The following is a 72,089-nucleotide window of genomic DNA, read 5'->3' on the forward strand; positions in this document are numbered from 1 at the left end:
GACTACTAGTCAGCAGCTGGTTTCTGGTAACACTTAGCTTTGCTGACTTCTATATCAAACTGCCTGTGCGGATAAATAAGCAAATGATCATTGCAAAAGATGTTCCTGAGATTCATTGCATCATGTTCCTCCCCACTTCCTCACGTTTTCGTACCTCAGTTCCATCTGTGAGAAACCCTAAGTTTCTCATTCACCTGTCTGTAATCTTAGGTAAAAAAATAATCATCAAACAAAACAACTCTGAAAATTGTTTCTGACTTTTCTTACTCATATGCTTGACAAACCCCAGATCATCTCCATATACTACAGCTCCTCTTTTTCTGGTCTCTATAGCACTCACTATTAAAACCTTAGCACCTACTTTTCTTTGGCAGAAAATTAATGGGACTTTGAAGACAAGAAATCACACAGCCTGCCCTAATATATGTTGTGGTTGAAAATGCTGTGCTTTAAATGATGACTGTGTTCTACACATTCCTCACGTACAGTACAGCTTACAGCCAGAGCAATATAGGACTTCTCACCAGGGAATCCATTTTGCTCAGTAATGCTTCCAAGATGTCTCGTATTATTACTACAGATGTGACCCGAAACTCTATCCTTGGTCTCGTCTCCCACAATACTCTGACAATAACAAAGAAAACCCACAACTGAAAACCAAATGCCACAACAGCTTTTAGGTAAAAATAAAACCAGCTTATAAACATCAACCTGTACCCAATCACAGATATGAGGATGCCTTTCACTGGAAATAGCCCCAGTTATACCAGTACCAAACTTTAAGTTTGTTTGGATACTTGACAAAAATAGCAGTCTTGGAATAGTCATCATTGTCCTTATTTATACTGCTCCAACATGCATTTCTAGAAATGCAGCAGACTATTTTTCTGAAGATTAGAACATACAGAGTAACAGAAAGTACAACGTAACAAAGAGCTCTGCAGGGAAAAGAAAGATTATGTAAAGAGAGTCAACAGCCTTTCCTGATTTGTAATTTTACACCAGGGAACAAACGGCAAAGGGTCTGACTCAACTTACAGGACACTGCAAAGGGAGCAGAAATGATACAATTTCTGACTCATGAAGATCTCAGAGTGGGGACAGAATCTCCATCTGGATTCATCTTGAGAGGTGAGCACCTAGACAACGCATCCCATGAATGATTCTGCAGCATTCTTCTCTCCACATGAAAGCACACTGGAACTGGGTATCACAGTTTGCTGCTGTTACAAGATAGTGACAGATTGTGTCCTGGGAAATATTCTTTACTGGTGAAATTAAAAAAAAAGAAAAAGGACAGTTTGAAGATGTGCTAAAAAAAACACAGGTCACATATCAGTCTTTGCATCTTTTACATCTTCTAACACAATGAGGCCCCAATCCTGTCCTTAGTCTACAGGCACTACAGGCATTATTATACTACAAGTTATTATTATTAATAAAAACACCAAATAAGCAAGGGAATTGTGAATGTATCAAGGAAAAAATATACATATTTTTATAGATCTATTCATAGTCTGTAAGACTCTGCTGACACCAAAGATCTGTTAGCTGTTTGCTGAGTTTTTATGAAGCTTCCATCCCTAGCCCCCTCCAAAGATGAATCTATGAACTTTCTATATTACTGAATTCCAGTTGTTTTCTGCATGAACAGCAACAAAAGTTCAAAGCCTATTAGCTTCCATTGCTACCATTTTATAATACTTATATCAACTACATATCTCTCAAATTCTGTAATAAGARTAACAAATATTGATTTTCAGTGTTACTGACTTAACTGCTTTGTTACAAGAAGATAAATCCTGTCATTGTTTTTCTTTATAAAGCAACATACAGCCCAAGCAACACACAAGAGAAAAACTAATTCAATAGAAATCAAAGCAATTTAAAAGTAAATCTGAAAATTACTACATCTCCCAAGGTACAGCATCTAATATTTCTCTAATGCACATAAATTTGTACACTACAGCAAACAAATCCCAAAGGGAGGCGTTTGGAAGCCAAGAGCCCCTCAGTGACAGAAAACCTTATCATTAAAGGAACAGGAAAAAGGCTAGTCAAACACTGAAATGTAAAGTTTAACTTACATCAGCTTCTAACTAGACTTCAGGATCTCAAATTAATCAACCTCATTACAAGAAACAGCTCATGGCAAAAGATAAAGATAATATAGAAAAATGGCCTAAACAAAACACAAAAAAAAAAAAAAAAAAAGCAGTTTTACTATTTGGTTTCATTAGAAATGCATCTGCCCTGTACAAGTAGGGACCACACTGATACCTAGCTGTTATAGGTAATACAGTTAACTCAGCCAATGCCTTTGGCCTCTTACAAACACTTTTGGGGAGATCTTAACAATAGGGACAAAGTCCCGACTAGATTTTTTTTCATCACAGTAAATTATCTTACCATAGGATTTTTATTAAGAAATCATTTTCAGTATTGAAAAGTACATACGTAAAGTACCACAAGATCATGACATAAATCAATTCACAATGCCACATAACTTTTTTACTCACCATAGTGTATTTGTTAGCTTCACTTATTAAATGGTTTTCTTGAAGGTTTTCAGATGAATTACTTCAAATACCAGATGATAGCAAGATAACTATGGAGCTTTTATCCTAATAAAATAAAAGAGAAAAGGGGAAATAAAGGATGATCGTGCTGTACAGCTATACAATAGCAGACAAACAAGAGTTAATTAAAAAAAAATTCTTTTCAACGTATGTCAATCATGCAGAAATAGATGGTGATGGCATCAGATCAAATTTTAATAACATGAAGCAAGATACTGTGTTTTGCTTAAATACTTGTATTCAAATTGGGACTGACCATTTTAATGTGAGCTCTAGCTAGAAATTATTACAAAGGCTAATGATAAAATCATTAGTATCAACATGGAGCCTTGGAAGGTTCAACATGAATGAGATTTTACTGAGGAATCTACAGGAATACTTTGGAACAAGTACACACGAGAACAATAACACTGCAGATAACATTGTCTCTTAACAGAGATTTTGAAGACAAAGATTTGAACAGACAAACATAACAGGATGATGCCCAAATGCAACAACCCAAAACTACATATGCTTAGCAGACTAATAAGGTGCTAAACACTTGCAATCATGTACAATCATCTCCAGAGTGCTTGGCCTTTCTCCAAAACAAACTCATAACCACCAGAGGCATGCCCACTGAAGTAAAAAGGGAGACATTTAATGTTGTTAGAGCTAATTCTTCATGACCATGCACACAGGGGCAACCGACTGTCTCCAGGAGCAGAGCTTTAAAAAAGGCATCACACTGATGACTTCTGTTTGAATCTGAAAATAGTAAAATCTGGTACTGCTCATGAATTTCAATTCTGTGCTGGTCTTGAACAAAATTCAGTTTGACTGCACTGACAGCTACTCTCAGCATCTCATTGGAGCTAGGAGCAGGTCTGGTTATCCACTTCCTGTCAAGAATCACTTTCACTCCTATTGCATACTTTTGCACTGTTCCCAGCCATCACAATTTTCTGGTAATTACTACAATAGCTAGTGTTTTCCTTGAGAAATTCAGAATCTAAAATCACATTAGCCTAATAAAGAGGTAAATTTTGCATACAACTTTTTTTTTTTTCCCTATTGGTTGTAAAGTTAAAAATATGAGTTATTACGAAGCATTCATGATCTTGTCTGTACTAAGGTTAGTCTGTACTGAAGTATTAAATGTTCAGTAATGGAATGGCAGATTCTGCAACTAGTGAACTATAAATGAGCTAATACAGCACATGTTATTCCGTCAAAAAACCAAAATAACAGCCTTTATTTCTGGCATGTGTAATCTACAAATCTCTAGATCTGCTGCAATTTGCTAGAGAAATATCGTTACAGGAACAGAATTACCTCACAGAGAAGCAAGTACCAAATTCATCATCAAATCATATTTTTAGAGACATACACCTGTTTATTACACAGAAAATCTGCAGATTACTATTTTGACATGCCACGTCAGAAACTATATACATAAGCGGTGGAAATGGGTTATTTAACCGACAGTTAAAGGACTGTTTTTAACTAGAAAACTCAAAGACACTCTGTTTCCGTATTAGGACTTTGCAGTAAGCCATTCCTAAGTGCTGTTTGCTAAAAAAAGAGTAAGGCCTTCCAAAAAGAATGAACTCATAAGCCAAGACATGCATAAACAATAATTAGAAAATAAATAGAGCAAACTATGGCTGAACAATAGTAAAGTTTCCAACTAGTGTGCCAAACTATTCCATTCAAATCTGTAAATACTTTTTCCAGTGTAGTTCCTACATTCATCATCCACCTCAGGGCATTTTTTCACTGTCTGCTATTGGTCTCCACCAATTGCCTCTATTGGTCCAAGAGAAACCATTATCTCAGAGTGTGACATGTTTACATGTATCAGTACAGGTCATATTTAAATCATCCATCTTCCTGCTCTCTCTCCCACAGTTAGCCTTCATATAGGCTTTTCCTAGTCCAAACTCACAACTATTTCCCAATAGAGATTGTCCATTTATTTCCTAAAACAATTTTCTCCTCAAAGCTATCTTAAGTCATAATGATCTGCTGAAGCGATTCACTCTTATTAGAAATGTCCCCCTCCTTGCTGGCATCAGTTAACTCTTGAGAACATGTGTGGAGAAACATGTGGGTGTATGCAACAGATTCACAATGTGTTTTGCTATTTATATTGTCATCAGTAATAAACATAATTCATGCTTTGGAAAGGAAATAAATAAATAAATAAATAAATAAATAAATAAATAAATAAATAAATTTAGAGGAATTAAGGTTTCCTCCACCCCCGCCACCTCCTTCTCTTTTTTAAGATTGGAAGGTGGTTCAGGTATCCCGTTTAGATTCTTTGAAGAGCCATCAAATCCTGTTCTTTCTTTCCATTATATTTTGCTAGGGAAGATATAGAAAATATACAATAGAAACTCAATAGAAATTTAAAACTTGTCAGAACCTGCAAAAAGAAGTGAGACCAAGCCATAAATAAGGTACATTATGAAGAGGTGACAGCTGTAACAGATAAAAAACAATCTCTTTTCATGAGTAGCATTTCATCTCCTTTATTTCTTCTCTACTGAATAAGCAACGAAAAAAAAAAAGTAAACAATTAATGATTCTTAAAACTCCGCTGTGAACTAGTCAGTTTGTAGTCATTTTCTCTCCTGCCTGACTCCCTTTTTCTCACTTGGATTTGAATACACGACAAAGAGCTGGTAATTGGAATAATGTAGTTAGAAACTCAGAAAACACAAACATTACTCTGAGTGTAATAATAACAACTGAGGAAAAGAATGCAATTTTTGAATTAACAATACGTTTTGCAGCTCACTTGGCAACGAACTGCTTACATAAAAGAAAATTATTCTTACATGTCAATATTTTGATAAGCCCAAACTGTCAATCTAAAGGATGCTTCTCATTTTATCTTAAGTTTAGAAAGAATAGAATCCTTATAAAGAATAATATTAGGCAGGCACTGGAAATTCCTATATTAAGATTATCAGAAGTCAGGAAAGAGGAATGTACATCTGTGACTCATGAATTGCATGACAGTTCAATTGTTCATGAAGTTTGCTTTCAAAATTTTATCAAAACACTGAATGCTGTTTTCTGAGACAGCACAAGACACAGCAGGATATTTGGTATTTGAGATATATAAAAGATGCTTTCTTTGAAGCCTAGATAATGCTCAGATTTCACATCACACAAAAGCTATAACAGGTCTTAAATTAACTTTTGGAAATTGGGTGCCTTCTACAATATTTAAACTAAAAATTTTAAATCTACAACTCTCTAATTATTCTTAAGAAGAAGGACTGATCACTGTCTCTTCTAATACGAGAATTAAAACACATTCAATGAAAGTACAGTTCAAAAGAAACAAAAGGAAATACATTTTCATATCACATCGCTGATTTGTGGAACTGCTAACCTGTAGATGCTAGGTGATTTATGCTTCTTTAAAAAGCAATTGGTCAAAATTATGCAACACAAAAAAAATCCATATACAACTAATATGAATTTACACCTCTGGCCTAGGAAGTCCCTGAGCCACAAACTGTTAGAGGTTGCAACTGAAAAAAGAGTAAGTTTAGATAAAATAAGTTTAAAACATCATCTTTTCAAAAAACATACACCACATGAATTAATTGCCATACCAACATTCACAGAAATTGTTTTGAGAACCAAGACATCAAAACCACCGAAGCAGATGGAAAAGAGAGGAAAAGGGGGCCATAAACTGAAAGGGAAGACAAGTTCATAATTTAAGAGAAGTCTATTAGCCATTAATTAAATATTATTAGAATCTGTTACAGATGAGGAAAAATTCCAGAAGTAAATGCCAAAGGTAAACATATATTAACAATCAGGACAGAAATGCTAGCTAAAACGAGAGGACAAACTCAAAGAGAACTATATGGAAGCCTGGACATAGTGCAGAGATATAGTTCTTGAATTTCTCCTCTTTCTAAAATCATCAGCCAGCATAAGGATAGCTGTAGGATGGCATAAGGATGGCTGTACTCCCAGCAGTAGGATGACCTACTGTGGGTCAGCAGGCAGTAAGGTGAAAAAGTGTGTTAAATGAGAAAGAAAGAAAGAAAGAGTGACATGCCATGAAGCTGTTTTATAAATAACAGGCACTTATACCTTGCTAATTCTGTACTTCTGTATTAGAGTGAAAATTGATTAWGTGTCATTAAAAAAAGATTACAGCAGCCGTTAGTAAATTTACAGCAATACAAAGTTACTGAAATCTAAAAATGYTTTCAATCTAAATAGTGAGGCTTAGAAAGATCCCATTGATGCTACCCTGTGGCTTGAGGAATCTTTTTCATCTGAATTAAGTTCATATCACGTGCAGTAGTCGGGACTAAAAGTTGAAAGCTGCTGCCACTAACTCAGATCTGGTGGAGAAAGAAGTCGAAAGAGTGTAAGAAGCTGTCATATACAAGAAAACAGGCTCTTGCCAGTGGTGTTTAATGTGTAAAATTGAATTTTTAATCTCTTCAGGACAGTTTGCAACTAATTGCCAGTATGCAACTAACTGCTGCTTTTCAGGAGATCATCTTCAGAACAAAGAGTAGTTATCCTCACACTGCAGATGAGATGGGGATGGCTGGCACACCTTGTTCAGTCAYTGCTGCATTTTCTAATGCAGGCCCTTTAAAGAGTCCCTGGGTTCCACTGCTACATTATATGGCTAATGCTGTCTGGAAATTATGGAAATTAAGACTACAGTCCATGTCTCACACATACTGCTGCTAATTAGGTTCTTTGCAAATTTTTGTTTGATTTAAAATAGGGGGGTGAGGGGAGATATTGCTCTTTTTCTTCCTTCTGAGGAGATTGGATGACTTAAGCTTCTATTTGGTTATTTTCTAGAAAACCTAATTTCTGATCTGCAAACTGTTTTTACTGGAGCTGTTCAACATCAAAGAGCTCACATTTTAAATATTCTACTCTAAAAGCTTATTGTATACAGCTACAGAAATATAACCGTCTCATGACACTTTCTTACAAATATTACTACATTTTATTTTGTGCCTCAACAAAGAATTGTCAAATGGGATTATCACCCAAAAGGTTCATCCTAGAATGTGTAAAACATTCTAAAACATTCTAAACTGTTTAAGGTTAATTTGAGGACTGGTTTAAAATTTTGACCAAGACAGGCATGGAAGCTTAATGGGTTTGATTAATCTCAGTAGGATTTTGGTAGGATAAATAACATTGACCATCGAGATATTGCTCTTGAGGTATCACACTAGACATCACTGTAGAAAATAAGAGCATTCCTATGACAGGCTCACCAATGCTGTGAATAGCAGTGTGGCAAACAGATAAGTGATATTCTAGAAGTGTCCTGATGTAGCCTACATCATTCAAACATTTGGTCAGATCCTACCTGTAGCTCTTATTCCCATCCTCAGCTTTGACAATCATCAAAACTCCTAGAAAGAATTCACATTGTCCAAAGAAATGGTACAAATACAGACATTTTCATAAAGAGGCATTTCAGAAACATAGCGTAAGTGTAAATTGCCTTTCAGTACAGATACTAACATAATTTAGAACCAAAGTGGGAGGAAAAATAAAATAAAACAAAACTCAAATCTTAAATACCCCATTCAGGTTAGAACAACCTTCCAAATAGCCCCAAGATTTCGAAGTCAATTCCACTGCTTTTTGCTTCCAAACATCACAGAAGGCATGCTAGCAGTGCAGGTAGGATTGAGTTCAGATATTCCATACAAAGTAAAAATCTAGACCAATTTGCATTAGACAAAAGCTTTTGGAACTCTGGCCTCAAATAAAAACAAGAAGGCGGCATTCCCCAAAAGAATTCACACAAATCTATTCTTCCTCAATAATGGATGATTAATGATTCCTCCTTTCCACCCTTGTCTGATTCACAAACAAAGGCAAAAAAACTCTTAACACAAAATAGGATTTAGTTTAGCTGAGGAAAGACTTTTGTCAGATGCAATCATTCTGCAATACTGATCTAAATTCAAAAGTTGCCTTGGGAAAACTAAGAACTCCTTTGGTGCAAGCTTACAGTTTGCCTAAGCAGAGGCTACCCAAATCCTGTCAAGAAAACTTTTCAGACTGTAGCTTTAGGCACGCAATAAGAGATATAAAGTCTTCTTTGCTATTTTCTAGTCTTCTTAAAGATTGCAGCAAATATAAGAAAAGGAAGAGAAGACCAACACGGATGACCACAGATATGAAGCAACTGCTATTTGAAACTACATAGATTGTGACTTGTCACCTTGAAGGAAGACAATGAGGAGTATCATAAAAGTCAATGAAACTGTGTTCATGGACAAAAGGTGATAGGTTCATGAACAAGAACGTTCATGCACAAGAAGTGATAACTAAGCATTTCCTCAAAATACAACAGTTACAAGACACCCACTAAAATCCAAGGGGAGCCAGAGTGAAATGAAATACTTTTTCGTATCATACACTTAAAATTAGAGAAGTCTTTGTCACAGGATGTCAACTCAAAATGGGTTCAGAACAAACTGGACACTAGGGATACCTATCCACAGCTATCATGATTAATAATTAATAATTAATTATTAATTATCATGATTGATTAATCATGATAGCTGAAGTCCTGCAGCTGTTAATGGCCAGGAACTATGCACAGGCCATGCTCTTCAGCTGCCCTTTCTCTGACTACCTACTATGGGTCACAGAGAGATTTGCTGGACTGAGTGGGCTTTGGGGCGGGCAACTACAGAGCCTTTTTCTATAAACTAACACAGAGATGGCAAAAGGTTCATTGGAACTGTATTGCTGGTTCAAGCCATATTTTGTACTCTGAAGACCATGATATATTGACATATTTCTCATCTTCTGGAATGCCCACAGAGAGTTTCCAATTATTATGTCATTTACACTGTCATGCATTTTCTTAACAAAAGAATTTAGAAGAGAGACTCACTGCAGTGAATGCATTATTTCTTCATAAGTAGAACTTAACGGATGCCAAAACACTTGCAGCATTAGACAGAGAAACAAGCTGACCGTTTCATAGACGGCTTCCTTTTAGCATGCGTTATCTCACTGTGCTTGTGAATTAATGTARTAGTTGCCTCCTATTGTTAAATACAGGGCCTTCAAGAGGTGATCAATATCCAGTGACTGAAACAGGAAAATAATTCATAACCACTGCCTAAACAAGGAGAAATTTTGTAGGGGGAAAATGAGAAAAGGCACACAGACCATTCATTTTCATCTTTTAGCCTAACATGCGTAAGCTACACTATCTAATGAACTGGGGACTGATGCTACACAGAGTGCAATAGAACAGGCAAGATACAATCCATACCCTTTTCACACAGTTTTGCTCTTGTCAGAGTCAACAGAATTTCCACCATCATCAACACAGGGCACCCTTCAGACAGGTCAGCAATACAGACAGTCCTACTAAAGTGAACAAGAAGAAGGAGAAACAACTGTGCCCTTTAAGGCAAGGAAGTGTTCCTTTTTCAAGCTCATTGTTAGCTTTCAAGTACACGGCACTGCAGTTAATAGCATCATGAGTACAGCAAAGATAACTGTATCAAAGTTCATTGCTATTCAAAAGAGCACTCAAAACGCTAAAATGCTTTCCTATATTGGAAATTACATACCTAATGTTGGGAACTTGGGAAAAATACCTGTCTGAATCAGCGACTAAATCACAATCTTAGATCTAAATTCAGCATGCATTTATTCTATTCTACCATTAAAGTCCAAAATATCCTTCCTGAGGAAAAACGCACACAGTCACTGCTGGGAGCTCTGCTTCAAGTGTATATGGATAATAAAGACAGTAGAATTTTAAAAAGGAGTATTTGTTAAACTAATGTTTCAGTTCTCCCAGAAATGATGTGCTTGCTTCTTAAAAAAAAATCAGAGTCTATTAAAAATACATTAATATTAAGTAATCAGAGATATATATTTTAAAAGGAATGCTTTAATACAGATCATTATTTCAATTTCACATTAATTCATTTGAGAAATGTTCATAATTAAATTAACATTCATTTTTAACCGCAGAAAGATTAAATGGATTCATCTCTCTCTGCATAACTTTAAATGAATAACTTTAAATGTCCTTTATATTTATGGCAAACTGTTCTGTCAGTTTATTTTAGCAGAAGAAGTCCTTTTGTTTCTGCAAGATAAGAAGTAAATGAAACCTGTGGAATGGATGAGAACAGAGCTGTGTGAAGCTATTACTTTTTTTTATTAGCGACAGATATGTTCTTGACTCACAGTTGTTAGGAAAGTTTCTCAGATCTAAAGGAAGATGACAAAAAGAGGCACTTGCTGCATTTTCGACAAATACTCTTTAATCCCATTGTCAAAAGAAGGGAAAAGGTGTCAGTGGGCAGGTAGTGAATACACCACTACATTCGAATTATTTATATATGGAACAGTGCCCTTAACTAGGACAATCAAACTGCTTATCTACCACACATTTGTCTCTACCACAAAGTGCTCATGGCACTTACTTATCAGACAAAGCTACCATCTAAACAGTGGCTTGTCCATATATCCTTTTAAACATTAGCTATTCCATTTAGCTAAACAAAGAGTTGCCATTTCCACTGCACTGCTAAGGGGAGGGTGGAAGGGGAAAGGGCTAGAGGTCCCTATGTGGCCAGCACTGACAAACACTAAGTAAGAAGTTTAGCAGGGGGGGGTCTCACGTTGGTATGTTTTGGTTCCACTAAGGCATTACAATCCCAATACCTTCCCCAGACTGAAAATTTGAGGAGTGTTCTGAATGCATTCAGTCCCCACATATGTTTCTCCACAACCAGAAATCAATGCTCCCCCAAATCCCAGAGAGCTGTTCGACTGAATTAGTTTACAAAAAGCTACCTCAGCAAGCCAAAGTCATGGCTTACAAAATAAACAAATAAAACGGTGCATTAAAGTTTTTCAAAATTACAGACAACCTCATATTTCACTTTCAGAATCTATTTTAAGGCTTGCCTCAACTCACTGGAGAAGCACGGAGCCTGAAGTCATAAATTGCTATTTGTGAAAATTAGAAGAACATATAATTTTATTAGGCATTAAATTAACTACACGAAGAATGAGAAAATATTAGAATCTCACTGATTTTTTTTTCTAATAGACAGTACTACATTTAAATGAGCACCATAATTCTCATACTTTAATTCAAACAAACCTAATTGTGCGTGGTCCACTTTGAATATGATAAAAATGTAAAGCATACATCAACAGATTTAATATTTACTGCACTACTTAACTGCACTTTAAACTAGAGCAAAAATATGATTTGATGGGTTGCTCGGTTCATAAATAACAACACTCAAGTTAAAAATCATGGCCGATCTTGCCATGGGTGAATGTTGCTATTTCATATATATATATATATATATATTGCTATATTGTTTTAGTTTCTTGTTAACAGCAATGGGGATACAGACATTTTAAAATGGTCACGGCAAATAAATGTTGGCTCTATATTCACCTTCATGTAGATTAAATGTTAATAATTTTCAGGGAAACAATAAAAATCATGTCTGCTACCATTTAAAACATCACCATGCAACACTGACACACCAAGATTGAAAAATAAAAAATTTGAAAGGCAGCAACTTAACTGGTTGCTAATCCCATTCTATATACGAAAGGTAGAGAATATAGAGGGAGGCAGCAGCAGCTTACAGGATAGTACTTGTGTCTCAAGCAAGGGCCAACACAGAGCTACACACTATAAGAACCTTGTAAGCTTTCAAAATACAATTTAACATCACTGGCAATAACCAGAWTTTTTGCTAACTTCATTTAATATGTGTGAAATTCACACTGTCCTATTGCAGTATATTTTAATCATATTTTATTTTCTATCTTCTCACTCTGATAAAAGTGCAGTTCAAAATAGCTATAAGAACTACAGCAGGGATGAACGGTCATAGCCCTCACTGAATGCTGTTTTTATTTTCCTTATCAATTTAATTAACAAAAGATTCTGAATACCACTTCCTAGAATAACACTGCCTCTTTTTTAAGCTGCTCTAATTTGTTTTTCCAAAGAGACTAGAAAGAGACTAACAACTACACTTTAGGGGTGGGGGACACAGCTTTATTTAGTTTAACAGTAAAATTGCATAGTTAGTTTTTTCAACCCCTGCGTGTCAAAAATCTATTAGTGCCATTGAGAACGTCTCTTCGCTAACTAATTAATTCATCTACCACCTCCCGTCTTCGACCCCAAGACAGACCCTAGATCTGACTGGCTTGTCAATGGACGGGTCAACAGCCTGGCAAAGAGTTAGCTTTTATACTATTAAAATTTCACAGCATTCTGCTGCAATTTAGAAGGAACACAGATCTCCAGGCAGTACTCTTCACATTCTCATGTAGACAAACTGCAGCTACCACTCATAATTCATAACGCAACATGTAAAATATTTAACTCTGACACATTAATTCAACTAACCAGTACAGTTTAATTCAATCTCTGTTGCTCTCGGTGTCACGGGTTGAGACATAAGTATTACTGTGGGTGATAACTGCATTAATTCAGACTATACTAATACTCCGCTTGAAAGAAGGCAGAGCCAAACTAGAAAAATGGTCTATCTAACCTTACCTCTATCAGAAGGCAATACCAGATCCCTGAAGAGATATGAAGAATAGACAATATACACCCCATCATCAGGAAGAATAGTTTGAGCTTTTTTTGGAGGCCCTAAGATTGCTTCCTTACTGGTGCTGCCACTTAGGACTGAGGTTTCTTGAATGGCAATTCCTGAGTTTCTTAGAAAACTGTCTGTAAGCACGGGATATCAATCCTGACATCTTCATGCCATGGGACTTAAACCTACAACAGGCATGCATCACTCAAATAATTTACCATGCCAAGTAATTTCTGACCATCTTTTTGTCTAGTGAATAGGCTTCCCCACCCAAAACTCTCTGCCATCTCTTCTAGCATGGTCACTTCCTTTGTTAGGCTGCAATTTCTGTTTTGGAGTTTCTCTCTTTTCATTTTACTGTAGCTCAGTGGTTCTTCCCAGAATAAATTGAAGACATCCATCATTCTCTTTGCTGTTGCTCTTGTTCCCAAATCAGAGCTTAATCAGATATTCACTTTTGCTAGATTTCCATCACAACTGAAGTGTTTTGGAGGAATACACAAGTGCTGAACAAAGCCTACCTAACAGTGTTAAAAACACAGCATCTTGCATGAGATAGTGAATACAAACCAATTTCTGTTCTAAGACTATTTGACAGCTTACTGGATATAGCAAGAGACGAAAAAAAATCCTGCCTCAATAATACCTTTCTACACGTTTTCCCTGATGGAAAGCAAAAATTGTTTTACCTATTAGTTTTTCTATTTTGTTTTGGAACCATGTGTTAGCAAGCATTTCCTTTATTTCCACACACACACACACACACACACACACATCCCTCCCAAACATAGGCAAATCCATTTTTCTGTTTTTCCCACTTCATTTGTAAAACAGCAAAACAACTCACTCAACTAATAGTCTCAGTCCTCACTTACGTAGACTTTCTTCAAAGAACTCAGACTCTTTGTTGCCTTCCATTTAGCTGCAAATTTCTTTATCATCCCTAAAAGTAAGCTCATCGGTCCCAAGTTTAATACATTTCCCTTCTATCCAAATTGCCTCCTTTCCCATGGTAATACCAGCACTGCTGCAGAAACATTATAGACATCATCTGTATTCAACTTAAAATTAACGGTCCTCAAATCTCACCCTGATAGCCTCTCCAGTTCATTTACTGATGTCYATCTAATTGTCTATTCTTTGGAAGTGCTAATAAAACATGTTGCAAGGTATTTTAGACACTTCTTTACACTTCATACATTATCTTTAAATTGTATTTGTTCATTGAAAAGTTTTGTGTGACATCGTCTGTAACCTCAGGTCTTCACGTAAGAAAAAAGAAAAAGAGCCTGAGGAAGAAAAGCAGCATTTTGAATTCTTTGTAAAGGTCTACCTTTCATAAGCTTCAGTCTGAGCTTATTGTAATTTTGCTTTGCAGATTCTACTCCAATGAAGAATAATTCTTGTTCTTCCAATAGCCAAAGTCTTTGCTCCCAGTCTCAATCCTTTGCACCATCCTTCCAAGACTTTTGTTAGCCTACTCAGATTAGAGTGTCTGCAGCAAGTCTCGTTCTGATAGAAAATACCCTTGATTTTGGATTTGCAAGCCTAATCCTCTCTAATGAGCTTTATTATTTATTATTACAGATAATCTAACGAGAATGCAGAGGTCCCACTGGTAGAGATATTATAGAAAACACTTAGTCCCCGCCCCATTGCAGTGAGAAGATTACAGCATCAGCACAACCCAGCAATGAGTTTAGGTTCTCAAATCCCATGAAGAAAGAGATAAAAGCACCACTTCACCTCTGACAGTCTAAGTTGTAGCCTCTAAATGTAATTAGATGAGCTCTTTTCCTCAGTGAAATGCAGTCACTATTTAACCTATCCGATCACAAATTTAACAAGAAGTCTTTGAACAATATTCAGGCAAATCAGGCCACAGTACAAGCAACAGAAGATCTCAGTAGCTAGATAGTAATTTTTTGCTCAAAGTTGCAAATTGGATAACTGCATACGGTTACCTTTTTTCAGTAACTGAGACAGTGAGAGTAGAGGATACTCTTAACATYGGACAAACAAAACCTGGACAATACTGCTACATACAGACCTGAGTCACTCCCACACCACACTCAAATGCAGCAACACCACAACTACTTCACTCTAGTAATTATACCCGCATTTATGCAAAAGCACAAATAAACCACTCCATTATTAAGTCAATTGGTGGCCTTGCAATTATTTTCTTCTTGTAGAATCAAGATGCTCAAGCAGCAGATAGCTGCCAGATTACCCTATAGTCAGGTCTATAGCCCTGCTACACCAGGTCACTGCTACCCAATTAGTTTTCTTCAATTGGTAATGTTTAATAAGGTCTATTAAAAACAAATTAACCTGCACTCTCAAATTCTGCTGCGCTTAGAGCTGGAAACAAGGCTAGCACAGTAAAACTGATCTCCAAGAAACTAAGGATCATGATCAGAAACCCAAATCTTTCTTTATCAGTACTTGTTATAAAGGTTCACAGTGTAGTCAAGACAAGAGGAAGATGTTGTTTMAGATTTTTGACTCCTGTAAAGTATTTCATAGATACATATTCCCTATGATTAGAGAATAAATAAATAAATAAATAAAACCATCAAGCAAAAGCATCCATTTCTCTCCACTAATAATAACAGCAAGACAGAGTGACTAATTCAGATGCCAATAAATATGCCTGAAGTGAAGCAAGGTGAAACACTCCCAAGGTGAAACTGAGGAAACATTTTGTGGCTTGAATCTAGACCAGAGCCAGTCCTTAATGCATTTCTCCACTAACCATTATAAGTTTAAACACCTACACACATTTTAATAACATTTATCCCAGGTTTAATTTCCTCTCTTTCTGCATTTAACTCTATCTGACATTAATGAGAGCTGCCTGTGTGTGTGTTTGCACAGAACAGACTCCAGATAGTTTTACAGCTTGATTTTTTTATTTTTAAAATATATAATTAGAAAAGTATACTGAAATGTTTAACCTGTTTTGGAGAGAAATCTTTAGGATTGTCTAATTAATGTATAATATTTCCATTTATAAAACTAACATCCAGGCACTGCAATAATCAAAATATTTGCAGAAAGCACAGCAGACAGAAAAATAAGAATATAGATGGCTTCCTGGCAAGTACTTATGAGTATTTTGGTAGAATTTAGCCTTTTAACTAGAGTTTTGGATACACTTAGCTTATTAACAAAATAAATATTTAGCTGCAACTGAACATACTGCAACTTTTTGTGTCTTGTAAAGAGCAGGTGAGCCTAAAGGTTTTAAGTTATTCACTTTCTTCTTTTTAAGAAACACTCTGAACACCCTGCAAACAATGTGCAATATTATACCAGTCARACAATTTATTTCCTTTATCCACATATTTTTTTTTTAGTTATTTAGAGACTAGTTCTGCAAGCTGTAACTACTCTACGAAACTTTATTTTTCTGAAAAGTAACACAGTAAAGGTCATTCACATAAAAGAATCCATATCCTACACTACTTAAAATAATTTGCCTTAATGCTACAGAAATCAACTGGTAAGTAAGATGAAAGCAAATCAAAATCTTTATAAAGTGCCTCTTGAACTGAAATGAAGAAAGAGTTAATCATCTGGACTAAAAGAATCATCAAAGAAAATGGAAGATAAGAAGTGTTTAGGAGGCAGAAAAAGGAAAAGACTGAAACCTTTTGGTTTACCACCCTTGATGATACATGATTAATCCAGCCCTTTCCAGCTGCATGTCTATTTTAGTGAACACTAATTGCATGCTTTTTGAGAAACCTCATTTGGGTCAGTCCCTGTTGGAGAAATTATGGCCAAATTTTTCCTGGAGTTCACTTCTTTCTACAGTGTATTTTATATCTGAATTGGCTAGAAATCTCTAAACAGCACTAGCAGGCATGACAATGATATGGATAGAGCAGAGAGAGCAAGAAAACAACAACATCAAAATATATTCAGACTTTTAAATTCTCAATGCATTTATAAGCTGACTTTAAACATAGCATTGTACGAGTCATTGTTCAACATTTCACCAACTTCCTGTTAACTTGCTTGCCTTACAACCAAATATCATCTTTCTCCCCACCTTGCAGCTCTTCAAACACACTGCATTCTCATTAGAGAAGCTGCTGGCTTTTTCTTCACACCAGCAATAAACATCACACAAATGACAACCTCATTGACACCTATGCAGTCTCTTCTAATAGAGGAATTACAATTCACTCAGCACTTGTAACACCTTTCTTCCAACAGGCTCAGGTTAGAAATGTGAATAGGTATGTTGATAGCCACAGGGAAAGAGGAAAGAGTCTCAAACAGCCTCAGGAGCTACATCTTCCACTGACATATGTCCCGCCACCCTGTTTAGAAAGAATAAGAAAACTGAAACTTGCTTACATTTATAACAAAGATAACAGTCTCAAATCCAAAACAGCTCTCCAAAACTGAGTCATTGTTAAGGATACTACTTTTAAAAGTATCCTTTTWAAAAAAAAAACATAAAAGAACATAACTTCCCCAACAAAGGAGATTTTTGTTCTCCTAACCCAAGCCAGAAATCACACTGCATCATTCAAAAAGGCCCTCTGCATAATGAGGTACCCAGCACCTCTCCAGGGGCTTTCCCTTCTCCTTCCTCAAGGGCCCTTGATTTGGAGTGCTGACCTAGCATTCCAGTGCCTCCAGGAAGAAGTTGGAATTGAGCAGCTGAGGCGAGCAGTAGTAGCACATTCCCTGATGTCATTACTAAGTAACTCATAATGCACTGTATTTTTTTCTAGCACACTGATGCACTGAACCATGTGGGCCAGTTTTGGTATTCAGGTGAACTGAGGCAAGATGGGAAGAAAATTCAAGCTTCATGCTATGATTCATGAAGCAAGCTTCTGTCCTTTCATCTCACAGGAATGCTAGACTTGTACCAGACAGGCAAGATTAGCATTCAGACACCTCCCAGACATTACCCTCTCCACATATTTGATTTGCCTTTTCCAGTAAGAGACCACAACTGCACCAATTTGTTGTGTTTGCAAGATGCATGAGAAAGGCTGGCCCCTCTAAATGCGTGTTTTAAATGTCAACTGACTGGAAGGAACATCACCCTTTACAGTGCTAACAAGTCCAGATGTAAACCCAAAATAAACTCAAGAAAAGTTCAAAGCTTCAACAAGGAGAACAAAAGCAACTGCAATAAAACAGTGAGTTCAAACTATCATTAAGTACAAATTTTATAGACTTGTACTATACATATAGCTATGTAAAGTGAGTTCATCCTCAATTGCAGCAGTGACAACAGAAAGACTACGCTAAGCATCAAGTATCAGATTAAGTGCCTTTAATTTATTTACTCTGCTATTCCAGCTGTCATTCCTCTTCCTCAACAGAATCATAGAATCGTTAAGGTTAGAAGGGACCTTCAGAGATCATCTAGCCCAAAATCCTCACACACGCAGGGTCACCTACAGCATGTTACACAGAATTGCATCCAAGTGGGTTTTGAAGATCTCCAGACAAGGAGACTCCACAACCTCTCTTGGCAGCTTGTTCYTCAGAGGCTGATACCCTGTCAAAAATTTTTTCCTTAAGTTCCTGTGGAATCTTTGGTGCTTCAGTTGTGGCCACTTCCTCTAGGCTGGCCTATCAGTGGCCACCACTGAAAATAGGCCAGCCTCATCCTCCTCACTGCCTCCCTTGAGGTGTTTACACACACTGATCAGATCCCCCCTCAGCCTTCTCTTCTTCAGGCTGAATAGGCCCAGTTCCCTCAGTCTTTCCTCATAGGGCAGATGTTACAGGCCACAATCATCCCTGTAGCCCTTCGCTGGACTCTCTCCAGCAGCTCCACATCCCTCTTGTACTGAGGGATGCACAGAATGGCACAGAATAGCACAGAATGCAAATATCTCTTAAACACAGTATAGAAATCATGAGAGCCTGAAAGATGCATTGAACAGCATCCTATGGTAGATGGCTGTTTTTCACATCAAACCTACAAATATGCATCTTACTCTTCTTCAGGGGATTTTGTCCTCTCCTCCATTTTACAGGAAAATTACAARGCCATTAGAGGGATGTGGACACAATCTCCCTATGCACCTCCAACCAATGTTCTTTTGATCATAACGGTTTGTTGTTCTGACTGCCTCAAAATACTTGTGTTTCTATTAGCATCTCTGCACATTACTGTTAAATAAAACCCAACACTAACAAAAATACTTGTTTACCATAACTGTCTTCTGGTTTCACCACCATCACTCTGAAAACAATTTTGGAACAGAAAAGATAAGAGATTCTGCTCTCCCATGCACTGGTCTCACCCTTAAAAAACTTCAGTTCAGACCTCACTAAAATTACACAGATGCATAGAAGATGAAGATATGGTGAGTCCAATTGTTTCCTGAATGAAAACTGATTTTCCAGTTATCATCCAAAATGTACGTGAGTAGAGCCAAAGTTAATCGCAGAAAGTTGCATGGTATGAACCTAATAAAATGTTGACAAACGCCAGCATTTARTTTACTCTTTAAGCATTTACTCTTTAAGAGCATTTACTCTTTAAGAGTACTGCTTTGTCCTTTTGCTTTCTAACAGCTCTAAATGGACATTTCACAAATAAATAACTAATACAACAATTGCTCGGTTAACATGGAAGTAGCAAGTGAATGCTTCACCTTCCTGGAACACTGCGTTCTCATACATGTTAGCCTTACCAATATTCTGTAGTTCAAATGAAATCTTGGGCTGTGCAGAAGTCAACAATTATTAAGAGCTCTAGAATTTCACTTGAAGGTTTCAAAACTAGTACTTATGTCCCCTGAAATCATATATCTTCTCCCCAGATAACWGTTTCCATTTCTGGTTAATCTAAAGCAGCATGCCAGAAAGGGAATGCAAAATCTCACACTGGAAACTTTGACTTTCAGAGAACCTACTACATTTCCTCAAAAAATATGTTACTTAGGAACTTTATCTGCAAATATTGAGTACCTGAATCCTAAATTAAATTTCCCTGGCCTTGATTTGTAGCAGCTAGAATTGATTACACTGTGTGGGAGCAAAAAGCTTCCTCTGTCTAAAACCCTACCCGCACACTACACATAAGTTATGAATTCAGAAAAGATGAAGAAGCCATTTAAAATTAACTCCCACAAAACAAGCGTGTTTACATCAACTTGGTTCTGCCACAAAACTTAACATTTAAAAGTTGATAGGAGCATTACCAAGAAGTGACTATGAAGAATTATATTGCTGATTATCAATACGGATGATGCCTACAGTAAAGCAGACTGAAACCATGCTGCTTCATCTTGTAATGGAAAGAAAATTCTGGTAAACTGAGATTTTATTACTTTTTTTTTAATTAATTTACTTTTTAAAGTTAATTTAAATTTTACTTTTAAAAGTAAAGTTAATTTAAATTTTACTTTTAAAAGTAAATTTTAAAAATTATTTTTTTTAAAGTCTTCAGGAAATGTTAATGTTTCCAAACTCTGAAGTGAGAGCTTATTCTCACTTCACACAAAATATTTTGTATCCTAGATTTGAATTAAAGCACACCCACCCTTCCTAGACATGTTTCCACACGTTCTCCTTTCAACATGAAAAAATAAATAAATAAATAAATCCTGCTTTTGAAGGCCAGGACGAGGCTTTCAAGCACTCACCCTCGTCCCCAATTAATTTTATACCGGAGGATTTTCCCCTGGAGAGGCAGACCAGGAGCCACTCTTACAAGYGGCCGSTAACGGTCGCCGCGGCGCGAGGCTCCTCYCCTTCCCTCACAGCCCAACGGTCGCCGCGGCGCGAGGGCGGGAAGCGCCWCACCTGTATGAGATCCCGACAGCGAGGGATCCCAACTTCCTTTACAAATCCCTATGGAAAGAATTGCTCCAACCTGCCCAAAAATAAAAATAAATAAATAAATAGATAGATAAATAGATAAAAAGGAAAAGACATTTCTCCTGGCATTATAGGAAGCAAAGTATTTCATAATCAGCAGAAAAAAAAAAATCAGCCTCACAAGGCACTATGTGATGCCATTAGAAACGGTAGAAAAGTACTGMTTGTGACTGAAAACAAAATTTGTCATCGTTTATGGTCAAGGTCAACACACACCAGGATTTGGAAAAGAAAAAAAAATAAAGGGGGAATTAGACATTTAATAGCTCATCCATGTTGTCTGGTGTATCAGAAGGAAGAGGGCTATCTAGGACACTATTGGTATTTCAGAAGGAAAAGTATGAGGGAAAAGAAACACCCTGGAAATACTTGCTTTTAGTTTAATCCACTCCTGTAGCAGTAAATCAAGCGTGGGCGTTTGTTAAAGAAATCGCTGTCTTTCCTAAATTCAAATAAACAGATTTTATTCTTGTTCACAGCAGCGCTTTCATCCTCAGGTTTCCCCAGGTCTCTGGCATAGCTAGCAGTGGCACGGCTTTACATCTCCAGTGAATCACACATCAGGTGCCTTTAGGTCACATCATACAGTGCACTGTGCTCAGCAATTTTAATATCCAGACACATGCCCTTCCTGACAGTTGTTAGGACAAGCCAAAGTACTTGCCTTTGGTAATTCAATTAGTAAATATATATAGCAATACCAGCGTTTATTCTTTTTCATTTTTATTCTAAAGCAAAAATGCTCTAAGCTTTTAGAATCAAACAATTCATTTTAGAAATTATATCTATAAGAGAAAMAATCAGACTTAATTTTCTTCATTTTTTTTTCTGTTTAATGCTTAATGAAAAGTAATATAGTCCTTGCCTTTTCTCAGTCTTTCAGGTCCTCAAGTTTCCCAATATTTTCCAGAGATAATGATAAATGGGACCAGCTAAACTATGCAGTTTTCTCCACGTGTCAAAGTTCATATAGGTCTTACTTTTATTCAGACCTATAAATCTGTATATTTAAAATCTTCAAGTATTTCTCCATTTTATGTTCACCATTGTTTAGGAAGTTAGCTTCATATATGTTTTTTCAACATTCTTTGTTTCCTTGCAAATAAAGATTTAAAAGCCATATACCTCAAATTACTGCACAGTATCACAACCATTTTGAAATAATACTCATATTCTATATTCATATGCCGCTTTCCCTGGAGTAATAAGGCMGTATAAAATGACAGTATAAAGACCTTATCCTCTGTAATGCTTCTGACTAGAATTAATCTACAAAAAAAGTTGATATGGGATGTAAAGTATTCAGCCTCAATCCTGAAGAAAAAAAAAACTGAAATATATAAAAAAAAAAAAGCTCATAGTTTGCTGCAGAGAGATATTGAGAATAAAAAAGCAGGAAAAATGTTGGCAATTGTTACTGAAATAGAAATTACTTCTTTTCTCTCTCATTTTCTCGTCTGTCAAGAGACACTGGCAGTGAAGACAAATGAAAATGTCTTATTTAACACTAAAATATCATTACACCATTACAGTTTCAGGCAATACACTTGCTGCAAAGCGCTGTGTGACTGTGTGCATTTGCTTAAAGGACGCTGCCCGCTTAGTAGGTAAGAATTTTTATATAAAGCCCTTAATACCGTTACAAATTTTCGGCACTGCAGGAACAGAGCCTATCCTTTCAGAGGAAAACTTCCCTCACTTTTCCTCTCTGCATTTCCCTTTATATGCTCTGCTCCCTGAGCAGTACACAGAAACTGCAGGATCGGCAGCTTTTTTTGCAGGTGCATTAATAGCTTAATATATGCTTTCTTTGCATTTCTTCCTGGCTGCTGCCTCACTGATGCCTCTGACTGCAGGGGCTCAAAGAAACAAGAACAGACCCTTCAACCCAGCTCCTCAGAAAACTGATGAATGAAACAACAGATTTGCCTGACCCTGTCTTTCCTTCCTGACCCAGGTATGGATTAATATCATTTATTCTTGCACAGGATGTATCTGCACACACAGTACCTGGTAAAATGCACCCTGGTTAGAAGACTCCATGTTTATGCATTTCATCCACATGAAACGCTAACGTCCTGGGCCACAACACTGTACAGACCCAARCTTCACAAAACTGGTCCAAAAGGCAGATACAAATTAGGAGCCAGATAGATGCCTCACTCAGATTTGCATGTCCTCATAATTTCCCTGAAAATTAATAAGCAAGTGTATAAAGAGAAAGCAATGGTGGTTATTTTTACTTTAGACTGACTTAAACCAAACACTACTCCTCAAACCAAGCTTTTCACTGAAGCTACAAACAATTATGGAGCTAAACACATGGCACAGAGTCAGCATCTGGTCAAAGCAACAGGGGAATCACTGAAGTGGTGAAGTGGTAGGAACCACGAGGTACCTAACATTTAAAGGTACCCCCTGCAGACACCACTGAGCTCCCAAGTTTTACAAACTCCCTCCTTCGCAGCAAGGGCTAGCGCCTCTGGGATTGCAGCTGCTGCCACAGCACTGCTTACAACGCGGCTCCTCGGCCATTTCTCTGCTCAGCTAGTAGCACTCAAAGCTTCTCTGATGCAAATAGAGTTGGATATCTGAGGAGGATATAAGGTGCTTTAAAACAGAGTATTTTGTGCCTCTGTGGATATGCAAGTACCTTAATTTATAGGAATTTTCATTTGCTTGCACCTTCAGAGAAACCTTTATATAAAAAGAGTAAGTATGATCTCCCCGAGGAACCATGAAAAGGACAATAAAAGGTAATATAGAAGGAATAGCTCTCGGTCTTGGATGATTTTCAGAGCATCAAAGGCAGAGAGGCTGCTCTTCCATTTTTCTGTATCTCTCACTTTCCCAGCGATGATTTTTTCCAGGTTTCCAACCTGGTTTTATTACAATCCTTTTGAAACCTCGATTTTTATTGAAAGTTATAGAATTATCTACTACTAATACAACCATTCAAATAGATATCCCTAGCCTACAAACATTCCAAATTACCATATAACTTTTATTTGTAATTCATAAAGACGTTCAAAAAGAATAARGACAAGTTAAGGAGAGAGAAGAGCACAGCGTTTGCGAAAATATATAGAACTAAAGTGGTTCAGAGCACACAAATAGTAGCGTGGGAGAAAGACCTAAATCTTGTAAACAAAACCACTAGAGAAGAAACCTTCCCTGATAAACAAGTTCGACACAGTTCCATCTGTAAGCRCCCATGGAAACTGTTGAGATATAACTCAGGGTTTGAAAACCAGAGAGAGCACAAAACTTCTTAGTGACATATTCTTAGCCCAGGAGGATGTATTCCTTTGCTAAGCTTGCACTGTGATGGGACACATTTCCTCTGTCAGCTTCTTTTCTCCCTATTCATACCTTCAATATAGCACATTTAAGAGTATCTAGCTTTATCAGAATAACCTCCAATGAGATATATTATTGCTCGTTCCACACTGGAAAATTGAAGTTTATCTGAAACTAAACTTGCCATATCAGCTCCTTGCTCAGAAAAAAAGAGAAAAATCTGAGTTTAGAGACATCAGGGATTTGCCTGTGATTCTATACACCTGGTTTTGAGAATGTTTCCAGCTTTCAGTTCTGTCGCTGTTGCCTCACTTCCARTGTTTTCCAGAAAAGGCTGTTGAAACAAGACATTTCCCGTGGGGCAGCTAACAGTTCACGTGATAGAGTGTAATGTGACTTTTCCATCCATGCCTTCATTTCCCTTGAAAGAGAGAGCCATGAACAATAACAACTTCCATGTTTTAGTGGGCTGTAAATTGTGTAGTTTACAAAACCCTGCCAAGTCCTCCGCTGCAGAACACATGAATAAGGTGCTACCCACCACTGCCATTCCTCTTGCCATGCTGCAGAATATCCTGCTGCAAAGGTTGGTCATCGGTTCCCTCCTCTGGCTTCTCTCTTTATCAGCAGTTCATCCAAGCACAAACAGGCAATGAATTCCAGCCCTGACTCCGTGGTAATTGTGGCCATTGATGGTAAGAGAAGGTTATGCTTCATTGCATGGGTTGAACCTGCATGCAGTCCTCACTTACCAACCTGCAGCTTCAGTTCCAGTGATGAACACGTTAGAGCAGTTCCCAGACTAGGACCCACCTCTGCTGCAGCTATAATATAAAAATAGGGACGTACAGAGCACGGGACCACTGTCGCATGTTYGTTGCCGTCGGATTTTTCAGGATGCGATCCCGCGCTGTGAAACCGCGTGTGGCAGAATTCCTAACTCCCCTGAATAYTGTTATCTGACCCGCTTTAATAAACCAGCTACAAGCAGCATTACCAGCTCGGGGATTCCACGGACACAAAGCAACTCGCACTGCAGGCAAATATCCAGTAACAGCAAATATCCTCCTGGCCTGACACCTCATGTCCTGCTTGCCTTAACATTCTCAATTGTGGCTCRATGACCTGTAGCCAAAGAGCAAGTGGTTTCCACATGTGAAGGTAAGGCAGAGGTCTGAAAAGCAGCCCACGGTTCTGTCACCACTGCAAAGTGTCCATGCAAGGTAGGCACCTTGGTACTGGGCCCTTTATTTGACCTGTCTGCTTCACGTTTYTCTGTGGAGATCATAATTGGTAATTACAGGGGCTCCAGCCTGTGAGGCTTCCTCCCAGAGCCAGAGATGCCTAAAGCTGAGCTGCAGATGAGCTATAGGAGGCTTAGGAAAGGAAGGAAGCAAAGAGATTTTTCCCCATAGCAAAAACAGCTGCATGCAGGAGCAAAACACCACAACCGCAGTGTCTTTACCCCAAGCTCCCATAATAAGAACTGCACAGAACTGAGAGATAAGGAACTGGGTGGCTGATAGGACCAGGGAGGTGGGAGTACACAGTGGGAGGTCACCAGAAGCTGCACAGCAGGTTCATAAATGTAAAAACATATTTGAAAAGGAGGATGATTACTAACACGAGTTGAAGTCTGCTGATAACACTAATCTACATCAGCTAGTAGAATGATTATTAGAAATGCCATGGCCTTGCAAGATTGAGTGACTACACGAAGAAACGGCAGATGAAACTCTCTGTAGATAAAAGTAATATCATGCACATGAGGGAACCTAATCCCAAATTTACATATACAATGGTAGCTTTGAGCTGTTACTCAGGATGCAAGGTTAGACCAGGCAGCTCCATGACAGCTTGAGCACAGTGTTCAGGAAAGGTCGTAAAAGCAAATTGAGTGTTAGGAGTTATTAGGAAAGGAACAGAGAATAGAAACTGTTATTACGCCTCGTATCAATGCAGTGCACTTGCATCTTGGATAGTGGTGCAGTTCTGAAGCAGATATCTCAAAATGTATATTGGAGACTTGGAAAGGGTTGAGGGGCAAGCAGCAAGGCTGATCAAAGGCATGCAATCAATTTGGACAAGGAATAACTGAATAGACAACAACCTTTCAGTCTAGGAAAAAAAGATGACCGAGAGGTTATACGATAGCCATTTTTCAAATATCAGCAGAAATGTTTGCTGTCTTTTCCAAGGGTGAGAGACTCTGCAATTGAACCAGGAAGAACCAGTTCCGAAACACGAGGAATATAACTTTACACCCGTCACAGGCAGGCTGTGCAACTCTATGCCGTGGGGTGCCACCGCTGCTAAAAGTTTATAGAATTTCCAAAAGTTTCACTTGCTTAGTACAGTCCAGGTGCGTGTATGTGTTTATGACGAAAATATTCTCATCTTTAAAAAGCCAATGAAAAATAAATTTTTAAAAAAATATTTTAAATCACCTAGGTCCAACTGTAGCTAGAAAACTTCCAGCTCCATGCCAGGTGCTGGTACATGGAAGTATGAACTCCTGTGTGGGGTCTTTCTTCTCACGAGTAGAATCACTGCAGTTCAAAAATCTATAAGGTAAATAGCTTTTTCTACTTTATCTTTCCTTGTTCTGCTTCTCTTTTACTGCCGCCGTTTTAACGGTGGTGTTATATCCCAGGGTAAGRAATGAGTGTGATTTAGGCGATAGGAGGAGAGTACTCTGTAATCTTTTCAGCCTGTACTCCATAAATCAGACTATCTCCTTCCCTTTCAACTACCATATAAATTTTATCTTTTCAATAAGGTCTTAACTTACTGGTCTCCGACGGGCTCCCAACTGCTGCTCCATCACCTGGCAAGACGGCAGCATCAGGATGAGCCTCGCTTGGTGACCCAGCCATCCCGGGAGCCAGGAGCAGGAGGTTCTATCACATTTGACCGCYGCTTCCCGCTGTCCTCCCTCCTGCTGAGTTTATTTTCCCAAGTAATTTGTACAGGTTTTCACTGCAGCTTCTGAGAGAAACAAGCTCAAAAGTCGTAACTCCTGGTGTCAACGACAGCGGCCCTCTGCACAGTAAGAACAGGAGAAGGGAGAATTTATGGGCATGGCCTGTGCCCTCCAGCGTTTGGACACACAGGGGCACCTTTTGCATGGGACACGAGTTCTCCAGACCTATGAACCTCCAGCCCAGGGCTGTAGYGCAGACATGATGACTCCAAACATCTTGAATACCAAGGATATCATCTTATGTTTTAACAAGTAGGTTTTAATCAAGTCAAGATACATCATCTCCACGAGAGCAAGAGCACTATCCAGAATTTTGCTACTCTTAACTGCATTTTCCAAGGGCTGTCTTGGTAAATCGGTCCCCACTGCATTTCTATGAGCAATCTTTCATTTTGTCTGTCCATCCACAAAACTGCTAAGCCCAACAGAGGGGAGAACTTGAGGCTGGCAGYTATTGCTGCAAACTGAGCAGGACTGCATGCACAAAAACATTTCAAGCCCCATTTTGTACATTTACAGTTAATTGCTAACCTTAAAAGTTGGCCTAGCACAGAAAGGAAGCAATGACAGAAATTGCATTTTACTGAGCACGACTTATTTCTTATGGTGATAAAATTTCCCCCATAACAAGAAATGGCAGAATAAATCTATTTAAAGTTTCTTCTGGCAAAACCTTCCTGTAACTGAGAACAGCAGCCTTGGTGGTAGGAGAGCAGGGTGACACCTCGCTGTAGCGTTTACCATGAGAAGAGAGAAGTGGGAGGATTTCTCTACTGCTTCAGCCACTAAAATGGGGGAAAAAAATCTCTGAAGCCTCCACTTGAGGAAACACAGCCTAAACTCAATGCAAGCTTCTTAATATTGAAGCACAAGGTCATTTACCTTAATCTAGCAAGATCTCCCTGCAGAGCGAGCTAGATGGGGACCTTCTCAGCAGAGGGCTTGAGAATTAAGCCCTGTGATGCTGTGAATTCTTCCTTCCTTCTTTCCAGGGTAAATTCTTCTTACCCTGGAAGCCAGCTGATGGAAAGAAGGCACTGAGCGAGGGTGTGAAAACTGCCCGAGTTACTGATACCTCCCCTGCACTTCCCTTCAGAACCGAGATTAGCCAGAATGGTTTCAACAAACATAGCAAAGAGCCAGGCTTTAAACATTGACTCCCACCCTTAGCTGCTTGAAGGGAGGGCAGCTCCGTGATTCAGCAGCTCAGGATTCGGCGGCACCGGCTGTGGACGAGGGCACCTCTCCTGTTTGCTCAGCCCGTTCTGGGCCTCTGGGAACGGCAGCCTAGGAAGGGCCTCTCCATGTTCTCCAGCAAGGAGTGAAATGGAGACTTCCAGCTTTGCTAAAGATACAGAGAAAAGTGCCTTCCTCCCGAAAGGAGAAGCACCTGGGTGCTTTTTTTCCTTCTTTTTCAATATTCTTCCATTAAGCCCAAGCTCTGTGGAGCTATTTGGAGCTCAGCAGAACAGAACTCAGTGGCAGACAACTGTTCTGCAGCCCTCACTGCCACCATGTTCCCTTTCTTCATACCCTTTTGCCGAGGTTTTCCTTAAGGTTGAGGTTTTCCTTAAGAAGTCCTCTGCTTTTTGGAAGGAAGGAAGCTTTTGGCACAGGAATCGTCTCCATACTCCTCTATGACAGACCCAAATGCAGAATTCATCCTTCACTGGGAGCAGGATTGGACCATTATATCGAGCTATTAAAATAAAGACAACCAGAAATAACCCCCAAACTTTGCAGAAGTCGCCTCAGACTGCTTAACAAAATATCAAGGGATAGAAGTCTTATTTATGGGAAAACATAATATATTTTGCATCAGAAAAGGAACAAAAAGGAATCAGCCTGCTGAGAAAATGATCTACAAGTATATTAATAGAGACTATTGTGACTCAAAATTGAAAGGAGCGGGGCAAAAAAAGCAACAAAAGAAATTATCAGCCGAGCTTTGCTATTCACTCCCCAAAAGCAGAGGCAGAAATCCTTGCAAAGATGCATAAATCATGCAGAAGAAGTATTTATGGGAGCAGCAGCAATATTTACTGCCTGGAATGAGTATGTAAAGAGATAAACACTTCAGTACAATGTACAATTAAATATATTGTAGTGTAAAGCAGCCTTTGATAACAACAACCCAGWTTCAAGAGCCTTTGAGATCTTCGTTTTCACTTGGGGTTAAGAGCAGTCAACACATTCAAAGCCATAGCTGAAAACTGAACCCCAAAGAGGCATTTCCTACAATTCCCTACACCCCAACAAATCGGAACAACGTGCACTGCCCAAGAGAGGCAGTGGGTGCCTCCCTGGGTACCTGCAAAGCAGGAATTGCCAGGTGATGTGACGCTCRGAAGCAGGAGCTCTTCAGCAAAGCCCAAATCCACCCACATCCTTTATTTATCCTGCTTAAACAACTTGCTTGCCTTTTTCTGCCTACTGCAGTTCTCCAAAAGAACCACATCAGATGGTGACACAGAGAATCCTTAAATACTGCTAAGCAATCATGTTAGGAAAGTGGCTGTTTTGGTGGTAATTAAGCAAGCGAGCAAGCGGGTGCACACTTAATTAGAGACAGTTATCTGGAATGCCTCTGTAGAGGAGGTAATTGTGATGGTGCTGCTCCTGTGTAAGGACACACTAACCTGCCCTTATCCTCTCAGGCAGAGTGTAGGAACTACAGACTTCGGGCCAGCAGCTGTGATGGAATCGGAGGTGGGATTCAGGAGGTGACGGGATCGTTCATCTATTTCTGTACGTATCAATACGAAAGACATGCAAAAATATTTCTGAAAGGAAAAAAAAAAGAAAATTCACAGGTATTTAAGGCAGGGCTGCACCTAAAGCAGAAAGTAGTTCAGCCTCAGAGGACCAACAAGTGAAACCCCTATTAACACAGCCCGAGGACACGATGCAAATATTTCACCTGGTATATCAAAATGAACAACATTTCTGCCCAACATATATCTATATTCCAGCTGGCCCCAKAGTTGCCTCTATGCCTTGCTCAGTCACTTCTGGTTTCGTGCTGCTGCTGCTGCTACCCTGTCACCCGCATCCAAGCATCCCTCAGCCATTGAGGACAGTGATAACAATGGTACCCAAAATCTGCAGTAACAACTAGTTAGCAGCTGAAAACATTTAGCTTTCTCTCCTTGCTCATGCACTCCCTGCTATTCTCTGATTTATCTAATATTGTATAAAGCCATGTGGAATAATCTACTGTTGCACAAGATCAGCTGGAGCGCGTCTGAAGAACAGAATATGACATCTCTGCAGGTTCAGAAACTCAAGATGTTATCACAGCATTGACTTTCAAATATAGCTTAACCCATGAGCAGTTCAAACAAAAAATAACCAAAAAAAAAAAAAAACCCCTATAATAAAGTCCTTATTTTCAGCTACAGTATAAAGTAACTGTGTTGAATCCTAAAATTCTTGCTCTATGTTATTAAACTACTACTATASGAGTTGAGTTGCCTTTGACTGCTATTGAGGGCAGTGCTAACACTACTGTACAGTAGAGGTTACCAACAAGGCCAAGGAAAAGTCAGACTACAGGCCCAAAATGATGCATTGCMCAGAAAACACATGGAATGGAATATCAAAAAGCTTTGCAAATGAGATTTTTAGTCACTKTGCTAAAATAGACTGGTATTTTGGCTCAATTTCTTGCCTGACAAGCTGCAGGGTACAAAGCACCTCGTCGATATGAAAGAGCCCCATTAAGTGCAGGAGACTTTTTCCACCAGCACCGTTCCTTGCGAGATGCGACTCAGCCCCAAAGTTTCTCTCCCTACCACAGCCCTGTAGCGAGCTCTGTGTTTCCCCAAAGAGGATTTGGAAAAGCAGGAAGTTCTGGATGTTTGCAAGAAGATGATATATGTCTCATAGAGCTGGGTACATTGCCATCTCATCTAATAGGATCTAGTAGCAACTTAAGCTGGCAATTACCCTCCAATTTTTGGAAAGGTTTTGAGCTGTGCTACACAGGGAATCACTGTTGGAGAGATGGCTGTAAATAACGCAGGATGCATGTCCTGAAACGTAACATGTAACTTCAAGTGCTTTCCTCAAAGTGCCTGTTTTGCCCTCGGGCTCGTCCTTCATCCCACCTAACCCCTTCTCTGCCACTAAAGCAAAGCAAGGAGAGGAGAGAGGGGAAGCTCCTTCTTGTGACGCTGACACTGARATATGCAGAACTTTCTCAGAGTCACAAGGCAATTTTGCCTCTCMCAAGGGACAAAACAATTCCTCGAATCCTTGAAATCCAGGAGCAAGCCCACAGAGAGAGCCACGGGTGCAAAGCTGACTGTCACACTTCTATCCTTCCTTTTCCATGATGAAGATTTCAGCATAAGTAAATAAGAACCTTTGATCAGATTTTATTATTTTTATAGACCAGCAAGAGGGCTATGGACTCACTGCATCAGACAAGGTAAGCTTTTCTTATAAATGATTGCTAGAATGAGTCAAAATACGCATTCTAAAAYCACGCGTCTTAATCATGGGGCAGCACAGTATATTCCAGTACAAAACCAGGTACATACTTTTAATTATCACTAACATGATTCCAATCTCATGGTCAGATGATCCGTTTGTGCAGCGCAAGGTGATCGTTATCCCTAGCACCTAATTTAGGCCATCACAAAAGACACTTCCCTAAAGAACATTTTTGTGCCGCACAAAATCCTCCCGTTGATACCAAATCCAATCTCATTTTTCCCATTTCAAGTATTAACCTCTGAGGTTAATCTCTGCTTTTGCTCTTCCAACAAGCATTTCAGGGGTAGCTTTCAGAGATCTGTTTGCTTAAGGAATAGGTACATCACCACATACAGCGTGCCTGGATCCCTCTGACGGAGCGTGAGACGAAACCAGCATCTTGGCCAGTGGATTTAGCTGGGATGACAACCCCTCTGGCAGAGCCAGGCAGTCTCCAGCAAACACACAGTTGCCTTTTGAGCCATGTAATTTATTTCATGTGAATCACATCCAGGAGGTGCTAGGAGAGCAGCAGGAATTCCATTCCAGAATGGCCCAGAGACGCTTCTTCACCAGTGCTGCTAGGAGAAAATAGAACAGCCCTTTTAGATGCACCTACTCCAGGCCTAAACGCACGTCCATATTTCAATCAAATTCCAAATGTTGGCACTAAGCATGAAATGTGGCATTATCAAAAGTGCAGAAATTCAGGACTCGTTTTATCGGTCCCCGCTGCGCTGAAGTCTTTTCTCATCTGCAATTTATGCACCAGCCCGAGGAAGCTTGCAGCCTGCAAGACACTATTTGAATGCAACTTGTCACTACCTTAACAATAATGTTTTACATATCTACAACATCTGAAAGGTCCCAAACCTCTTTGCAGATTTGGAAGCCGACTGAGGTAGTACAGCTGAGACCAGGACTTGGGCACAGCCGCACGCCCTGAACCACAGGAAAAGTGACATCTCTTTAAAGCTCCCCACAGGAGTGTGGAAACTATATATTTTTCTCCTCATTATTTTTCATTTTTATGTAATTCTTGGCTTTGTTTTTCTCCATGGGAGAAGAGTCCGAGCGCTCTAAACCTGCACACACACAACACAAAAGGTTTCTGGGAGCATTAACTCCTAAGCTTGAAATGACAAACTATAAATGTTGTTAGACACCTTTTTGTTCCTTTGCCATTATTTCYAGCTGCTTTGCAAAACCCCTGAGACCTCAGTCTGACTTGACACTAGTATAAGTCACAAGAAAACCCACTAAAGTCAAAGAAATTACAGTTGTGTGAACCTGATGCAGCAAAGCGAGCTGGAAACTGCTCCCCCGGAGCAGAGTGGGCTGGGAGGAAAACCTCTGCCCTTGGCAAATAGGCAATAAAAACATAAAGTTGAATAAAAAAAAAAATGCCTAAATACAGCAGGACAACAGCAATGTATTCTTTTCACAACACTGATTCAAAAGCATGTTACTTGGTTTCCTGGACTCCTCTGTTCATGCTTTTTGCTCTCCTTTGCTCAAACACTGCTRCGCTTTCGCATGTTTTATTTAACATTGCAGCCTTTCATGCCGCTCATCACTTCTCTAATTGGCGGAGACGTTTGCAACAGACATCTGTAGGAAAGCATTAAGCATCCTCAGTTTTCTCTGGTTTTTCAGATGTTCAGAAAGAAAAAATGATACTCAAATGTTCTTTATGGCAAGCCTTAGAAAAAACAGTAGAAGAGGAGAAGAAAGTAAAAATTAGAGGTCTATAAGTTCCTTAAACAACCCTAAATACTGTCCTTACCTAAGCCTTGTTATTTCCATGCTGCCTTCCAGCTACTGCCTCCAATTATTCCATTTTGGCTGCCATAAATATAAAAAGCAAGAGAAATGCCTTACTACAAGCTTACTTACATATGCTTAGCATACTCAYGTACTGTGTAAACCAAGGAGCAAAAAACCTTATGAGGAATCTCCCTCCTMTAAGAAACACAGGAACAGGTCCCTTGGGAGGAGCAGGAGCCCTTGCTGCACAGCAGCACTGCCCTCTCCCCGGCAGGCACTTAGCCCAGAGGTGCAAGATTAAAAAACAGCAAGGCCTCGCCTGCACCCTGCCACGTTTTGGCCAGAAAAATAACCCTCCTCGGCACGGAGCGGAGACGGGAAACAAGAGAGATGCACAGGGCAATCTCCTCTGCCCTTGGGAAATAATTGCCTAAATTGCTGCTGTSTTGCTGTTGTTGCAGCGGAGGAAGGTGAGCAAATAGTCACCCAAGTGCGTCTGAAAGGCTAATTTCAAAAGTGGTTTTTCTGACTCTATCTGTTGCTTCCCTCGCGGCGAAGATGCCGGCACTGGCACCGGCAGCTTCGGCAACCTCCACATCCCAGCACGGCTCCGCGCGGCCGCCCCGCAGGAAGTCCCTCCACGTCAAGCACTAGGAGCACTGGGGTTTTCCTGTCTAATTAATTAACAGAAATAAGAAATCAAGTCGGCTACAAGAAATAAAGGACAAAAGATCGCAGATAGTTAAACATTAACTCTGTGGTGTTAATCCTGCCACGGTGTGAATCGGTTTATATATTTCAGTGCCCGGCTTTATTGCTTTTTCTCAAGGCCTCGAGCACAACGACTTGCAGGGCAGGGCCATTAAGAGACAGATCAAGACAAAAAAGCCTTCCACAATAAATGCCCGACCCGGCCTCTCCCCACTGGGCATCGTTCTGCTGGAGCTGGGCCAGGAATTAGGAAGTGAATTTTRCCTTTGGGGTCTGTTTGTTAACAGATCCTTTGTAAGCAGATCGGGAAGTCCTCCGGTTCCTACATCATTTGACACCCACTGGAATGGCATCCTGGGAATTTTGTCCAGCTGGACTTCYGTGTCTTCTACACAGTTGCTTGTAACTATACAGTGGGAGAAAGGATGCAAGAAGGAGCCTTCAAGGCTGTTCCTCCCACTYGCTTTAGCTTTACCAGCTYCTTGATTCAAAAAGGACAGTGCAGMCCATGGCATTCAAGCTCCTGCAGGGAAGGGACTCCTTATTCCCAAACATGACCACTCAGCTTAATCCCARTGCTGGCAGCAGGCCCAAAACTCCCCCAGTGACACCRAGAGCAATCGCAGAGGAGGAGGCATCAGGGTGAATGAGCAGACAGGGTTCCCATTCCCTCCCTGACCTGCAACACTCCAGGAATAAGAGGGCAGTTTTTCAGGAAGGGCACAGCCTAGACACACACCGAGGTCCTGGTTAAATGGAACAATTTATAAATGCAACGCGAGGCCCTGCAGTTGTCCATAAGAGAAGGGCTATTGAAATCACGGCGATTAAACCAGCCCTGAGCTGACTGCGCTACGTGAGAGGATATTGATGAGAGATTAAGTCTGGGATCTAATTTGCTCTATATAAACAGCAATTCAACATCGCTGAGAGCAGGGTAAATAATTTCCTAACTCAGTTATTTAAAAGGTCTCGGCCAGGACCGCTAGCAGCCTCTAATAAACTCAGCACGGGCTAAATGAAAACTGTGAGGATTCCAAGGCATCAAAGTCAGCACGTGCACTTGTGCAGGCCGCCTTTAGCACCTGGATGCGCTAAAGCAGGATGCATTTCCTGTGAAATCCGGACGCTCCCCGTGACTTTGCTCATCTCCATCTCCATCAGCAGGCAGGCAGGACTGTGCCGTGTGTTCAGCAGACCCTTCAAAGGGCTTCTTTCCGCTCCCGTTTAAAACAGCAGTGTTGTGGCTGGTTTTCTGCTCCGTGTGGAGCAGGCCAGAGGCCCCATGGGTTTTCGGGGATGCCCAGATCTCATGTGCAAGAGGTTGTTTTGCTCCCCAAACGCCTCCATCACCCACCACRGCTGGGATGGGCACACAAGGAGCAAGCTGGATTCAGGGCACAGCTGTGAGGTTTCCAAAACACTTCTATCCTGAACTGGATCATTCGGAAAAGCAGTATGAGGAGGAGTATTKGTATACACAGAAGTTGCCAACGTGCTTCCTACCAGCTTGGAAGCACACTCAGAAGCACAGATTTGGGAAGAAGCCCCGAGCGGTAAAAGAYGGGAGGATACTACAACGAGAAGCAACACGGTTTACTGCATCTTAAATATACAGATATTCCCCGAAGCAGAAATGCCCTAGAAACGGCCTGGAAGGAGCACAGTGCTCTATTTCATTTAGACAACCAGTTAGCGCATTTTGCTACGAGACCCTCTGAGCAAGGGCTAAGTGAAGCAACCTTTGAGCAGCTCTCCCCACGTATCCATGCAATGTAGTGAAAATAAAGATGGAATTTTGCCACATTTCCCTTCTCTTCCTGCAGAGCCAGCACAAACGTGGGAGAAGAACGGAGTGAAAAATTACAGTTGCAGAATGAAACGCAGCGCAGCTCTCGCAATATCAGCTTGTGAGAGCAAGCCTGTTATACTGAAGGCAGCCAGAAATTTGCGGAAGATTTAGCACAATTCCTTATTAGGGAATATCCCAGCTCGCAGGTATTTGGAAGCTTGGTAGATGGAATGCTTCCGTTTCATTAAAACCTGAGACCTACTAAGCAACAAGGGCCGTGGAAGCCTATGGAGAGTAACACCAATACTCTGTAAMTGGCATTAATCCTCATTCCGGGTGTCAGCTCCACGCGCCACCCACCACGACCCAATGCGCCCTGAGTTTGTCCTGTAGTATTTTAAGGAATTCCCTTTGGAATATGGGAAGCTTCAAGAGAGAGCCRCTGCAGGACATGGTTCTTGCCCTGCTGAAGGGACCGTTCTCCACATCCTCAACTGCCCCGCGGGTCAAGTCTCCCCTTAATGGTCTGCTCCGCAGGGACCTTTCCTCCTTCACACCTTGTTTAGGAGGTATTTGACTGGCTTCCCGCTTAGGGAGATCCCATGTGCTTGATCATTCCCTCCTCTCCAGTTTATAGGGAAAATGTACTGCTCCTGGCTGCTCCCGAGCCTTGGCCATCAGCCATCGCTGAGATATCGTCTCTTTTAAATATATATCTCTTTTTGCATTATTACTTTATAAAGCTTTGTTTTCTACAAATGGCCTGCAACAGATTTATAACGTTCTCTCTGAATTRTGGAGGAAGTAGAACGCTTGCAGAGGGCTACAGATATGTGGAAATAAAGGAAAATAAGCAGCAGAACTAAATGTGCTGTGGTTTATGATACACGTATTGGTCCCTTCATTTGGCTGGCAGCTTAAAGATATCACACAGATGGACAGATATAAAATCAGTGCCGAGCAAAATTGATGCTTCGAGGGCAAACATATGAACAATAAAAATCAGTTTAGGTTCAATCAACACAGAATCACTCTTACGGAGAACGATGTATTCTAAGGCAAGCTAAGCATTTGATTACCTGAAACAAGGACATTTTTCTCCTTTTAAAAAACAGGGTTTGCTTAGGAAATCAGATGTTTCCATTTCCTTCAGCCCCTTCCCTTCCAGCAGCTTTCCCTCCACGCACAGCGAAACGGCAGCTTCCATTACAGTGTTGTCCGTGTTCCTTAATGCCTGCTGAAGACCAGTGGGGAAAAAGGCCCTAGRTGCCGTTCCAGGAGACATCTTGCTGCAGGGAGATAAAGGACGCCCAGCCGAGGCTCTGCCAACACTTGCTAAGCTGTAAACATCTGACCTTGTAACTGTAGCCGTCTCCAAGAGGCGTTTCGTGCAATTTCCTCCCTTGCTGACAGAGACGTCGCGCGAGGGATGTCACAGCGCCGCGGATTTGTGCATGAATCACTAAATGGCTGCTGCTGTATTTCACCCCAGAGGGGACCAGGCAGCGTTGCAGTAGTAAATGAAGCAATTTGTATACACATGCAGATTATAAAGCTGTCTAGATGAATATTATTAAAGTAAATGTGGTATCCTGAAGACACTAAGTAGCTCTCTATGACTTTTCGCAAGAAAAGGCTTAGCTACACGGTGAAGTTTTACTTCTTTCAATCTAACCRAACAGCAAATCTACCTCCCAACTACCATGCAGTTGCAGCACTCAAGGATCTATATTGATATAACTCCTTCTATCCGGGAAAGGGGATAAACCCCATGAGCACAAAGCACCTTCAGATCGATGTAAGTAGATGTGCACCAAGGCTACAGGATTATACCTACAAAACAGAGCTTTTAGTGTAAGCCAAAGTCTGTGGCAGAGAAGACAGATGAGATTCAGATGAGGAAATGCCAAGTTTCTTATGCCAGTAACATCCACCTCCTGGAAACCACGAAATACAAGCTAGGTCTGATAGAGTTTAACATAAACTTCTGCACACCACAGCAAATGCATCCGTGGCTCCTGAAGCACCCATGACTTGTTAAATCACCTCAGGGCCACTTTCATTCCTAGTCAGGAGTAAGGAAAACAGTCAGATTTATCCTCCCAATACATAAATCACAGATTGCATGAGGAAAATAAAGAGCAGACTTTGGAAATGAGCTCGGAAGCCGGCAGCTGGCTGGGCCAGGGGAGACTCCCTTCCCACAGACTGACTCTTTTGCTGAAGGGGCTTCGTGTCTGGCCCTGCCACTGAGCACAGGGATATGAAATGGGTACAAAATGCTCCTTGCCCAGTTCCCCACCTGCCCTTAGCCCCTGTTCTCCCTGCACTGTCAGGCACTACTTTCCTCCGAGCTTCAGGGTGCCCTTTCCAACGTGCTGCAAGGCTGCCACGGCACCTAACAAACTACGTGTAAGGACAGCATTAATTCTGCTTCTCTCTCGCTCTGTTCTTAATTTCCCTATTAAGATGAACTCAATAGCAGCCACAGGTGACATTGCTAATATCTCCACTGGATACAGCATCCAAGTTGCTCCAAAACTCCAGATTTTTCCCCTACTCAGCCTCCTTCCYCTCTCTTTGTCTCTGCAGCTCTTAACAGAATGGATGTGCCTTCATTACTAATCTAGGTGGATCTGAAAAAAATCATTTGTTAAGAGCACAGCTGAGTAAAGCAAGAGAACCTCTAGGGTATGACTATCTGTGAGAATTAATATTATCATCTGTGGAAAAAGACCCAACAGAAAGACAGCAATGCCAACCTGCTGTCTTTCGTTCTAGAAAACAAAGAACAATGTCATTTCACTTTTTGGTGCCATTTATTACGCTTGTACACAGGTTCCTGRTTTCCTACCTGCCAGCTATTTGTAATTAAAGATGTCTCTTAGTTACTCTGCATTTGTTGAAAACAAATCCGTAGTTAGACTGATGGAGAGAATCAGAAACTCRTCAACAGCCACTGGCATCCTTTAAGAGATGTATGTAAAGAACATAAGCATCCCATTTTCTTCTGTTTTCAACGTTTTTCAGAGGTGTACTGAAGCTGAAGAATATAATCAAGCTATCTTCTTTGTCTAATAGCTTTTCTGGACCAGTGAGTCTATCCATTCCTGCTGACTTCTCTGTGCAATAATATGTCGCAGTGCAGAGAAGCTGATGGTTCCAGGGACTCCTCTGCTAGCAAGTAATTCCCCAAAAGTAGTTATAAAGGTTTGTTTCTAGAGGCCTTTCATATTACTTAATGTCTTTGCTCTGAGAAGTCAATGGTGAGGTGAGAGTGCTATTCAGTATCCCAAGAAAGTGATTCAAAAAATCATTGTGAACTGGCATTTCTTAGCTCACCCGTACTTTCAAATACTAACTTCCCCTCCGTGCCTGGGTATGAGTGAGGCAGGGAGAGCTGATCAGGAGGTGGCCAAGGGGGATGGATGCGAGAGCATCCAGAGGCCCCTTCCAGCCCAGTAGTTCTCCAGCAAGAGAAGCTGCTTCTGTCCCTTTCTGACTTTTGATCCAGATGCTGCTAAATCCACTACCCTGGGATCCTCCAGACCTTCCAGACCCAGCGGCTGTGGTTCCCCGGGGTGAGGATGTTATTTCCCRAAACAAGGACAAACAAAGCTCCGCTGACCCTGATGTTCTGCTGCGTTACCTCTGCGCAACAACTGTCTAAAATTTAAGAACTGCAGAACAACCCATTCGTTGACAGTTTTTGTTTCCCGTACCACACAGAAATACGAAACTTCCTCTGTTATTTGGGTCTTTTTCTTGCTGTTGCTGTTGTTCTTATTCTGGCCATAGCCGTCATTGCTTGAATTTCCTACCTGTTCTGTAGTGGATACCTCAACCCCAACAGTTCACATCAGAGGAAACTGCAACAGCCTCAGAAAGAGCCAGGTAGTTACTAGATATTGATATTTTATATCCTGACTCACATCCCTATAGTTCTTTGTCAAGGAGATGATTTCATTGTGGTTTACAGCAGCCTGCAACACATTACATGGGAAAATAACTTGTGATTTGAAGGAGTTTTCCTGTAAAATTAATATAAAAAGCACCAACAGTTGGCGGCTGAATCTAATTGCAACGAGCAGGACCTATTCTTTTTAATGAGTAGTAGAGCTACCACTAGAAAAAGCCTCCTCGTGGATGTGTTGATTGTTTATCACTCAGAGACTTTGAAACAGGATCAAACGAYGTCTGCATTGGCAAGAGATGCTGTAGCCCACACAGAAGTTACAAGTTTAGTTCAGAGGCAGCTGAATGAAAGTACTTGGCCTACTTAAAGTCCCTGTGCCCCTAGGTTTGATAATCTTTATGGTATTTTTAAGCTGCCACGAGGAAGAAGCCAAATGAAATTAGCAGCCAGGCACTGGCTGGTGTTTTCACCACTAATTTACACTTCTCTCCTAATCAGCTAGTGAGGCCAAAATGGCAAATACTAAAATCAACATTTTAATCTCTTCAGGATTTGTGGTTTACAGTGCAGCTACCAGCAGGAATCAAGACTCCATAAGCAACCGGCTCCATAAGCCCCGGGGCTGGACCAGAAGCCTACACCAGGCAGGCCTAACACGGCCAGAGGTCCCCTAACTCCTCCTGACTAAAACCTACAACAACAGAACTTTGCCAAAACCCCTCGAGGCAGCTGGAACTGCTGAGGAACTGCTGTTCTTCACTAGAAAGCCCACRAGAGGACCCGCTTTTTAGCTTATGTTGCTGCATTTTATCTCATACTGCTGCATTCTCAGCAGCAGTCGCAGGAAGTTGGTAGAGCAAACGTGAGCTTTACGGCCAGGTGGAAAGCTGGGGAYTTGCCACTCACCCTTTCCAGTTTTTCCACAGACTCCTGAAGGGCAGAGTAAATTCTAAGGTTTTGCCTGCCTTGGAAACATTCCAAGGCCCCTTCCTGCCCAAGGGGCCCTTCCAACCTCAACCCTTCCGCAATTCTGTGATATATTATTAGTATATTAAATGATATACTACTAGTGACCATTAGTAGTGACAACTTTCTCACTAAGTTCATTAGGACAAAATGTTACGTGAACACATCTCTACAGATGCCGGCAATTTTTTTGACCACAGCTACTCTTCCAAATCCTGGCATTTTGTAATTTGCCGTCTGGGCTGTCTTCAGGGTCACACAGCCTCGTCTCCATCCCCTTAGCAGACAGATGTAATTTACACAGGAATTTCTGAAATGTCTGTATAAGCAGACTCCAATTCATATTTGTACTCTTTGGAACACTTTTGCCACTACCAGAAATTCAATTTTTTCATCCAAGAAATTGAATCTGAGCGTTTAGGCAGTGTTTAAGCTAATGAATGGAGCCGAATGCTCATATGGCCTCAATTTACCCCTTCCAATCGCAGTGTGCCAGCCTGCTCCGGCTCCACATCTGCCTGCTGTTGTTTTATCTGGGTAAATGTTAGGGCTATCTTCCCGATGTTTACAGAACCAGCTTAGCAAGGGAGGTAAACTGAGATGAAACTGTTACAAATTACAGGCTGTAAGAAATGACAATATATTTCTGTCTGTGATCTTACATTAAAATTGCCTGAGAGCAAACCTCCCAAGCTCAGAGTTTCAAGAACCCTTGAAGCAGAAGTGGAAAATCAGCTTAAGAAGTCAGGCAGACAGGATAATTTTTGTTCTTAGGGTAGAACAGAAGATGTAATATCATTATTAGTGTTGTAGCAAGATAACAGACGAAACGTATTGGGAGTATACAAGGATTAGAGGAGAAACAGAAAGGTTCAACTGTGAAAGGTGTCGTGGAAGGTCTTCAGTTCCAGAAATTACCTGGATGTGTATCAGACACACCAAACTTTTCCATGGATACAGAACTGAAGATCTGGATGTTCTTCAGATTTAAAAAGTATTTCTGTGTGCAAAGGTGGGTGGATGTGGACAAAAGTTTGAATGCACTTTATATTGGTTTCATATATGATTCACCAACTTAATATTCTTCCACTTCACACATTTCTGCTGATAATCCACACCTTTGGGAGATCGTATCAGCTGCACATTCATTATCACAAAATCCACTATGTTCTTTAGGATTTATTACTGCTGTTTTACTACTGAAAATACCACTCTGCTTGTGAGCAGGAAAGTTCCTGCTCCCTTTGGTATGTCGCAGACTTGCACAAACCTTCTAGCTTCAATGAATAAAATGCTTTGAATCAGCTGGCACCATGAGTACCAATATTTTGTAAGGGCRTTTTCTCCTTTCTGCTTCCAGTGTGAAGCAGCAGGAGGTACCTCACGGAGAGCCTATCTGTGATCCAAGCAACAGCCTGTCCAAGGAGACAAAAAAACAACCCAAACCATACACGATTCGTAACAGGAGGGCTCAACATATTTCCAAGGGGTGAATCTCACCTACAAGATCTGTGGAGTTCAAAGGTATAATCAGAAGTGCCTGCAGAAGGAGAAAAAAATATGTCACTAGTTATGAATGTTAGAGAAAAACATATAGAAATATGAAAAACCATCGCTCTGAGCTGTAAAGCCGCTGCTAGGGATGCACTGCTGTCTGAGCTGCCTTTTGACTGGGGAAAAAGGAGGAAGGACAGTTTTGTCTGGGGTTATCATCCAGGTGGAGCAGACAGGGGAGAAGTGCCCTCGAGGGCCTGCRTCCGCCTAAAAGCATTTAAATTAGGGAAGGTTAGAAATAATGTCAGCAGGTGTGGACCTGAGAGGAAAACGGGGTGCCTGGAAATGTAGAGTGAAATCAGAGCTTGCCCGTGAAGAGCAAGGAGAGACCAGACAGGCCGCCCCGGGCCCCGCTGGCTGCCACGAAAATGCCAGCAAAGGGGCTTCTCCCCGTCTCCTTACRAAAGGCACAGAGCCTGATGCCTGAACTAACTCTCTGCCTATGTCCTTAGCGCAAAGATATGCTGCAAAACCACTTATTTTTGTAAAAATGACAGACAACTCAGCAGAAAACAAAAACCACTCAACTCAAAACCAAGCGCGTTCTCAGTGATGTAAAACCTCTATAAAGGGCCCTCAGAAGCTACGAGCAAATTTGTTGTCTTAATTAAAATCTCGTGCGCAGGGAGGTGGGAACAGGCTGCATGTGACGGGCTGGGAAGGCAGCACTTTCCATGGGATCCAGCCCCCCGCTCTCCGCCTTCCCGTCTCGCTTCGCGCCCGGCACGCGGATCAAAGCCAGCTCATTTTTCCACTGATCCTGGGAGCACCTGTTCTCTCTTCAACCTTAATCCCCAAGTTTTAGCAGCCTAACAAGTTCAAATGCACGCAGTTTATTCTATAACACCGAAATCTACTTTATTTCTCTGCAAGGTAATTTTTTGCTGTGACAAGACGAGATCAAATTTTGCCTATTGTTGAGTCCACTTTGTCACTGTTTCAGTGTTCTTGTTTGGAGTAGGGATTTGCTATTATTATATATTACACATTTTTTTTCTGCACTACTGAACTTAAAGCTTTCTGTATGATCGGATATCCCCAATTCTTCTGGCCCCAAATAACAGGAGATTTCCAAGTCTTTAAATAAGAAAAGCATTGAGCATAATGTGAAACATTCACTGGGAACTAAGAGTTCAGCATAGCATAATACCTGAACTAATTGGCTTTATGGAGGCGGAAAAACAACCTTATTGTTAAGGGATCTTCATGTTGGCACATCCTTAGCATGCAAAACAAACCCAGGCACACTGCTAATTTTCCTGCCTCTCCATTTGCTCCGCATTATTAAACCAGCCCCAGTCGAACAGAGCCTGGCAGGTTTCTAAAAGATGCACTTAAGTTTTCTTTCTTACCCTCCAAAGACTTGCCAGCTATTGCCTTTAAAACCCGTACAGAAAAGACCCAAGGTGATGGGCTTTTTTGCAGTGTATTTGCAAATATTCTTTAAATATTGTCAATCTGGGTAAGAGCTAGAGGAAAAACTAAGAGATTTCCTGGAAAACTCTTAACGAAAGAGCACTCCAGCAGGAAAGGCCAAACCATAACGGGCAGAGGAGCACGGATCATTTGTTGCCCGCAGCATCTTAGCTCCATTTGTTGACTTACAAATGCCAAAAGGCTCATGGAAGGAGAAGCCAAGCTGCCAGTTACACCTGCCCGTGCCCAAAGTTAATGGCCTCTTTTAAAGGACAAACGGAAAAGGAAAATATTCACCCTCCATCTGTCACTAGCTCCACGGATGAGGCCAGGAAGCTGGGAGGGAGCTTTGAGACAAGGAAGATCTTTATGCTGGGCTTTCATTTCCTCGCCCTTTGAATGACAGCTACAACTCTGCACCAACGTATGGAAAGCCAACCCCACTCTGTTTCCCTTTAACTAGATTATGTTACAAAAAAAAGCCTCAGATACTACAGTAGATGTAACATAATCTATGCCTTTTTATAGTGTTTTCTTCAAGGGGTTTCTGTGTTTCAAGACAAGAGCTTGTCATAAAAAAGGATTTCCATTCAATGGGAAGTTCTGTCATCTCCATGTTTGTTTGGGCTCACTGGAATAAAATTCAGTCATTGCAACAGAACACATAAAACAGCCTAATAACCAGCGGGAAATGTGCAATAAAGACGCTGTATTTCATTACCTTTTKAAGCAAGTTATACTATTGAAGGCTAAAAAATACAATTAATATTTCATCCTTAGAGGAGCACAAGTAGAAGCCTGGAAATGTATAGTTGGGAGAAGCTGGGAGAAGTTGGAGAGGAAACTCTTCCTTCCCCGGGCAGAGACCTTAGATATAGAGTGCCAAAACTCAACCCTACATTTGAACTTGCCTATAGAGAGGGCTACTTGGAAATGGCATTTTTTCAATTTTAGAGGGGAAAAAGGCAGTCAAAGCAGTTCAAACACAGCAGCCCACATACCTACGGCGTCTGAGGCCCGTGCGCCGCGGGGAATTTGTGTCGGCAAATGTGACAGAACAACAACCAGCCACCGCGACGAGGGGCTCCCTCCTCGCACGATTCCTGCACGTAGGGGAATTGATTAAGGGCCTTCAAGTTATTCTCTGTYTGTAGCAGCAAAACTCTTCTGGAGTTAATGGCTCAAAGCAAAAACGTGCCYGTGCTCCAACCAACCAGGCACTCGGAGAGACTCGCTGGCTTCCTAAGGGATTATTGCKTTAGAAATCTGCCTCACCTACGCTGCCGTTGCACTGTTTTTTTTTTTCTCCCAGCGCACAACGCTATTAAAAATAATGGTTTAGAACATCAATAATGTATTAAAAACAGCCGCTGCAACATGGCTGGATTGGCAGTGTAATAAAACCCATCATTCTTTGCACATTTACAGCCATATATTGTACAGTTAATGATGTGCTGCAGCTCCGCCATCGCGAAWCGAGGGATGGAGGCCGAAGTTGGAAGCGGAAAGCCGTAAGAGCTCAAAATTGAGCCCAGGAAAATCACAGAGAACTCCAAAGTGYGGGGCTTCTTCCCTAGCAATCCAAGGGAAGTGCAGGTTTTCTCATCTAGATGCCTGAGTCGCCAGGAGAGATGTTGTTGGATGGTTGGGAAGCTGACGTGAGACCTGCGCCAGGGAGACAACAGGATTCATCTCCACTCTAATTCTWACCATGCAAAACCAGTCGGTCTATGCCACATTTTTGGCTTTTGCTRTTGCCAGTGGAGAGAAAAGGGAGACAGGAATGGAGCAGTACCTACCTCTGGTTAGCCTGATACTCTGGAAAGGGACTTTATTTCCATTATCTTTTTTTCTTACYTCCTTCAGAGGAATTGCACACGAACATATACAAGCTGGAGCCGTAACAGTGAGAACATTAAAGCTGGATTAAAATATTCAGAAGATCCTTTAAAATTATAAGCATCATCAATGACTCATTTTTATAGATCTGAAACATCCTCTCTCTGATATCAATGAGGCCTCAACTAAGCACCAGATATACTCAAGAATGAGAAAATCTCAAATATTCCTGCTATGAAATGTCAGTTGATCGAAACAAATAAAAAGCCTGAACAGAAGTTCAGTGATGTTAAAGGGAAATCTAAACTTTTTAAAGGGAACTCTTAAAATCTCTTGAATTTGTAAGAACTGACTGGTGGGCCATGTGGTCCTATCAGGCCCTTCATGTTCTTCTGGAGATGAATTACAGTGATAAGGAAGAGCTGTTAACTTCAAACAGAGTTTGTTCTTCCTAAGAGCTGCAGCTTAAAAATGTATTACAAGAAAAGAAATAACTATGTTGGTGACTTGGTACCTCCAAAATATCACTCCTGGGGTAATATATGGCAGGGGAAATACTGGAAGAACAGCCAATAAAACCAACAGGGAAAGGAGTCTGCAGCCACGACTGGTCCAAATGCCTAAAAATACCATGGCAGGAGCTGCTCCGTCTTGTGCAAAGCAGTTAGCTCGGGCTGCAGGCAGMGCATTGCTTGTGAATCCAGACATTGATTTGGGCCCCAGGTTTTGCTTATGCTAGTGTTGCTGCGACACAWGACAGCCCTTCCACAGCTTCCATGTGCAACAGGATGGTCTGCTCCAAGCATTAGTGCTGCGCTCCATCAGACAGAACTAAACCTGCGTGCGCCGAGCAAGCTCGTACCTCAGGGAAAAAGCACCGGGTCTGGGAGCTGGGATCTGGTCGCCTTTGCAGCATAAAAGAGTAAGAGCAGCCTTTCCTCTTTACTCCCCTAACTTTGCTGTGCTGCAAAGACACCAATTTTATTTACCCTCTGCTTTAAAATATTGACTTCGTCACTGATTAAACTTACAAATGTCGATCGATTTGCTGAGAAAACCATAATAAAAGTAAGAGAGGGAAAGGCAGGGAAAAATATCAAAGCAGCAACGTCGGTCTTCTACTTTGTCTTATGATCCAGGTCTCTGCAAGTCTCACTGCTTTTGCCCTGTAGTCTTCTGTTAAGGATCACCTTCCTCCACGACATCTTTATTTTTGCCCATATCGTYACCTGGCCCTGGACAGAGGAGTTTTAAGCAGCAGCCATGAGAACTGCTGCTTCTGGAGCTCCTCACCTTATTTACTGGGACACAACCCGTAGCCCCTGATTCTTTCCATCACTTCTGCTAAGGCCAACGTGAAATCTGAGCAAATTACCCTAACGCAGCTCTAGCCCCTTAGCATTTGCTTGCCATGACCCACRCAGGCAGGATGTCTCACTCACAGAAGTCATTTCTACTGGATTTTTGGTGACAAGAGAACAACTCTCGCCTTCCTTACTAGCTGCAAAAGTTGCCGTGCCTCTGCAAACTGCTATTTACATAAAGGCAACACAGGGTCATGTTACCCTTTGAAAATATACAGATACRGAGAAAAAAATCAGTGCATCAAAAAGCACAGTTATTTTTCAGACAGTATTAGGAATGAAGCCACTATTATTTTTCCCCTAAAAAAAGCAAGAATCATCACTTTCTTAAAATGCAATTTCTAGACTTTTTAGCGCATGCAAGAGGATCCAGGAACTTTATGGTGCCAGGGAGTCTTTTATTATTGTTTTACAAGAGGCTGTTTGGATTTCCAGGCATCTTTCGAGTTTGCTAAGAGCTGCTGGGTAGGGGRTTTTGTTGATTTATGACGTTGCAGCCGTTCCTCCTGTCTGCGACGTTCACAGCAGCTCGCTGGGCAGAACCACGGGGAGATCAGAGCAGCTCCATTTAAGAGAGAATTTTCTGGGAAGGAAAAAGGGAAACTGTTCCAGAGGGAAGGCAGCAGGGAAAGGTCAGGGAGATTCCGAGGATCCCGCTGCTTCCCTGCTAGGGGAGGGGCGCCCCGAGCTCTCGCCAGCAGCACCCGAGCCGTTTTCCAGCTCCTCTCTCACCAAGAAGCTCATTTCAGCTCATTTCAGCTCATTTCAGCTCATTTCAGCTTTCAACCTTCATCTCTCCTTCTTCTGCTGCGCGCCGCGAAGCACTGCAGCATCCTCACTATTTTCAGGTTTGCTAAAGCAGAGGATGTTTTGGCTGCCAAACTGCATCAAGAGGGAAGAGAGACGGTGCTTTCATTTGGCCTTATCTCAGAGCTGATAACAGTGTTATTATACATGCAAAGAACTCCGGCCTTGTTTATCGGCAACAACGGAATGACACACGCAAATATAAATATGAAAGGCCTGAATATCTCGAGCTGCCTATAGTTCAATCAAGAATATCCCGTGCTCAAAATGCAAACCCAATTATCTATTTAYGTCAAGCTTACTAATACTTTCCTGGTAATTTTCTGGTCTCCTGCCAAGCAGCCCCGTCAGGCTCGCTCTGAGTTTTAGGGAAATAACCTGAGAAAGAGAGACCCACTTTCTAAACACTTTGCACCCTTGATAACGAGAAGCCTCGTGCAGCCTGGGACCGTTGCTGCCTTGGCATGAGTCCAGTTCCGATGGATATACAGCTATTCAAAGCTCAAGCCCTGATCATGTAGCAGCTTCTGGAGCCATCCACRGCCAGATAATTGTGCATTATTGTATGAGATCGTGTTTCTCATGCAGTTATTTGCCTGTTCCTCAATTTTCTCCTCTTTCCTTCCCCTCTGGTTGGCGAATACTTTGGTTTTCCTCACCCTGTTAATAACTTTTCTTACTTACGCTGCTGTATTTTTTATTTCTCCCTGCTGCCCCTGGGCAGGTTGGTAGCTGGATACTACAACGACATTATTTGCTAACTGTGAGCCATCCCTCACCAATTRCTTTGCTGGAGTTTTACTAGCTGTCACTATTTTATCTGCAGCAATCTGCTGCAACTTCGGCTTGGGAAGAGAAGCAAAAGTCCTGGATTTCTAGGCCATCTTTCACGTATTAAATACAAGGTCTGCCCTGTGGTTTTCTGCATCCACTGTAAAGCTTCAAACAACATAGTGCTTATACAAGAGCCCAACATATGGCAGCGGGCAGGGAGGTGAAAGGAGACACCGACACCTCCCTACTTAGGTGCTGATGACACAACAGGAGCAGCAAGTGTTGACTTTGCAAAGCAAGCCCTGAAAAACTGAGCAAAAATGGCTTGTTTGCCCTACATTTGTGCACAGGTAAATCAAAGCGAATAAGGCAAAACTTAACACATTACYTGGCATTGCAAAATTAATCCAGGTTGGGATTAATTCCAGAACAAGGCGAAAACAGCCGGGAAAGGAATTACAGGAAGGGCTTAATGCTGCGTCTTGCCAGTTTCTAGGAGGAAGATGGAGGTGCCCACAGTGTAACCCCAAAAGCAGCGCACACTTTATCAGGGGTTTTCTGGCGGTGGGTGCGAGGCTGCTCGGGGTGCAAGGGCACCGTTTCTTACTTTCCTCCGGCTCAATAATGCTTAGTGCATTAGCGCAACAGGGGAAAAAAATGGAATTTATATTCTAAGGCTCCTTTCAGATTCTGGGTAATCAAAGCATTTTAGCGGCGTTTGACTCACGGTGCAGCCACYGGGCCGCATCCATTATGCATGCCAGGATAGTTAGCGCGGCCCGGAAGATTTAAATGCACTTTATCAAAGCAGGGAACGCAGGCTCAGAGAGGACACGGGTTCTGCCTGCAATGCTTAATGACACGACAAGGGCTCCACTGAGGAAAAGGGAAAAACAACTCAGAAAACAACCTGCCCGAGGATGGGCAGGGGTGATTTACGGAGCAAGTTCTGCTCGAGTCTTTGGGGCTGCTCTAAAGTCGTAACTGCTAGAGAGGAACTTGAGCAAGAGCTCAGGACGGCAGACAACCCTCCTCGGAGAAACGGGTGCTTTGGTGAGATGCTTTAATATTGAAATAAATAATTACATGCTTATTTCGAATCAAATTCCGGCAGGCTCAACCTCCTTTGCAAGGAGGGAGGCTTCCCATTCAATGAGATAACCAYGTTTTTGCCTCCGCTTTTGATGTTGGAAAATCATTCCAGAAAAATTCCAGGCAAAACKGAAATTACAGCCGTGTGAAATTGTCCTCAAAGAACCACTTCGATGGCTGCATATTTAYTGCGAGCCGTTTGCTTCCTGAAATTCACCCCTGTTCTCTGGCAGACGAGGTTTGAGAAACATTCCCTGCGGCTCTCCCTCCTCCGGAAATCTCCCCGGCCTGCTGGTAGTTTAGAGGATCAAGAGGAAGGAGCTGGGCAAAGTGCAGGAATGGGCTTCACTGCACTCTGCACCAGTGAACACGAAGGCGGCGGGCAGCAGAGGTCAATAAAGAGGAGCACGAGATCGGTGGGCTTTGAAAAACTCCCTCCTGAGTTTTTAAGGCTTTGCACTTTTAGCAGTTCTGCAGCGAAGYGTTTTCCTGCATGCATTTTTCCCTTATTTGCAATTAACTCTCTCTGCGAGAGCAATTTTCAGCGCGGGAGTCACCCGCAGAGCATGCAGTGCAACGCGGTCCCAACGCCGTCCCGAAACGCCCACGGCCAAAACCGGGTGGTTCTGCGCTCGCCTTTGCTCTCCGCGAAGGTTGGAAGCTATTACGGCGTGTTAACATCCATAATGGTGCTAATGAGCTTGTCTAATATATGATAATAGCTGTGGAAGCGCTGCTAGCGCGATCATTAGCSGCTCGTTGTTTGCAGGAAAACTTAATGTGACTGTTGCATGTCCCCGCTTGGAATAAATACGACAATCGGCAGTTTCCATGTGTAACACGGCAAGCAATATATGTAGAAAGAAGGCTTCACGTTGCTTTTCTTTACTGACTTGAACAAAATTGCATTTTTTATGCCCAGATTCAGCTGTGAAAAGAATATCAATTCACGCCCAGGATTTGAGCTGCGTTGAATTCGAGTAGCAATTTGAATTCATTTCCACCTCGGCTAGCCCCTGCCCTCAGCGGCAAGCACTTCTCACCCCGCTGCAGACACTGAGTGAGCCCGAGGCCCTGCCGGGCTCCCTGAGGGGATCCCGGAGCAGCTCCCGACTTCCCGGTCGCCACTGGGGATCCTGCTCTGGGCTCCTGGTGGCTCAGGCTGCTCATTCCCAGCAGGGAGAGGGGAGTTTCACCCACGCAGGAAACAAATGCAGACTTTGCAGCCACCAGCTCCCACTGGGCCTTTCTGCACCGCATTAAAGAGCACTGCCTCCTCCTGAGAAGCTTCTGCACTTTAATCTGCTTCGTCTCCAGCCATGCAGTAGAGAGCGGCATCTTCCTCCGCACCCAGACCTTGGCAAGCGTTAATATCTGGCTTTCTAGCTTGAAAATAGATTTCGTTTAAAGCCTAATGAGCAGAGATGGTGGAAAATAAAAACCGTGTCCTGGAGGAAACTAAGATTWTGGAAGTTTGCTTTGTCTTGGAAATAAGAACTCAGATTTCATGAAAAGAAATAGTAAAATAATTTCATGTTAATCGTTGCGACAATAATCACAGCTGAAGCAGAAGGCAAAATTAATTCTTTCTGTCTCAAAATGCGGTGATAATAGGCCACTGGAAGCAGAGCTCTAAGAAATGTTCCCGTCAACCGTTCCCATTCAGCTCAAGTGCTATTTCAGACAAAAAGGAGCTTTGAGACCAACTCGGGGCTCCCATCACAAAAGCCCAAAATGAGACGGGCATCAAGCACTGCCGGGCAAAATGCTGGAGCCCAATGCACAGCCTGCAACAATTAGGGATTCCCAGTAATTTCCAATAGTGTTCTAGGTCGGCAATGTGATTTACTCACACTGGGATTAGGAGAGGAAACTGCAGTTGAGAGGGGGCTTGCAGTGCTACAGTCTACAACCCCCTCCTTGCCATTAATCAGAGCCGCTTTTGAATAACTTCAACCACTAAAGCTCCCATTTTTAAAGCTCAGTTCTTGAACTGAAAGCCGTGAAGCCAAGGTGAATGTTAGGAGCACAAGCCTRTGCAAACCTGGGAAGAAGGGGGCTCTTGCAGGCTGGAGCCCACAGCCCCCTGCACGGGCACAGGGGAGCGGAAGGCAGCTCGGATCATGAGGGTACATCTGTGTTGGAAGGGCAGGAAGGACTTCAATACGATTTCTTTCTTCTTTTGCAGTGTGCGGACTGCCAAATTGCCCCAAAGCCAGCTGGGCAAAGGGAAGGTGAGGGTTTTGCACTCCAAAACACTACCAGTGCAGCCCAGAGACCATGTACTTGCTAAATGCAGGGAGGAAATAGGCAGAGCAAGAGGCAGGTAAATATGGTCAAAGGAAGTCACTTGGGGATGGAGGTGGGCACCTCGTTCCCCACTAGTAATCCCTTGCTGTGCTGTCTTGACACTGTAATGTGGAAATACACGTTCTGGAACTTTTATTAACCTGCTGCCTGTGGCTGCAACCCTGGGAACGTAAATATTTTGCTAATTCTTTATCATCTGTGACAGTAATTAGCAATATTTGGGGCAGGTAAGAGCTGGCCTGAACTGCACCAGGGTAGAGAGATACTGGGTATGGGTAGAGACCCATGGCACCCACTGCAGCTCCACAAAGCACCTCCCCTTGCTCCCTGACATATTGCTCATCTTTTTCCTTTTAATTCTAAGCTCATTACTTCTCCAGCTGTCTAAAGATTTACTTTATAGTGAGCATTCGAGGAAGGAATAATTTGTCTCATAAAACAAAGGTAACTTTGAGGAAAAGTCAACTTCTGCTCCAACTGCAGAGAGGTAAGAATTGCCCTTTATCAGTACCAAAAAGACTCTCTGATGCAAAWCATCCTTTTACACTTACGATATTCTCTACAAATGGCTACAAGATGCAGAGAAGTGCAGGGGCTCCCAGAAAACGTCACGGTTTGGGTAGCGTGTGGAGAGCAGGGSCGGCCGCCGCGACGCCCACGAGGGCAGTGCTGGCCAACGTGCTGAAACACCGCGCGGCCAAACAAACTGCTCGGCTCTTCACTGCAAAGGGAGTAGGAGAACACCGGGATTCAAACAAAACGTGGGSAAAATGGGGAAGCCCAGTTTGTGCAGCCGCACAGACGACATTTCATACAAATGCTGCCACCTGTATTCCCAATGCACAGGTCCTCCAAATGCTCTTCACTGCCCTCGCAGCTACTGCATCTTTGGGAGAGTTTAACTTTTCTGGATTTTTTTTTATAGCTTAAATCTCTCTCTTCCTGGATCAGACCAACATCAGCCAGTTGCTCAATTGTCCCATTTCCCCACAATGATGTGCCAGGAGTTTCCTTCCCTTTTACGGCAATGAAGTCATGAATGATCCTAGAACTCTCCCAGAACGCATCCAAAACCTTAATAACTGCTATGAGGATCCGAACTGCAGCACTGGGGTTGCAAACACCAAAGCACAGAGAAGCATCACAGAATCACAGAATGGTTGAGGTTGGAAGGGACCTCTAGAGATCATCTAGTCCAACCCTCCTGCTCCAGCAGGGAAACGCAGGGCACAGGGTGGCATCCAGGCAGGTTTTGAAGACCTMCAGAGAAGAAGACTCTACAACCTCCCTGTGCAGTCTAGGCAAGGGCTCTGTCACCCTCAAAATGAAAAAGATCTTCCTCACATGGAGATAGAACTTCAGCTCCTCTGGACCTTCCCAAAGCCTCGTCGGCACCGCTCCCCGGCTCTCGGCCATCACGTTCCTTCCCTGGGATCCCACTTTCATCCCAAAATGGAGAAACCCACAGCACAAGCAAACATGGAAATGATCAGAATTAGCCATGTAGGCATGTGCCACCTTCTCAAGCAGCCGAATCCAGGCAAATACTGGATTTCCTAGTAGCAACCAGAGCAGTTCCAACCAGTTTTCCCACACTATGGCCACTTCTGCTGAATGGCAACAAATTAGTATGAAAAGAACAGCACACCAGTGTTCCCGTAAAATAAACAAATTTCACTGTGTTAAAACCCAGCAATCAGCTTTACAAACAATTTCAGTTCTGATTAATAGAGGTCTGCTCTAATATGACATGCTTTGATTAAGTATTAACCCTCTGCCTGGGGATAACCCAATGCCAGTTTGCAGGTAGCAGGATTTTTAATAATGCAACAAATTGTCTATGCAGAAATACTGATTAGATGTCAAGGATTAATTTATTTCGCATTCATTTTGCAAGTGCTGCAATGAATGACAATTAATTAGTGTAACAAGAGTTGGTTGTTTCAATTAATATTTTGACTTTGTCACTGCGTTGCTGAGACCAGACTCATATTTTCCAATTTACTATGACGTTGATTAGTGAGTGAGAAAGTTAAAGCAAGTCCCATCCTCATCTTGGACAGATTTCTCGGATATTAATGCTAATCCAAAGGATTTTCTTTCTTGGCAGTAATCATATAAGAAAGGTCCACACGAGGACTGCTTCTGCCTGGATTATCTGTAACTCTGGCTGGTGACTTGGCTGTCCACCACCAAGTTTCTGAATAATTTGGTACAGGACAAAGTAATTTCATTGCCTGCAGAGCGGCATTCAAGGCTCAAAAACGTGAATCAGCATTTGGGGAAAGTCTGTTATCAGGGAAGAGGCAATACAGACCTATCAGCAAGTGTTTAATATGAGAACATTTTCCCCTATACGACAGATTTCAAAACACAAAGTGTCTTCTTTCATATATATGAGTAGCAGCTAATATTTTTATCGCCAACACAGTTTTCAATGTTTGTAAAATCCAAGTAACTCAAAGATATTTTCAAAAATAATCACCATCATTATCRGAATAATCTTGCTCAATAAGAAGCCCATCCTTTACAAATTTCGAGCGTTGTATTTATGGTGCCACTGCTGACAGAAGCCTGGTGTCCCCTGACAGCATAAACTACAGGAACAACTTAAGTGTACGGCTCAGTCTTTGTTTAAGTGAAAAATCTTCCTCAAAACCATGCACGCTCTGGGCAAGCCCTGTGGGCTGCGGACGAACATGACTTGTCCAAATTACTATAGCACAAAAATGTGAAACTTGTAACGTGGGGGAAGCAGGAGAGCAGACTCACTGGTGCCACTGGGAAATGTGCTGCCCAAGCAGGGAATTTGGTCRTGCAAATTGATGTTGGCAGAAGGGAAAAGGAGAGTAGCTTTCCTATTCATCATGTTGATATATGGATTTGCTGTGTAAATTCTGTGACAAAACAACCTGAAGGAGAAAGCAATCAGGATTTTCCTGGAGAAAATATCCATCATCTTTAATATGCCAGCTGAGGCAATTCCAGAAGCAAAGACGGACCAAACCTTCCCATGTCATATTACAAGAAGAAAGAGAAGGAAAAGCAGAAGGATGAGGACATTCCTTAATATAAATACTTAAGAGTAGTGGTGGCCTGGGTTGGCAAGTATAAAATCTAAACCTGCACATTAAAGTTGCATATTGCCCCTATGTAAAGGAAAGTAAAAGAGTATGACTGCTACCGTGAATGAATTCCTGGGAATATTCACACAGCGAGTGCCAGGGAAAAACCTTTTAAATATCTGCATTGCGAATGGTGRGAAAGGACAAAGTTCCTGCTGAGGTTCAGTTCTGCACAGGTTTATAGCAAACAGCTACTGCCTCAGTCAATAGTTAGCACTGCAAAAGGAAAGCATGTTAAAATAAACCCCCTAGAATTGATGTATTTTGCTCTCCTTGCCTAACAGCACAAATAAAACCTGTCTCAAAGAAAGTATAGCACTTTAGGACAAAGTTACTAATCAAATAAGAATTTGGGCTTCAAACCACCTTACAGAAGCAAAATATGCTTTTGGTACTCACTTGTTTTGAAAACTAAACTATTTTGGTGCATTAAGAATAGATTTTAAAACAAAAGTGAGAATAGGCAACCAAGGCCTGCAATCTTGGCCTGATTAGATATAAAATAACCAAGGAAATTAGAGTGCCCATCTCATCCAGAGGCGGAGACCCATGTGGAGCCACCCGCTCCTCACCCAGCTTCTGACTAAGCTGGTCTACCCCAGCTCCCTCCTTCTCCCCCTCCCAGAAAGGTTTTGACTTGGTTAGCTCTACATCTTGCACTTAGGGAAAAGAAAAAAAAAAAAAAAAAGCAAGTTTATCTGCTTAATAACAATCCAAATAGAGACTCCTCAATGAGGGGGGTTACTCTTTCCACTACAGGAAGAAAATAAATACCCTTTGCTGCAGGGCTGTCGGCACAGCRGAGTGTCTCTAAGCCCTCCAAGGCGAAGGGCATCCTTTCTAGAAACAACACACACAGGTGCATACACCAAGGATAAGCACCATACACAAGGGTGTATCACTGAACCTAGCAATATGGTCCTGTACAGCACTTTTCGTTTGCACTCACTTTACCTAAGTGTCTGGAGAAAAACTTCAGCTTCCAGTTCAGACATAAGATGGATTTTCAGCTAATGCTGCAACGCAGCAGCCTTTCCCAGGAAATAAAAAAAAAACAAAAAAAGAGGAATGTGAAAGCCAGGTGGACTGAAGTAGCGCGCTGCCGCCGGTGTCCACCACGCGCAAAGGGTGCCCTGGGAATCCTGCCTGCGCTCTTCCCTAACAAACATATCCGTGGAGACAGCAGAACCTCTGCCAGAAGCAGAACCCAGAGCGYTTCCAAAGGGCCTGGAGCTGTAAGGAGAAACGGGCAGACCTGCCAGGCAGCGCTGGTGTGCAGGGCAGACTCACCCCTGGAAACACGGCGGGAGCAAGGGCCGCCTTCTGGATACATCTGATCCCTTGGGATCACTGGAGTTMTAAAAGATGGTGCTGGACGGTGGTTCAGTGGAAGACGCCAGCTTCGTGGGAAATGGGAGGGAAAGCACCTAGGAGCAAAGAGGAGATTCTATCAGCATCCAAAGAGTAAGGCTTAGGAATCTGGTTCATTAATTAATTGCCTTAGGAACATATAAACTGGTGAAGAACAGGAAAAGAAGGTAGAAAACACAGAGATAAAGCAGATGACAGTCAGCAGCTATAGTGCAGTTAGACTGGGTTCTCCCAGAACACGGAGCGAGCCCCAATCTCTCCACCTGTGAGAAACGTTCCCAAATACCCGGGGCTGAGGCAGGGCAGGATGGAAGCGAGCAGAGCTGCAATAAAACAAGAACATATCCGCGTCCCTCATTAGGATGCCTGGCATTTTACCAGGAGGCTGATTACTCATCACTATCCTAATGGTATCCCCAAATTCAATATCCCAGCCACTCATTCTTTTTCCCTATAAGTCTCCCCATGGCCTAATTTCCCCGTGCAACTTATTATTCTCACTAACTCTCGTTAATGGAGAAGCAAGATGGCACTAATGACAAAATGTGTTTAATTCCCCCTCCAGCTCGTTGGGGAAAATGATATTTTCTTCCCTCGAGGCGTGCACTTTTTCCTGCTCTCCCTCCCGCCCACGCATCGCGCACAGATTTATCAGGCTGTGATAGAAACGTCCAGGCTCTGTCCTGCAAACAAATTACCCATCCCCAGCGCAAACCCCCACGCAGCAGCACCCCGCAGTTCGCAACTCGGCCGCCCTCACGGCACTGCAGCCCAGGGGAGTTTATTTGCTCAGACGAACGCAGGTTTTCGCCCCGAATGCTCAGTGGGGCCTGGGGGAGCTGGGCTGAGCACAGGGCCCTGTGAAATAGCTGCCCTCGTGGCTGTYGGGCCCGTTTCCTCGCTGCTGCGTCGCCGCTGTCATCTGCTGCCTGGGATTGTCTGCAGACACCAGATGTCAACGGGAGTTTTACATGTAGCCCTAAGAAACAAACGTGCCTGGACACCACATTTCTTACAGCTTTCTCTGGCATCCATCATAACACTTCTCCAAAAAAAAAAAAAAAAAAAAAATCCAATTAGATTTTGCTATACAATTCAAACATTTTGTCTTGCAGGAATTTCCATCTTCTGCAGCTTCTCCACTCCCATTTTCTTCCATGCCATCAGAGAGATACTCCGCATGTGTAACCTCATTTGTTGCTATTGCACCTGAGGCTGACAGTTTTCAAATCAAATTCCTCCRGTCAGAGCTTGACACCAGAACCCCACAACGTGCAGTTACCACGGGGCTTGCCAGGACAGCCAATTACCTTTGCTGTATGATAGTCCACGGAGGTTTCTTTTGCTGCTCGCTGCAGCTGCCAGAGAACAAGTGCTAAGGAGTCATTAATGCTGGTGGGTTTATACAGCAGCTCATGCACACAAATTCAGAATATTTCAGAATATTTTCAGAATATTYAAGGTTGGAAGGGAYSTCKAGAGATCATCTAGTCCAACCTTCCTGCTCAAGCAGGCACACCTAGARCATGTGGCACAGGGTGGCATCCAGGCGGGTKTKGRAGAYCTCCAGAGTAGGAGACTCCACAACCTCCCTGGGCAGCCTGTTCCACTGCTCTGKCACCCTMACAGTAAAGAAGTTGCTCCTCACCTGGAGACGGAACTTCTTGTGCTTCAGTTTGTGGCCATTACCCCTCGTCCTATCGCTGGCCACCAGTGARAACAGCCTGTCCCCTTCCTCCCTGCATTCTCCCTTCCTGAACTTATACATATTAATCATATCCCCTCTGAGCCGTCTCTTCTCCAGAGAAAAAAGGCCCAGCTCACTCAGCCTCTCAAATTCCAGCGTGACTTCTCAGGCTCAGATCTTAAATCCTTCAGTGTCTCCATAAGAGTGTTCTGTTTTTAAGGGTTAAAGAAATGGCGGGAGAATTTCGTGCTCCTCYGGCTGACTTGCTCTCAAGGAGATGTACAAACGGTGGGTTGGACCAGATGACCCCTAAAGGTCCCTTCCAACCTTAAGGTATGATTCCATGAAACACTCAGGTGTTGACAACCTCCAGCTACGTCTACCTTCATGTTGCCATCCTCCCTGTAAAGCCTTAATCTTGAATACTGCTGATAATAATTCTCTAAAAAATACTCGATAATAAATAATACTCCACCAGAGCTCAGCCAGTCCAAACAGTCTGGACTTGAGCTAATGTGAGGACCTTACCAATTTGCCTTTGCTATGCAAGACTAAATTCAGGTCACGCAGCCAGGGGACAGGTCCCYGAGCAGTCTGCCTGCGTGTGCCTCCTGCTCAGCATTCGGAGTGCCTGCCAACAAAAGCAGCCCCCTTCTGCCTCGCACCCGGGTTCCCCTCCTGCCTTGGTGAGGAGGCGTTGGGGAAGGAGTGTCTAAGKGCTAACAGCCGCTGTTGCAGCCCCTCTGAGGCACCTAAGGCGAGCCTTGGTGTGAGTGAGGTGCATTCTGCTAACCCTGCTTCGTCTTGAAGGCTGGTGCTCTGAGCAGGGGGCAAAGCTGCCTGAGGAGACCRAAGGAAAGGTCACCAGAGCACGGCCAACACCACTACCATGGTGCGTCCAACGCACAGGCGCGAACGCGCCGCAGAGCTATGTGAATACTGTTAAGTTGGCCCCTTATAACTTATAGCAGCCTGGTATAACTTGGCTGGCAGTGACAGTTTGGTATGATATGCATGAGCACAGCTCTCCTCCTCCTCCAAGGAGCGTGTTAGCCCTTGTATTTATCACCTTTGCCTTCTGGTTGAGCTGTGGAGTGAGTTGGCGGTAATTGAAAAATGASACTACAAAGAAAAGCAAAATCCAAATATAAACATGGGTTGCGTGTCTCACTCACTCTTCTCATTATTTCATCCTTGGTCTTCTGGGTGTTTAGTGTCCTGGTGTTCTTCAGGCCTGTAGCTTTGTGCTTGTTCTTCACTGACAAGCCAGGGAGTTCTCAGCCCGCTCACTGCACGCGCAGAACAAGTCGGGTGGGAAGCGGGGCGCCCGCGGGCCRCCCTTCCTGCTACAAGGCATTTTGCAGAGGTGTTTAGATAGCTACAAACAAACGCTGCCCTCGACCACCAGGTATGCAAGCACACTGCACTCACGTCCTTCGCTGCTGCATTTTGGATACTTCAAAATCTTCTCCAAATTGTATCCTACATGCTTAATCCTCTCCTATCCAAATACAGCTGCTGAAGCACATGCAGTGATTCGATTTCATTAACTTAGGATCCCCCACGTCAGCAGAGACCGTTTCCTGAATCCAAGCACTAGTGCACCCGGACGATCCTTCAAGGCCACCACGAGTGGAGGCAAAACCCCAAAAGAGTCCGTTGATTTGGCAGTGAAATCCCAAACCCCAAGTCTCGCAGTAATGTAATCTAGCACTTGTGTGCTAATTAATTCAAGTGATCTTCACAAATGCAATCCCAAACTAACTGAAATGTGGACTTCCTCTGCCTTCCCTGAACACCAATTAAGAGAAAACGCATTAAATTTTTGTGTAGAAAATATGTTTTCCCACCCCTGTGCTTAACTTCCAGCCACGCTAATTTCAATTATTTCCTACCAAGAATAACACTCGGATCAGCTCAGTAGTGCACAAGGATGTCAGGAACCCAAAGCTCTACCCTCTGAGCCCATATTTAGTGCTGCTGCCGGTGAGGACATCTCCCAGGAGCCACGGACATGCCCCGCAGTGCCCGCTGGCCCAGTGCTGAGCACTTGTGCCCCGTGCATTCACAGGATCACGGGAGGTGCTCTCTAAGTACTCACACTTTTAAGTGTTTTTTTTTTTTTTTTTTTCCTTTTTTAAACTGAGTCTCTGGAAACCAAGAGAAAGCTTCCTAGCAAAAGAGCTAAGAACGATTTAGCACTTACTGTGGGAGGGTTTTTTAATAAAATGCAGCAGAACTCATTAGCACTGTACCTCATCCTTCAGAGGAACATGCACTGGCCCTCTACTTCTGTCATTAAAACACTTCTTATTTTAAGAAGCAATTTTTACACAGATTGATATTGCTGGTTTATTCCTGGAAGCAGATCACAGACAAAACACCTGGATCATGTGGCATCCTCCACCAGGGCAGGCTGCTGCAAAGCCACTTCTTGGGCATTTGCTAAAGCCCTTTGCAGGCTGCAGAGTGCTCTGTCCCTTCTGGTCAAATCAGGGTGACCTTGAAAGACCTTCAATTTTTAGCAACCCAGAATTTGCAGCCAATGAAGTCTGCAGCCCACCTGGAAATAAGCAACCTAAAACCAGATGGAGGTTTAAACCTGAATTTGCCGCCTAGAAATATTCAAAATAACGGATTTTTCCTCAAAATTCTGAAAAAAAAATACATTAGGGTTCATTTCTGGCTTCCATTGCAAGAGTACAGAAAGAAAGAACAAGAATGGCTAATTTGGGGAACAAAGAAAAAGGAGGAAGGGGGTTCAAGATGAGTATGTGAGGAAGAAAGGCAGGCAAAAGGAGAAGGAGCCCACGCCGACTCCGGCATGCACCAGGAGCCTCTTGGTCATGTTTCTTAGCTGAAATTGTCTTTATTGCTGACCTCAAAGAAGAGCTGGATAAAATATGAGCCACTCTAGCACAACAGGGCTAGCTGAAGGCAGCAATGCAGGCTTAGCTTTGCCTTTATGGATATCTAAAGGACTCAACTAAGAGATTAAAAATGAAAGTGATTGATTTTAACTATATATCCAGTGTTGTGAGGGAACTTTGGTACCTTGATGATCTTTACTGCCTTCTATCAGGGAAGGCATGCAGGGCATTTTCAATTACTTTAATTATGTGTCACAGTTATTGATGCACTAAACCCTGCCAGACTTTCCCCAACGTTATCTTCAATCGCTGGCGTTTGCTTATCTACCTTCCAAGTAAAACCATTTTCAGTTATTTCACTGGATAAAAAGGGAATGAAATATCRCTTTTAGATGGAATTTAAGAAGATAAAAAGCTCAATTTCCTCACTCATCATCATAAAGTAATTATCACACTGGCATTATTTACCTTTGTAAAACTTTAAAAGCCTTTCTGGAGTAACACTAGGAGTAAAGTCCTGGCAGGTTCTTCAACACTATGAAACCAAGAAATCAGTGAGATCAAGGCCCGAAGAAAACCAAGGTAAAACTGCCTCTGCTACCAATGCACACTTTGCTCAGCAGCAAGGAGGACAGGAGAGGAACCGGCTCTACGAATTTCCTTAGCTGCCCTCTCTCTGCTGGCCCGCGGGGAAAGCAAAGCAAAGCAAAACAAGAAAAAAGACAGAAAGAKGCGGCCGGCAGTGTGAATAAGTAGAGACCCACAGCAGTCACCCTGGTTTCATTGACATTCATAGATATGATTACCAGAGGGTGAAATGTCCCTCTCAGGGACGCTGTTGTAATGGCATCCAATGTATWTGCACCCAGCACATACATATGCACCCCGTTGCATGTTATTAGGTTAGGTATCCACAAAACAAACCTCTTTGGCAATAACTGCAGAGACTGAAAAGGAGCGGTGGGTTGCAGGGCCCCTGCCTGTGTCCCTTCAAACCAGCACAAAGGAAGAACTGGCTACACCCGAAGCCGCGGGCCGAGGGAATTGCRCCTTTTGATACTGGGATCAATGTAACTTCTGCCAGCTCCCAGCAGGAACCCAAACTGCATCTCCTGGAAGAGCAGAGGGAGSCCAGGGCGTCCGAGCACTGAAGATACAGCCAGGAGAAGACAGCAGCGTCAGTTCCTCAGCAGATGGGCTGAAGGACTTGGCCCTCCCTCCTCGGAGGTGTATTTTTCAGGACAGACTAGGAAACTAAGACAGAAAGAGGGATGGTTTTAGGTAGCAGTCTATAATGGACCTTTTTTTTTTTTTTTTTTTTTTTTTTTTGAGAAAGATGAGTATTATTACAAGAATTGCATGTTTTAATACAGGATTGGATTTAAGCACGTGATGCAGGACAGTCAGTGCGTGAGCTCCCTCGCTTCGCTGTATCAAACAAGTCCCTGCCCACCCAGGGGTCTCAGTGTCCCTGCTGCTCCTGGACACAGCCTGGCTGGGACTCTCCACAGGGAGTCCAGGCTCCTTCCAGGGAGGACTTTCAAAGGGAGGCTTTGATCCCCTGATGGAAGCGGGACTGCTCGGAGCAGACTCTTCCTCCAACTTCTGCTTCTTCCATCAGCCGGCAAGTCTGCTCCCTCCAGGCCCTGAATGTTGCGTTTGTGTTTCCTTTCCTGAGAAATTTCCTCCRAAATAGCCCGGACTGTTGTGGTTCCCTGCCTCCATTCTGCACGGCTTAGTAAGGTGCAGGAGAATGGAAGGGCACCTGGACGGAGCCGGAGCCACCCGCTGCTGCTGCTGCCTCCCTCACGTTCACGTGTTGGCACCTCTGCTACACGGGCAAATTTAAGAAATGATTTACCAGCATTAAAGAGGGCCGCAGAGAGTATCAGGGGGAATCTTCTCATCAATATCTCTTTCTGTTAACAAATGAGTTGTTTTTTTTTTCTTTTAATGACTTCTTGAAGTCAATCAGCAAGGATGTTACAATTACCATGAAGCCGATTCAGCTCCCTGAGTCCACTGGGATTTTCCCAGACTTCATGGGCAGTTGGGGTATCACTGAATAGAACCGGCTTTCAAACACCAAATTGTGGCTGAAGTTCTGATTTCTGCTGTTCTCTGACAATATTAATTTGAGCAATTCCAACTARCAGAACAACTACTTGCCGTTTACAAGTGAAGGGACCAAACAGGTTGCTCCAGACAGACACGGCAGGGCAGGCACGGAGGTTTTCCTCGCCCTCCTCCACAGCAGCTCCCAGGAAAGCTGTGCCCTGAATGAGAGAAGAGAGTATTTTTCTGTGATGTAGATCAGAGGACGACACCACAGAGCTCCTGAAGTTTACACAGCTGCACAGGACTGGAATTACTGTGTTGTTTTTTCCAAATCCAGCTATGAAATGATAACTGTGCCATCCTCCTTTGCACCACAGAAGCTTAAGAGAGGAACCGAGCCAAGAAGAGACACCCTACAGGGTGGGTGCCCCAGCACCCAGCCCCATCACACACTCTATCATCACACACGTTACCCCAGCAGGTCGTTGCCTTTCCATGGGCACAGGGAAAGGGGAGACCTCCGTATTTCCTACAATCCTCCCCAATATTTCCCCTTAGCAGCAAATTGCTACGATTTGCAGCTCTCGGCAGCAGCGCACTCCCCTCAYGCACAGAGCAGTGCTTCTCACCCAACTAACTGGCGAGATGCAGAGGGTCGGTGTGAGGCAGCTGCAAAGCACAGAGCAGCAGCAGACCTAAGGAGCCAGGGCCAGGAGTGAAGCCCCAGCAATTGCGTGGTGCAGTTCAGCCGGGAGGGGAACAGGCAGAGCTGGGTCCTTCCCAACACCCTGCAGGCTGCATTCCCACTCGGGATGTCACACATGGTCTGCGCTTGCCAAGAAGTCCTGCAGGTGAGTTAAATTCTACACGTTAGRTATAAAAGCTGAAAGTGTGTTGCACAGAAGGGAATTCAAGTCCATTCTGGCAAAAAGCACAGGTCTGTATTACCTAASTTGCATGAAAACTATGAACACCAAGGCAAAAAATATTGCACTGTATGTGTGTATACATGTATGTGTGTGTGTGTATGTATATATTTCTTTGCTTACAGATAGGTATTAGGCAATATGTTTCTAGCAGCACATGGGTGCTTCACACTTCACATAAAATAATGTGAAGCACATAAAATAAAATAATAAAATAATGATTTTTTAAAGAAACCACTCGTGTTTCCAAGAGCTTGTGCCATTGTTTCCAGGCTTCCCAAGAATCACTATGGTAATGTGAATTCTCCTGGGAGCTCTCAGCATTTCCCTGCAGTTGGAATCCGTGCTGGAGCCTGCTGGAGCCGACAAGGTAAGCGTCTCCTGATCACATGCATTTCCTAATTGAGGAAAAATACTAAACTGTTGTCTGCAGCAGAAAAAAATAAATGGGACTGGAGAACAAGTATATTCACTGGGGAACCAAAGAACTGCAGTAGGAATGAACACAGTGGCAAAAACAGCGTAGGAATTTGCAAGGGAAATAATTATGTCCATGAAATAAACAGTGAACAACTGATTGACACCACAATAAAGATGCACCGAAGAGAGGCAACGTATGAACAAACACGAGCACCGTGGGGCACAAAGCCTGTGTAAAACGATTCRCAGGGGACCATTAATCATGTAAATAAATGCAAGGTACAGTTTGCAAAATGCAGTTGTGCATATATTTAGCTTACTTCTAATTAAGTGTAACGCTTAACTGCATACTTGAAAATAGCAATCCAGCCCCAGATTTATATTCCACGGGTGAAACCAGCTCTCGAGCGTTTCTTGAGCAGCAACGCTCTGCCTTGGTGGTTACAGTATGTTCAAGCCATGCAGGAGGAACAGGCACTACCTCTACGTTGCTATTAGAAATCAGGGTGCAAGACCATGAAAAGCAGGTACACCAAGGGGGAGGTGTGGAGCTCACTAGCTGAATCCCTACCTTGGGTGCGCTGCTGTTTGAATGAGCACTAGCAATAATTACAAGTGGCTTTTAATTGTTATAGTTAGGCTTTTCACAGGCTTTTCCCCTAGCTTCTGTCCCACTGGCTCTCCTACCAGCAGACACGCTGTCTGCAAGGGCTCAGCTTTCCTGCTTATTTCATTTTGTGTGGTCAGTCACTTCTGTTTTAACATCCCCTGCCAACCCAGATGCATTTGAGGCCCTTTATCATGCACTGAATATTCTTCAGTGCTCTTATGTCCTTTTTATTTCTCCTAGTTTTATTAGGTGCCTGTTGCAACTGCATATTTTACCCTGAGGAGTTTCAATCATTTATGAACACAGAACAGTGGCTGGGTTTCACAGTATATGGTTTCCATTCACCACCTAAACGGCTGTGAACATGAACAGAATAATCCATGCTCAATTTTCCAAGTGCTTTTGGAGATAGTGTCTGAGTTCACAGATTGCCCATTCCCGTCCTCAATCATCAGCTTAGGAGAGTTTTAYGTTTTGTAAGAAAAACTGAGCGAGGTGGTAGGAGCTACAGACTCCACGTAAGCCGTCGCTTTGCTAAACCAACCTCTCTCTTTAAAAAAAAATCTAATATTACAAAAAAAAAAATGGGGCTACTCTCCAGTGACTTTGAACATATCTGTATTCTCCTCTCCAATAAGCTTGGAGGCTTCTCGGGGATGTTGTGGTTTTGATGCCCTCATCAGGACTGTGAAGCTACTTGAAAGGGAAATTTGGAGGCACGTCCTTGCACTGACCGCAGCTGCGCACATCAAAACTGCAAATGGTTTTAGCAGGACCATTCACGGGAGCGGCTGCTGATAAATTTAAGAAAAGAGTTCCTAATAGCTTGTGATCCACTGATCTTTCTCTTGAAAAGCTGCCAAAATTTCGCTCCCGTGAATGATGATAGGCAATTGCAGCCTCTGTCTTGAAACAGGCAGGCCAAACGATCCCAAGAGCTASGGTCTGTTTTAGGCTATTTTGTATGGGCTGGATGAATTAAAATACGGAACAAAATTTGCTCCTCCACCCGAGCAGCAGAGCCTGCACGCAGCCATGAAGCAGAAAATAAGGCAAGGTGATATGGCCCAAATTAAAAATAGATAAACTCCGTTTATATGCGCTYGCTCTTAGCTTCACTACTTACCTCGGTATAAACCACCCCAGCTGCCACCAATTGCACTGATAGTTGCATATCTGGCTCCTCGCTCGCTTTGCCGAAGCTCAACATTCGGATTTCATTTCCTGTACGTTCCTGTAGGAAATGGGAAAGATAATGAGAGGACTCGCAGCTCTGCACACCAACAGTCAGGATCAGATAGACCTAAACGCATCGCTCGTCAGGCAGGCACGGGGCCTCTTGCAGGCAGATGTACACTGGAATGCCAGAAAAACACAGTGCACAGACTGGTAGCAGGCCACAAAAGAGTCAGCCCACATCAGATGTTCTCTTGCCAGATATTTTGTATATTTACCCTCTTCAATAGGTAATGCTTCTTTCCGTTCTCCCGGTTCTGTGAAACTTTGGGATTTGGGAAAACAAGGGATTGGCAACAGCCTAGGGGGTCGGTAATTTTGGGGTGGGAGAGCATGGAGGTACGAATCTGATGGGAACCAACATGCTCCTTCCTGCCAAGCCCTCCTGAATGTGTCGGGGACTGAATCCCTGCTCCTGAAGGCACCTGTGGGTTTTTAGCTGGGTATTTGTCAGGGTAGGTGAAGAATGAAGAGGGGAAGGGCAAAGAGAAGGGGAAAGGGTGACAGTTGAATCCAACTGGTTCTGCTGCTTTTTCTTTAATTTAAGCAGGAAAAAATAAATAAACTAACAATGCKTCTGCAACAAGCAAGGCGTGAAATATCCCACTGTCTCACAAAGTGCTCCTTCTCCTGGAATTTACCAGCGAGCTGGAGACAGGAAAGGCTGCAGAGGGAAAGCAGGGGAGCCACTGGCAGCTCCTGTCTTTATTCGGAGCTGGGAGAGCAGGCATGGGCCCCGTGGCAGGAGCTTTCCCTCCCGCACAGCCCCCGGCGAGCTCGGCTCCAAGGCTCTCGATATTCCCTTGATAATCTCGATATTCCCTTGCCCGCTGGTATCTCTCAAGCCTGTGTGGCTTGTATTATCAGTTCTCAATAGCTAATATTTCACTTCTAGTCATTTCAGTGCCTTGCAATGAAGGCATCACTTTAATTTTGTCAAGCAGGATGCAAACGCCCGGGCACATGGCGCGAGCAGGACCCCGCGAGAAGCCCTGCGTTCCTGCGSGGGCTGCCCTGCCCGGCCCTGCTGCTTCTCGCAGCCCTTCTGCTGCCGCCTCACCTTGGACTAGCCAGCGGGAGCACTAACGGCGGGTGAGCCCTCATGAATCCTCTGCTGCTTCTCCCCGTGGGTACGCGTGACAAAGGGAATGAAACCCGCATGCCGAATGACTGCGGCTCCACAAGTGTCCCCAGGACATCCCGCTTCCTTATGCTTCTGTCAAGCCTGTCATTTTCAGTAAAACAGTCATTTTTTCTGTCATTTTTAGTAAAACAGTGCTGTGAGCAAGCGACTCGGAGGTGCGACATTAAATTAACTCTTTGTGCTGGAATCAAACGCCCAGCTTACTGCAGCACCAAGCTGTTTACCCCTCTGAGCTCTCTGACCAGGAAAGGTTTCCTTCCGAAACCCAAATACCTGAAGGTTAYGGAAACGATGCTGCTATGCACGAAAAATAGGCTGCACTTAAAAAAAGGAAAACAAAATAAAGGAGCAGCTGACCCTCCTGTCCGGAGACATCACCAATTCCATCAGCAGAGGGATCCAGAGGAGCTATTTGCTCCGAGTAATTGGCTGCTTCTCCAAAGCGTTCACACATGGGTGATTCTGCTCTTCCTACACCTCCGCTCTCGAAAACCCATCATTTGACTCRATGATCATCAGGGCAGCTGCGGAATGGATTATTGTTTGTATATAAAGTATCTGATCATGGCCTGAAATATTCCGCGCACACAAAAGTGATTTAAAAATATTTCATTTGGTCAGCAGCAAATATCTTCTCGGAATATAAACGGTGCCTACAGCTTTTTGTAATCTTATAAGTACAGTATTGCTTTTGCTCAGAAATGAAGTGTTGCAGTGGTAGACTAAAGGATTTGTCATTCTCCAGTGTTTCATTTTTATGGACCTCAGAAAGGTTCCCAGCAGTTGAGCTTCTTATCAAGCAGCTGCAGAAATATATGGCTTCATTTTAAAACTCACGGCTGTCTTGTGCCTCAAAGTTGCTTGCAACAATCACAGATTACTGTTCATTATAATAAGGGCCAGCAGCCTGCTGGCCAAGAATAGCAGCCCAAGTACGTGGGAGTTTTAAATAATCACCTACAAAGCAGAGGACAAAATTCTTTCTATAGGCGGGAATTAAATATTGTGATGAAAAAAAGGGATAGGAAGGAAAAATTAAGCTCCTCACTTATATGGTGCACACGGCTGTTTTTAGGTAAAAAGAAAGAAAAGGCAGGTGACTACAAAGGGGATGTTAATGGTTGCAACAGGCAGAAAGGGGATGGGGAAGGAAGGAAAAATTAAACAAGATGGGTAAGGGTCGGGCAGGAGGCACGACAGCAAAGCGTAGAAATGCCAACCTCCACCTCCAACGGGAAGAGATCSAACCCCACACCGAGCACGGGACTGCTGCAACTACAGGCTCGTGCTAAATGGGCGTTGAGGATTGCTGCTGTTCTATACGTCACTGGCCCCTAAAGAAAACAGATGCAATAATTCCCAGGTTAACCTCCCCACAAACAGCTCTTAAAAGGAAGCATCAAGCTGCCAGGGCCCCATTTGAAAGCTSTTACTGCCTCTTCCCCGAGCAGAGCTGTCACGGCACTCAAACGCCAGCGTTTGATACATGAAACTGTTACGATCCGGGAGAAATTTCCCGGTTTAGCAGAGATTATTTCCAACAAAAGCTGTCCCAGTCTGCTACCCAGATTGCAGGTCGGGGTCATTCTTCTCTAGATTTATCCGTCCCGGGTTTTGAATTACAGACTGTCCAGCCCCTTGTTGTGCTGGCAGCCTGGCTCCGATGGCTAGAGCTCAGCTTCCATCAAATGCAGGTATGGGCCACTTGATGCCTATTTTACGGCAAGAGATCGCTCCCATGAAGCAAGGGCCTGCGTAAGAACCCGTTTCTCTTCCTCATCTTGCGATTATCCTTCAGTGTCTTCTCTCTGAAGAGGAAGAGATGAAATACAAGTTTAAAAGCACATCTGAAATTCTGGTCCTCTCTCTTGTGCTGCTCAGTAACTTTTCTCCCAGTTCAATATTTTTTGCCACTTGCCACTAGGATGCTTGATGTTATTTATTCCTAAGGACTCYGATCTTTATTGCTGCTGGGAGTTAAGTCATTGCAGTATTGAATGCACTCTGGTTTTGGCAAAAACAAAGCATGCCTCTGCTTAGTTAAGTTTATTAGGTCTTTGATTTATATGGAAATAATGAACAGCAGAAGCTGATGCTGAAAAATATATCCTATCCAAAAGTCAATGGACACGGAAAAACCTGGACCARTAAATGGTCAGCAAACCTCTCAGATCCCCTTTGTCTCCATGAAACTTTCAGAAATACAACACTATGGGGTTTTTTTCCTTTAGACTCGGTGGGTTTTGCTGATGCAGTTTTAGATCTCCACATTTTAGCAGTTTTCTGCGCTACTGTCGTATCTGACATCAGCTCAGAGCGAAGAGGACTGACAGGAACGCCAAGCCTGGGTAGAGGATGGTCACCGTGGCCTTGTGAGAATTAACTGCCTGATTCCCCCGACTAATTTAGCCTGGCTCGAGGGCAACAGAAATATCAGATTCAGAACATGCAGCTCAGCAATGGAAACAGGTCTCCTTCCTGCAAGGAGGGCACCGGCACCACTTCAGAAAACCCTGCACTGAGYTAGTTCAGTTCTCTGCACGCGCTGCTGCTGCTGCTCATCAGGTCGCGGACGGGCTCTGCAGACTCGCAGTGAGAGAAACTGCCGCTTGAATAGGACTTGTCGGGTTGTGAAACGAGCCAGGAAGCCGAGAGCCCCAGTGTCACTGCTGCAGACAGCCCGTCCAGTAGGGACTTGGGGAGCAGGGATTTATACTGGGCGCTCCTGATCACTCTTCAATGTACGGCCACTTCTGCCTTCTTTTTCCCTTCCATGTTCCCGCTTCTAAAAATCACACATTTCTTCTTGTTGCTGTAAATTTAAGGCACTGAAACAAAATATGACAAGCTCGATTTTTCTGGAAGACAGCAAAAGGCATAAAACCACTGCACGTAGCCAAAGGGCTTTGAATTCTTTTGGAAAGGAACACCTGTAAGAACTGACATTCTCTCCAATTGAGAAAATAAGCAGGAGCGGAGCATTTGAAATCTAAGCTCGCATATATGGGAAATCTCAAATTTTGGTTGCGACACGTAGCTGACAGTCAAAGGCCAAGATGTGCAAGCCAGTTGCCTAGGAAATGGCAGTTATTCGTGGGGATGAATCACATCCTCAGGTCTCTTGAAAAGCTCCGACTGGTGTCGCAGCCACGTGTTTACCGAGGGCAGGGAACACCTCTTCCGACCTCGGCCAGAACTGCAGCAGGTACAGGAACATCCCCAGAGTATTATCTGCTCCTTTGGCTGCTTCAGCCCTGCATTATAGACAAGAGCATTAGGCACCATACAAAAGTACCTCTCCAAAAGGGTCCTCTGTTGCTCCCAGTTCCATCCGGGCGCTTTCCTCTGCCTTTCCACCTGGAACRCAGTGCATTTGTTCTCAGTTGGAAGCAAATCGCCATGTTTTGACAGGGAGACAAGACTGTTGAGCTAAGTGCAAAAAAAATAAAGTAGTGGAACTTCAACAGCATCTTCGCTGTGAGCAGCTGCAGCTTGGYATTAGCAGGAAGCCGGCAGTGGTAATTAAGTGGGGAAGCAGACAGCAGCATCGCTGCGGATCCGAGTGGCCTGGCTGTGATTACCCACAAACATATAAATGTTTTCAATGTGTTTTGGTATGCGTGCTGGAGCTGGGAAACAGGGGTGGCAGAGCACGGGGCTGCCATGGATTTTGCATGCGATTCTGCATGCGATTCTGCATGCAATTTTGCACCCATTTTGCATGGATGTCTTCAGCAGCTTCAAGAGCACGGGTAATAGCTGGATTACGGATCTAGCACTTCCACTCACGCACAGGCAAGGTGCCTCTCGGCGCGCTCCCAGCCCTGGGCACGGCTCCGGCTGGGAAGCGGCGGCGGGAAGGGGCGCTCCAGAGCTGCTGGAGCGCCGGGCACGGCGCCCCGCCGCCGCCCCCGCGAGCCTCCGCGCACAAACCCGCAGCGCAGCCTGTACGTTAAGGCCGCTGACGCTGTGTGACAGGTTTCAGCAATACGGAGCGTTTTCCTTCTAGAATGCAAATCACTCGGCTGCGCTCGCTGACTACAAACCTGAAAGTTTTCTCACGTGGGTAGAAAAAAGCCTGCTCTCTTTATTTCTTTTAACCGAGAAACCCTCAGCACGCTGACAAACAGGAAATATTGCAAGATTGACCTATTTTTGTTCCTCCAGATCCACAACTCTTCTTTAATTTCGGTTACCACAGAATCCCAGAGCAGTTGGGGTTGGCATGGACCTCTGAGGATCATCTGGTGCTCAAGCAGGGGCACCGAGAGCCACCGACCCATCCCTGCAGGCAGGACAAGCTGCTAGACACCAGTGCGGCCACCACAGGGCACCCTCAAACCTGCTGCCGTCACCCAAGGGCTGAATGCCACCACCCAGGTCATCCGGGTACAACGGCATTCCATAAAAGCCAGCTACCAGTGTCAAAATTGGAAACACTCATTCTGTTTGCTCCCATTTCTTTGCATTTCATAATGTACCCTGTC

The sequence above is a fragment of the Nothoprocta perdicaria genome, unplaced genomic scaffold (assembly GCF_003342845.1).
Source record: "Nothoprocta perdicaria isolate Ctin4 unplaced genomic scaffold, notPer1 scaffold_340, whole genome shotgun sequence".
NCBI lineage: Eukaryota > Metazoa > Chordata > Aves > Tinamiformes > Tinamidae > Nothoprocta > Nothoprocta perdicaria.